This window comes from Tiliqua scincoides, chromosome 5 (genome assembly GCF_035046505.1).
Source record: "Tiliqua scincoides isolate rTilSci1 chromosome 5, rTilSci1.hap2, whole genome shotgun sequence".
Lineage (NCBI taxonomy): Eukaryota > Metazoa > Chordata > Lepidosauria > Squamata > Scincidae > Tiliqua > Tiliqua scincoides.
The window spans coordinates 94650753-94722609 of record NC_089825.1 but is presented as its reverse complement, the minus strand read 5'-3'; the positions used below and the strand labels follow the sequence as shown (position 1 = coordinate 94722609).

Sequence of the window (71857 nt, the reverse complement as noted above, 5' to 3'; positions counted from 1 at the left end):
TCTTGTACAGGCCTGGTTTGTCCTGAAATATTCCTCACTGCCTAACAAATCTAAGCCCCTCTTCCTGTCACCACCATCTCATCTACACATTGAGACACCTGTGCTCTGCCTGCCTAGCTGGCCCTGCGCATGGAGCAGGAAGCACTTCCAAGAAATCTACCTATGAGGTCCTGGCTTTGAGCTTCCTTCCTAGCTGCCTGCATTTGGCCTCCAGGATCACTTGGCTACATTTCCCCACATCGTTGATGCCATCATGCTCTCGAATTGCTACTTGCTCTTCTGCTAAACTTCCACAGATGCTTAACTCGCTGTGTCTTCTCTGTTAGCTCTTTGGTCTGGCACAGCCAGGTCTGGTTTGCAAACAGTTGGTTCAGGGCAAGTTGTAAACTGCTGTGATGGCATGACTACCTGAACACCTGTGCAGCCATGCCCTAATTAATCGGGCAAGACCAGATTGGCTGCTGAATCCCATTTAAGCCTCTCTGTGCAGTTCCACCTTGTGTGTGGGTGAATTGGGAAGCTATTGCATGAGGCCTTGTTGGAACAAACACTGAAAATGACCATGGACTGAATGGCTCTGTACTCAAAAACAATTACACTTGAAGACTCTGCTGTGCCTGCATGTTTGACTGCACCCTGCTCTGAAGTAGGACATACCCTGGTACTTACCTAACATTCTCCTTGGCACTTCTTCCCAAAGAGGCACTGGATACCAGGAGGCACACTGGCTGCTCATGGAAAGAGGCCACAGACTTCCCACCATGTTAAACTGGGGTAGTTTGTTTAGCAGAGTAACTTGGCAGACAAAGGTGAACTCATTTCTTGATGTAATGTAGTTAGGCAGTCTGTAGCTTAAGTCCAATGCTCAAGGAAGCCCCAATCCTTGCATTTGCAGGTGTCCAGGTGTGGCTCCTCTCTGAACTCCCAAATAAAGAATCACTTAGGTGACTGGCAGAGAACTCCCAAGGTTTCCTGTGGGCTTGAGAATGGAACACTTTCTTGTTGATAATGTCATGAAATTTTCTCACTGGAGGAATCAAACCCACCTGGGTAAATATTTCCTACCCCTTGTGGCGAGGCAGATAGGTTTGGTACACACTGGGCAGGGCTACTCTAATGTTAAGCAGAATAGTTGCCCGAAACGGGAAGATGAATCTTGAATCCACATCAAGCACATGGGCAGGGAGTAACTGAGATTCCCATCAAAGAACAAAAATGTTGCAGGAAGGATTTCCAAAAATTCTAAGGCCCCAACCTGACCCCAACCCCAACCTGACCCCAACCCCAACCTGACCCCAACCCCAACCTGACCCCAATCTAAGGTCCCAAACTGGCATTATGCTGCAGGAATCCTGCAGGGCAAGGTACTTTATGGTTGTCACAAATGGCAACATGGAACTTGGTGCAGCCAGACCACCACAGCAAGCAGTGAGTGACCGCAACTGAGGTAAGTAAGCAGAGGGGCAGATGGATGGCTGTGAGCAGAACTGGGCAGGGGAGGAGCAGGGTGGAGGTTGGGGCGGAAAGGAGCTCAAATTTAGGATGGGAAGGGGTTAGTCATGGTTCATCCCTCTCCCCCTACACATAACCACCAGCACCCCCACTCCCTCATTCTCCCTGCCCATGGCTCACTCCTGCATTGACAAGTCAGCGCAGGAGGGTCCAGGGAGGCCCCTGCCATGCACCTAGCAGTGCTTGCCTTTTCTCGCAACAGCCTAGTCATGCAACATACAGCATTGCATTTTGCAATACCCTCAGTTGGGCTGCGTGACTGGAAAGCAATTTTGGACTGGCCAGCCTGATGGTAGGATTGGGCTGTTGGTCCCCCCCCCAGCTTGGTACCCCAACTTTTACACTCCCCATCATCTCAACACTGAACACTGTATATGTTTTATTCCACTGATATGATCATTCCACAATGTGGGTGACACATCCGACAATGACATGCAGAAAAACTCTTTGATGCTTGTCATTCAAGGAGCAATATCTTATGGCTGCAGCAATACCAGCGTGGCCTTTATATTTCAGTAGTTTATTTGAAAGTGAGATTTGTTTTCCCCTGCAGGAAAGCTGAGGGCACCTTGGAAGTGACCCTGAAGTTGCCTGATCTTCCTGCCTCAGATGCATCTCTCACAGTTTCAATATCAGATTTCTGTCTTCCAGGTTTGTATTAAATTATTGACATTATTCTTGGTGAGCTCTGTATGACAAGCAACTATAACTTTAGGCATGGTTTCTAAACCCCACTATGCACAATCCAAACTACTGAGCCCCGACTGAGATACAAATATGCTGCTTTGTGCCCCAGTAATAATACCGTATAAATGTAGATAGAGAAAAACATGCAAAAACATTTAATCACTTCTTCTCTCTGTTATCAGGCTCTTGGAATTGAGATCTGCTCTTAGAACAATAATATAGCATTTGGGGAGAAAAATACAGATCAGGAGGCCAGTGTTGGAAGCCAAGATGGCAAAGACCTCCACAGCCACCACAGCTTTGCCCTTGGTGCTGAGGTAAGCAGGAATGAAGGAGATCCACACACTGCAAAAGACCAACATGCTGAAGGTGATCAGTTTGGCTTCATTGAATGTGTCAGGTAGTTTTCTGGCAAAGAAAGCCACAGAGAAGCTGATGATGGCCAGAATACCAACATAGCCCAGAACAGAGTAGAACATGATGATTGACCCTTCATTACATTCCACAGAGATTTGCCCAGCATGGGAGTGCATGTCAGTATCTGGTAATGGAGGGGAGGTTGACAGCCACCCAATGCAAATCCCCACTTGGATGAGGGAGCAGGAAAGGACAATAGAGTTGGCCACTTTCTTCCCTAGCCATTTCCTCATTCTGTTGCCTGGCTGAGTGGCCATGAAGGCCAAGACCACAGTGATGGTTTTGGCCAGCACACAAGAAACAGCCACAGAGAAAATGATGCCAAAAACCAGTTGCCGAAGAAGGCAGGACACCTTGTCAGGCTTCCCAATGAAGAGTAAGGAGGAAAGGTAGCAAAGCAGGATGGAACCAAGAAGAACACAGGTGAGACTCTGATTGTTGGCTTTGACAATGGGGGTGTTCCAGTTCTTCAGAAAGATGAGTATCACCACACCTGTGATGACAGTAAAGGACAAAGCCACAGAAACCAAAACGATTCCCAAGGGCTCTCCATAGTTTAAGAAGCTGATAACCTTGGGGATACACTGGTCTTGGTTCTTGTTTGGATATTGATCTTCTGGGCATTTGACACATTGAACTGCATCTGAAAGAGCCAAGCAGAGAATCAGCATGCACTAGAGGCGGCAGGCATGCCAACATCCTACTCCCCTTCCTGGCCATGTTCCAGCATGTGGGTCTAATGGGACTTGCACCAGCAAAATGGATGGTGTAGGTCCAAGTAAACCAATCAGGACAACAGATGTTTCCCCAGGGGAAGATAGTAAATGTCCCTTTACCTACAGGAGATATCTGGGGCTGTCCTGTCCCTCGACCACCCCTCCATGTGCCACAACTTGCAGTGCACATGAAGACTTGTCTTTGATCCAAGAAATGTTTGCAAACATTTCCACACATCTCTGTGCTCTTGGACTTACCGGTCTCGTTTGCTATCATGTCTTCTGGACATGGAGTACACTCATAGCAACAAACCGGTTTTCCCTTTAGAACTCTCTTGCTCTGTCCAATATGGCAGCTTTGGACACACGTTGAACGGGGCGGAATCTAAGAATGGAAAAGGGGGGTAATTTTGGTACAGTTTGGTGTTGGACATTTTCTGTCATCAAATCTATATAAGACACTTTCCTGTTCATCATGCAATATCTGAAAGTTCAAAAGAGAACCCAGAAAGAAGATCAAATGCATCTGCATTTGGCTTGGCTCCAAAGTTGCCCTCTTTCTGCCCTTCAGAAAAGGTAAGTCATGGATGCGCATGTTACAGTGATATTGCCTGAAATGATATTTTGGATTTAAATATGGGAACAGCGTGCTTTGTTTTCAGAAGCTGGACTTAAGACAAGAGGCGTCACATCCATAAGTTTAAAGGGGAGGGATTTAATTCCTAAGTGTTGTAACCTCACCACCACCACCCTTCTATCAGTCTATCTTGAAAAGAGCTGCCTTGCTTTTTTGGACAATTCCATGTTCATTCCATGTACGCTCCTTGACTGCATGACACATTTGACCTGCTGAAGGACTGCTACTTCTTTGGAAACTTCTGACTGAGAGCAAACCATTTGTTAGCATTATAACAGAAGGATCTGTTTACACTATTCTCCACTGATTCACTACTAATGCAGGGGTCCATGTTTAAAATTCCTTGTAACAAGGACCAAAAGGGCCAAAATCCCATTTCCTACCTTTGCGCTGTGAACCCACACAAATTGCAAGTTTCTCAGGATGAAAGATAGCTTTGAAGACCCACTTCTGGGTTTGTCACTGCAGAATGCATTGTTTACAGATGCTATACCTCATTCAGCCACTAGGTGGGGTGAATAATGGGGATTCCATAATTCACCCCATCTAGTGGCTGAATTTGGTATGGCATCTTTACCAATGCATTCTGGGGCAACCCTGGAGGAGCAAGAAAACTGAGAGTGGAGTGGAGTTTTAAGAGTGGAGTTTTAAAGCTATTTTTCCACTGATTTGGTATCCACTGAGTGTTCCGGAACAGAACCACAGTGGATGATGAGACACGACCTGTATTAATGCATATTTTGAAATACACCCATTAAGAATTAATGGTACAAGAGGACTTGAACTTGGGGTGTTCCAAGCACTTTTTGATCTTGACCTTTTGCTGCATATACGGTATCATTGGGGCATCTGCCCGTGATGGAGGCAGTGAGTGTTCCTCCATTACTCATTCCTGTCGGCACTCAGGTGCACTTCTAGCAGTGGCTATTAATTCCAGCAGTGCCAGGCACAGGTAAGAAACAGTTTCCTTATTTGAGGAGGCCTCCTGATTGCCCTCTGCCATCATTGGATCCAGTGCTTGACTTCATGACACAGCTGCACAATAGCAGGGGTAAAACTCAGGCACTAGGTAGTAGCAACTGCAACTCAAGTTGTGCATTTTATTGCTACCTGTTGAAATCTGCTATTCCACATGATGGTCTCCTCACTGATGGTAAAGTGTTGATCTGATGAAATCTTCCCAACTCGGACCGCCAGGAAGGATTTATTGGGGAAAAAGATCCAGTTGATGAGATCAAATCCAAAGGATAATTCCTCATTCGCAAGCGAGATCTCCTGCCCAGCATCATTGTTAAAGCGGACATGTTTGAGTAAAGAGTGCCACTAATTTGGGAGAGAATATTGAAGAATTTACAGTCAAATCCTTCAGTACAAACAGTAGACTCTCACATTCAGAATACTACCAACCAAAAGGCCCCAAACTCTTCCAAACTGAAATGAACAAACTATGAGAGTGAGTACAGCCAATTTCTCTCAGCTTCTTCTCAGCTGAAAAGCAAACAAACATTTTCCATTTTTAATGAATTCTTTTAGTTTGTTCCAACTCAATCAGAGGGTCCCAACAAGTTCATGGGTCATGTCATTGTAGATGGTTTGATTCAGTAAACTTTGATATCTCCCTGTTCCTCCACGATGGGACCAAACACAGTTGTCACAGCTTTGCTAAGGGGTTTTTCATTCAAGCCATGGCTTGATGCAGATTTGCTTGAGCAGCTGGCCCATCAAAAGTGCCTACAGACCAGAGCCAGACAACTACAACTACTCAATACCCATTGAGCTCAGTTACAGCTTTCTCCCTACTAAGCATTAGGAATTGCATAAAATCTTGCAATACTGTGAGGAATATACCTGCCAAGGTTCAATACTTGCATGTCTGAATTGGCCTCTCTCTACCGCTGTTCTTTTCCAGGACCTATCTATGGCATGTAAAGCATGTGCTACAGCATAAAGAGCATTGTAGACCTGGTAGCTCTGCCAACTCATTTCTGTCTCAAATGAAGATGCAGGCAGGCTGTCCAGCTTCTCTTCTCCTCTACAGTGTTTGCAATCATGTAGGCTGCCATTCTTACAACTGTCAAATGTTAATTGACAGAAATGACAGAGAAAGTGTTCCAGTGATGGATTCGGCTTGAAGCTCATGTGGAAGTTCTTGAATCTGGGAACTGCATCTGTGGAGACTGAGAAAGATAAAGTACCATTTAAAGTCCTTGTGTGGTAGAAAGCTCCAGGGGCACCATCTCTGTTGAAGTCCCATTGAGGGGGTGTGATCCAAACCTTCCCTTTATTGGACTTGAATTGAAGATCACCTCCATAAAGGATTATCATTGCAGCAAACAATGATTGAGAAATCCCATGGACAATAATTACATTGATTTCAGTCATGAAAAGGCTTGAATTTATCTTACGAAGACTAGAAATGCCTTTATCAGTAGGAAAAAAATTCCGTATTTCAACTTTTGCCAAGGAAGCCACACAAATGCCATTCTGGGCAAATAATGGTGCCAGCTTCTGCAGAAAGCTTTCTCCAGTATCATCATCTGGCAGAATGAGGCCAATCCATGTCCACCCAAAATGCAGTAGCAGCTGGACTATTCCTGCTTGCAGAGTCCCTTCTTTGGGTGCCCTCCAGTAGACAGAAGGAAATTCTTTTCTAGTGGGTGGAGCCTCATATGCCCCACAAGTGAGCTAATGGGAAAAATATATGACTCATCAGTGCTTGGAAAACTTCCTGCAACTTTAAAACTAATGCAATTCTCATCGGTAGTAAGATTCAGAGATTTGCTTATTGATTCTATTTGATAGATACTAAATAGCTTTCGGCAGCTGGACCCCTGCAACTCAGCAGCGACACCACGAACGTGACACAACAAACAGTGATACAAGGTTTGGTCAGCGGGCAAAGCCCCAAAGTATGCTTTTCTGCACATAAAATGCCCTCCTGTCCACTCTGAGCCTCTTACTGGTGTGCGGTTCAGCGTATCTGGCCTCCCAACCCAGAAGTAACTGGCCATGATGTCATTGCCAGTTACTTCCAGTGGTATTTCAAATAGGTGGACCTTGTAAAGCGGTACGGGGAGGACAAATCTGGAGAAACACTGGCATAGATGACATCAGAAGAAAGACTCTTGTCACACCACCCTGCAACCCAAGGTAGGCACAGTTTTAAAGCATGCTGTAGCATGTATGCAAAGGCATAGCAAAAACTGGGGGAAAGAGGATGCACATGTGCAGCACAGATTTGAAAAAGAAAGAAAAATAAAAGACATCAGCCAGTACCCAGATCAGTGGAAGACTACTCCACAACAACCTTTATGAATGCCAAACGCCATACCCTCTTTTGCGCCCTCCAAACTGGGCTCATTTGAATCAACACCAATTGTGAAGGATGGCTGGTAAGGACAATTTAAGCATACCATTGGAGTCTGAGTACAGGTTGAGCCTCATTATTCGCATGGGTTGTATTCCAAGCGTTCACGTGGCTGGCAAAAAACGGACTATAGCAAATCAATTTGAAAAACAAAGTTTCTTTGCTCCGGTGATTTAAAAACAGCCTTGCTGACCTTTGTGATGTAAGATTAGAGTCATTAAGAAGACAATCCATCAATCATTCATCCTCCAAGTACTTCACCCAGCCCCTCCCTTCACCAAAGCAAAGTGATCACCTTTCTTTCACGTGCTCAGTGGGAAGGGAGGGGTCGCCTGGAGAGAGAAGGATTGAAGGATTGTCAGCCAGCTGCCCTCTCTCTCTCTCTCTCTCTCTCTCTCTCTCTCTCTCTCTCTCTCTCTCTCTCTCGCTCTCTCTCTCTCATTAAGGACTGTTCAATTTTTTAAACTGATTTTATAGGAGTGCATTTTCCCCCTTCTGCAGGCATCAGCACGTTCCTTCTCATTTGCAGTGGCCATTCATGTTGAGTCAAATCCGTGTATAACTACAATCCGTGTATAACCTGTACATGATTATAGAGTTATGGAGAGCATGCAGTTACACACTTTGGGGCCAGGATGGAGGGTAGGAGCTGAGTGTTGTATTCTGGGTTCCTGAGATAGGATGGGTCACCACTCCAGCAGTTAGTCAAGCCATTCTGGATTGTCATTCCAAGGCAACTCCTTAAAACACCTCTGAAAAGGTGGTTGTCAGAATCTTCACACATACAACTAACAGGCACAGCACCAATGCCATGTTCTTGGGGGACTCGGGCAAAGTACTGCAGTGAACCCCAATAACACCTCCAGTCACTGATGAGACTGTGGATACTCCTGTGCAGAGCACTGGGCCCACAACCCATGCGGTCTGGCCCTTGAGTCCACCCGTCACTAGTGATTAGAAGTGCCTCAAAGGATACCTGAATAGCCATCATACTCCATCCATACAGGATTACCAATGCACATACCTGGGCATTCTTATAGAGGCTCAGAATGGTGGCCATTTGAATGACATGGTCTACAGTGAGCCCTGCAATGACAGGCAAGACATTCCCTTTGCTTCCACACTTGTAGTTAGGTATCTTCCTTTGCTGTTGGAAGAGGAGATCTAGGGTGGCCTCGTATGTTCCCATTTCATTGAAGAAGTTGTCATAGATATTAAACCCCAGGGTCACATTGGGCAAGAGGTTGGGATTCCTATTGATCTCCTCAATAGTGAAAATGAAGGAGAAGAGACGTTGATAATATTTGGGTTGTATTCTGCAAAAAAATTGACATTGAGGCTCAGGCACTGATTGATAATACTACTGCACTGAAGCTAGCACCGCCTATACCAGTGTAAAGAAAATCTCTAGCACAATGAGAATAGGGGGCAGTTGTTTCCCAGAATTCCAGAACCTCACTGATGCCTCAATAATTATTGAAGGTGGTGGGCATTTTCCATGCTGAACAGCCTCCAGTTTTCACCATACCACAGTGTTTTGTGGTGGTTCAGCATGTTAGGATATGCGAAAAGTAAAACCACTTTCCCTAGTAATGCAAATTCAAAAGTACATTGTACAAGAGTAGAAAGCATGATGCGAGGGGGATGAAGAGTGAAACAGGATGGACTGCAGTAGAGAAGCTGTATAGGGGGAAACAAAAACACTTGTGCTCAAATCCTATTCTCCCTGTCACAGACAGAACTAGTGGCGTCTCTAGGGTTCACGTCACCCGGTGTGGGAGGCCAACGCGTCACCCCCAGGCAGTGGGCAAGGCAACTCTCCAGGGCAACTCTACCATTGCCCCGCCCCCACTGGTTTTTTTGGCTATACCTTTTGATAGAATAATGATACTTCAACGTAGTTTGTTTCATTGCATTCTGCATGAAATTATGCATTAAATGATATATAACGTTACAAACTGTGGTTCTAGTGATTTTGGTCACTAGTAGTGTCACCTCTCCCCCCCCCCCGGGAGGTTTCTGTCCCCCGGGGGGACAACTTAGTAACACCTTATTGGAGCAGTTCTCAAATGTTTAGTACTGGGACCCACTTTTTAGCATGACAATCTGTCCAGGACCCATCATAAAGCATATTAAAATAAATAATTATAAATAATAAGTAAAACAAATAATTAAATCAGGGAAGCCAGCCCTGTTCCACCAAGCCAATTTTCTCTGTGGCCTGCCTACAATAAAAACCCCTCCCCAAAAAAGAAACAGTAAGATTTTCACCCCTACCCAGTACCCATTTCCATTTAAGTTCTTATATTTCAAGCATATTACTGTCAGGACCCACCTGGGTTTACAAGTCTGACAGGCCAATCTTATGCCTGTCTACTCAGAAGTAAGTCCCATTATAGTCAGTGGGGCTTACTCCCAGGAAAGTGTGGATAGGATTCCAACTTAAAACAGACAAAATTCACCTTACCCTCTCAAGCCTCTGTTTCATTCTTTTTATGGGGGAGGAGGCTGCCTTCTGGAGCATTTGTTGAGCTCCAGTTGCATCAAATCAGGAGCATTCTGGTGGCCTCACATTCACCTTTGCCTGGCCTGACCACCAGCCAAGGCACAATTGCTTCCTCACGAGTAAACGCGGTTGTGTGACTTAGTTTTGTTTTCCAGTTTTCGCTTAGTTTCTCCTTCTCAGGTGTTTTTGGGGGCTACATTCATTGCATCAGGACCATTTTGGTGTTGTTGGATTCCTCTCAGCCTACCCTTTCTGAAGAACTAAGGCAAGTTCATCTACTCACGATTAATCGTGTGATACGGCTCGGTTTCACTTTCCTTTGGGCTCCATGCATTTTTTGTTTTCCAGTTTTTTGCCAATAACTTTTGATGTAAAGGAGATATTTCACTCTGCATTTTTACATTTCATTCTGCTGGAAATCCCACATCCAATAGTATATAACATGATGGGGTTACTCCTAACCACCGCGATTTTATCGTATCATCCCCCTAGTGTGTGTCACCCCCCTTGCAGGTCACCCAATGTGGCTCACAGCACCCACAACTCCTTAGCAACGCCACTGGACAGAACAGATGTTCTGGTGGTGGAAGTTGAAGGGTGCCAGCAGAAGTGATGCTCCCCCATCAAGCACTGCAAGATCCTCTGTTTTCCAAGCATTGGACAGTAAGAAAAGGACTGGATTCTCACCTTCCAGGAAGACTTGATTGGATCATGTCAAGTGCTTCGGAGAGAATGAAAACACCGGGTTAGCTCAGGGCTTCATTGTCCATTCTTTGCACCTTACTGGGAAAGCGTTGGTGGTGGGAGTCAGAAGCCTAAAGAGTTGCTTTCTTGCAGGGCATGAACCTCCTGGTCTGGGGCAGTGCTTTGCAAGGCAGACAAAATGACTTCAGGCCAGGTGTGGCTGCTTTGGAAACTGCTATGTGACTTTCAAGAAACAAAGTAGAAGGTGGGTGGGAAAAAATCAAGTCAATCTTGACATTGAATTGCCATCAGTGTAACCCAAGAGGATCTAAGCCTTGCATAGGCACTGTGCAAGCCTAGTACGTACCCTGGGCAAGAAGCATGTGTTTCAAGCCCCCAAATGCAGTGCTTTGATAGTGTAACAAAGAAAGAGGAAAGAGGAAGAGACTGAGAATTAGTCTTCCAATTATATAATAGCCCTGAATAAAACGGTGGTGCAGTCAGATCCAGAGTACTGGAAATCCAGACAACTATAAATATCTGTTGTACAGTTTAGCTCACCATAGTGCAAAAGGATTTGCAGATCTGTAAATGGTAAAATGGTGATAATAAACATGCACTGTGAGTTTGAGTGTCTTCTTTATGAGGAAAGCCCAGAGAGATGTGGGTATAGCAGATGGGGGGAAATGGCAATGAATGGGCATCAAATATTGAAATTTGTACAATTTGTAAGGTGTGAAGAGAGAGGAAAGAGAAGCCCCCCCCCCCCCATGCTACTAGAACCAGGAGCCATCCAGTGAAATGGATGGGCAGAAGATTTAAGAAAGAGAGTCTATGAATGAGTGTTAGTCACGATTTCTATATGCTTCTTTCCAGTTGCAGCTGCAGGGTGCCTCAGAGGGTTAGTTCCAGGGGGGCAGTGTCTCTCCTGCCTTTCATTCCTGCTTCTGGGACCCCCAGGGCAGATGCAGGATCACTGTGGGAAAGAGGACACTGCTTTTGATCTGATCCAGCATGGCCCTTCTTAATGCATAGGCAGCCTTTTTCCCCTGAAAATTGATTACATTTCAAATTACTTCTGAATACTGCCAAAGAGAGTTTGGATCAGGGTCATCTTCACAGCGTAAAGATGTGAAGAGGATACAGTTCCTTTACCACCTGCATTATAGGTAGAAATTCAACTTTCTCAGAAATGATCCATCATGTGAAAAGCTGCTACTGTTAAAATTTCACCACATGCTATCAAGACCCAGCATCATCTGACAGACAGCATTCCAGCTAGCAAAGATTACAGAACTTACAGAAGATTTCTTGTCTTCACAGTTGGTGGTCTCTGAAAGTCATTGGCAGACCTTACGGTTTGTAGAAAAGATAGGATCCCACTGATTATAGCATCTCCTGACTGCTGCAGATTATTTTCAATGCTGCAATTATTATGCCTATCCTCTGAACATGCAGCTGAAGGCAGAAGAAGCAGCAAGAAGAGCAAAAAGAGCCTCTGGGCTGCAAAGAGGAGCCAAAGCCAATTACAACCGCACATCCTCACTACCGTTCTTGCCACACTAATCTCTATGGCAGGCACCTTGCAAGGACTCTGCTAAGGAGGCCCATGGAAGCAGCAGGATTATGTTCCCAGGGATTCCGCTTTGTAGCCTTTGCCTGTGTAGTGAATTGCTGATCAACACAAGTTTTCTAATAAACTCATCTGAAAAAGTCAGTTCAAAATAAAACCATCCATGTTTTTAAATCTTGATTATTTTTTCCATTACTAGCTCTACAAGAAAGAAAATCACAGTGATCTAGATAATTACAGAATACAGAAGCTGTTCCCTGGTGACCTGGATTCTCAGTGCAATTTGAAAGAAAAAAAAATGCAGTGTATCCTGGAGTGAATGCAAGTTGACCAAGAGGAGTAGTGGTTTGTGTGCTTACACTGTATGCCTTTATTGCTGCCTAATGGCCAAATCCTATCCAACTTTCCAGCACTAATACAGCCATGCCCATGAGATATGCACTGCATCCTGTGGTAGGGGGACAGCCACGGAGGCCCCCTCCAGGTAAGGGAACGTTCTCTTTCCTCAAGACTGCATTGAGGCTGCACTGGCACTGGAAAGTTGGACAGGATTGGGCCCCCTGGTGCTGAGGTAAGCAGGAATGAAGGAGATCCACACACTGCAAAAGACCAACATGCTGAAGGTGATCAGTTTGGCTTCATTGAAAGTGTCAGCTAGTTTTCTGGCAAAGAAAGCCACAGAGAAGCTGGTGATACATAGCCCAGTACACAGTAGAACGTGATGATGGACCCTTCATTCCATTCCATGATGATTTGCCCAGAATGGGAGTACATGTCAGTGTCTGGAAATGGAGGAGAGGTTGACAACCATGCAGTGCAAATCCCCCGTTGGATGAGGGAGCAGGAAAAGACAATGGAGTTGGCCACTTTTTCCCCCAGCCATTTCCTCATGTTGCTGCCTGGCTGTGTGGCCATGAAGGCCAGGGTGACTATGATAGTTTTGGCCAACACTGAAAGAACAGCCTGAGAGAAAATACTGCCAAAAGCCATTTGCCGGAGGAGTCAGGACACCTTGCCAGGCTTGCCAATGAAGAGCAGGGAAGAAAGGTAGCAAAGCAGGATGGAGCTGAGAAGAACACTGCTGAGCCTTGGGTTGTTGGCTCTGACAATGGGGGTGTTCCAGTTCTTCAGAAAGATTAGTATCACCAAACCTGTGGTCACAGTAAAGGACAAAACTACAGAAACCAAAATGATCCCCAAGGGATCTTTGTAATTTAGGAAAGTAATGACCTTGGGGACTGTCACCTAGGCCCAGCCCGGGTGGCCCAGAATTCCTCAGGAGCAAGGGTCTCCTCAGGGGTAGGGGCCTCCTCAGGAGTAAGACCTAAGCACTGTCAGGACTGGGGTCCCAGGCAAGACACCTCCCTGGGAGTAGGACCTAGTGCCTCCTGGGAGCAGCCAGCAGTCACGTGGGCATTAGGGGTGGGGCTGGCCCAGCCCAAGGCTGGCTTCATAAGGAGGCTGGACAGCCTAGGGAGAGGTGGCTCCTCTCCAGTTGGGAGCAGGGTCAAAGGGAAAGCCAAAGGGGGTAGCCACCCCGGCCTTATGCAGGCCATCCAGGCCCTGAAGGAAACTTGGCTTACCTTGGCCCTGGAGAGAGGGGCTGGGGGCTGGAAACTCCCTGATCCTAGACCCGCCCGGGCCCCGGGGGTGACAGCAGGAGAGGTGGGGTTGCAGAACCAGGAACCCGGTACCAACTACCTCCACTGGAGGCCAGCTGATTGAGGGGCAAGCCCGATGGTACCGGGGGGCCTCCTGAGGACAGCTAAGCTGACCCCAGACAACAGCACTGCAGCCCTCGGGAACCCATACCCCTGGCCAACAGGCTTCAGCCAGAGAGCTCTGCCTGAAACCTCAAGGGGTCGGGAAGAAGCGGGGAACGAGCCTATCGTGCGCCGACGACACAACTCTGTGTAAGGCAACGGGGCCTGTGATGTAACAGGCCCCATGAATGTCAAGAGTTTGACGCGAGTAAACAGTCTGTGCAAATCAGCTGTGTCTGCCTCCCGTCCTTCTTTCTGACTAACTTGCCTTGACAGGTTAAGCTCCCCGTGCTCAGTCACACACCAAGGGGTGGGGTCTTTGCCCGCCATGGACATTACAGGGACACAGGGGTCTTTGTTCTTCTTTGGATCTCCAAAACGAATCCCAAGGGCTCTCCATAGTTTAGGAAGCTGGTAACATTGGGGATACACTGGTCTTGGTTCTTCTTTGGATATTGATCTTCTGGGCATTTGACACAATGAATTACATCTGAAAGAGACAGTCAATAATAATAATAATAATAATAAAACTTTATTTCTATCCCGCCCTTCTCCCCAAAGGGACCCAGGGCGGCTAACAACATATAAAACAGATTAAAACATAATTTCACACAGATAAAAACACATTAGCAGAACCCATAAAAACAGTAGTCAGATAAAAGTCAGAATAAAAGAGCATAAAACAGCAGTACTTAGAGGAATCATGCCTGTAAAAAGCAACTAAAAGATGTATAAAAGATGTTTAAAAGGCCATGAAGTCAGAAGGCTTGATTAAACAACAAGGTCTTCAGGCCTCGCCGAAAAGTCTCCAGAAAGGGAGCTATTCTCAAGTCAAGGGGAAGGGAGTTCCACAACGTTGGTGCCACTACTGAGAAGGCCCTATTTCTTGCCGCTGCCCCATGTACCTCCTTAGGTGGCGGCACTTGTAAAAAGGCCTTCTCTGATGACCTGAGAGGACGAGTCGGATTGTACGGGAGTAGGCAATCTCTAAGATAGCCTGGCCCAGAGCAGTATAGGGCTTTAAAGGTCAAAACCAGCACCTTGAATTGGGCCCGGAAACGAATGGGCAGCCAATGTAGCCCCCGGAGCAGCGGGCTGACAGAGTCAAACCGCCTAGCTCCAGTGACCACACGGGCCACCACATTCTGCACTAATTGCAGTTTCTGAACCGTCTTCAGGGGCAGCCCCACATAAAGCGCGTTACAATAGTCTAACCTCGATGTCACTGTAGCATGGATCACCATGGCCAGGTCTGCATGATCCAAGTACGGACGCAGCAGGCGCACCAGCCGAAGCTGAGCGAAGGCCCCCCTAGCCACAGTCGCTACCTGGGAATCCAGGAGCAGCTGCGAGTCCAGGTGGACCCCCAAGCTGCGGACCTGCTCCTTCAGAGGGAGTGCAACCCCATTCAGAGCAAGCCGATAATCCAGCACCTGCATCGAGGATTTCCGAACCAGGAGAGCCTCTGTCTTATCTGGATTTAATTTCAGCTTGTTGGCCCCCATCCAGATCCTCACTGCTTCCAGACAGCACTCCAGACCCTCAACCACCACCCTGGAGTCTGGAGGAAAGGAGAGATAAAGCTGGGTGTCATCAGCGTATTGATGACACCCCACTCCAAAGCCCCGAATGACCTCTCCCAGCTGTTTCATGTAGATATTAAATAGCATGGGGGACAGAATTGAACCCTGCGGCACCCCGCACCTCAAAGGCCAGGGTGTCGAACAGGCATCCCCCAGCACCACCATCTGGGACCGACCTTCCAAGTAGGAGCAGAACCACTGCAAAACAGTGCCTTCAACTCCCAGCTCAGCCAATCAGCCCAGAAGGATACCATGGTCGATGGTATCGAAAGCCGCCGAGAGGTCCAGCAGGACCAACAGGGACGCAATCCCCCTGTCCAGTCCCCGGCATAGGTCATCCACCAAGGCGACCAAGGCAGTTTCCGTCCCAAAGCCCGGCCTGAAACCAGATTGAAAAGGATCCAGATAATCCGCTTCATCCAAGACCCTCTGGAGTTGGGCCGCCACCACCCGCTCAATTACCTTGCCCAGAAACGGGATGTTGGAGACTGGCCGATAGTTGTTCAACACAGTGGAATCCAGGGAGGGCTTCTTCAGGAGGGGGCAAACCACCACCCGCTTCAAAGCAGGTGGCAACCTCCCCTCCCCCAAAGAAGAGTTGACCACCCTCCCCGTCCACTCAGCCAGTCCACCCCGGGCAGCTCGTATCAGCCACGCTGGGCAAGGGTCAAACAGGCAGGCAGATGGCCTCACACTCCAAAGGAGTCTGTCCACATCCTCAGGCTGCACAAGCTGAAAAGAATCCCACAACACTGGACAAGCAGTTGCCAGGGGGACATCATCAGACATTGTCAACATGGCATCCAAGTCGTAACGAATGCGATCGATTTTATCTTCAAAATGTTGCGCAAACACGTCACAGCGGCTGACGATGTATTCCTCCTGGTCCACTGGCGGGGCCTGATGGAGGAGGCCCCGCACCACACGGAACAGCTCCGCCGGACGGCTATCAGCAGACGCAATGGTAGCAGAGAAGAATGATTTCTTCGCTGCTACCACCGCCATGGAGTAGGCTCTATAATGAGCTCTACTCCGTGTCCGATCGGATTCATCACGAGTTTTCTGCCACCATCGCTCTAGACGCCTGCCCTGCCGCTTCATCATTCGCAGCTCCTTAGTAAACCAAGGAGCCGCTCCGAGTCTGCGACGTGGCAGAGGTTGCTCCGGAGCAATCTCATCCACTGCCCTGGACATTTCCCCATTCCAGAGGTCAACCAGGGCCTCAGATGAGGTGCCAGTCTCGGCAGTGGGAAAATCCCCCAGAGCCCTAAGGAAACCTTCAGGCTCCATTAGCCTCCGGGGGCGGACCATAGAAAACGGTCCCCCGCCTCTGCGGAGGTAGGAAGTCGCAACCAGCCTAAACCTTACCAGGAAGTGATCTGTCCATGACAACGGAGTGATCTTGATCTCCTCTACATCTAGATCACTGCCGCCGTGCCCACCTGTAAACACCAGGTCCAGGGAGAGTCAACAGGTGTCTTTCATATAGTACTTGATTCCTTAGGAAGCCAGAGAAAAAGAGGTGCCATGCTAGAAAGGAATGATTTTTTTTTCCTGTTTGGCAATGTTCATTTGATGGGAATGGCTCGAATCCAGCAAAGGCAGCAGCAGGATTACAGGTGCATAACTGTATGATGGGAAGCCCAATCCTACCCTGCACTGGAACAGGCGGATTGACTGGTATGTACTGTAGGCCATGCAGCTTAGGAGGTGGCTGGAGAGCAATCCAGGCCAAGCAGATATTTTTCCCCTTTCCACATATTGAACCCCAACCACCCATATGTGGCTACACAGATCTGCACGTTTTGTTCTGGAGTCTCACATTTTGTATTCTCTTCCTACTTAACTTCCAAAGTCCTTTGCATATTTCAGCTCCCATTCTGTTTATCTTTGGGAGAACACAACTTGAAAGAGTTACAGTACTTGTCTATTCAAACCCTGGTGTGTGGTGGGCTGAACAAGGGATGGTTTGGGCAGAAGGCGGGAGGACTTTGGTGGCAGGAGTGCCTACCAACATCCCATCCCGCTTTTCTCAGCTTGACACACACCCCTCCAAGGCTCCTCTGCCAGTTAAATATCTGATATAGGTCAGAGGTGACCCATAGGCAGTCAGGTAGCTTATGGGAAGATAGGGTGAAAATCATTTGTACTTACCTCACCTGGGCCATTTGATTGCTCCCCCCAGGACAGAATGCAATGCCAGCTCTGTCAGACTGGGCTAGAAATGTCATTATAACATTTTATAAATCAAAGACTGAAAGGAAATTTTTTGTCAATAGGAGAGAACTGGTAAAAAATAACTAAAATGTTCAGGGAAGAGACGACCATATGAGGACTTGTAGTTGGGCAAATAAATATTTGCAAAAGTTTCTACACAGCTTTGTGCACATGGGCTTACCGGTCTGGTTCGCTGTCATGCCTTCCGGACATGGAGTATTATTATTATTATTATTATTATTATTATTATTATTATTATTATTAACAGTATTTATATACTGCTTTTCAACTAAAAGTTCACAAAGCGGTTTACAGAGAAAAATCAAATAACTCAATGGCTCCCTGTCCCAAAAGGGCTCACAATCTAAAAAGATGCAAAAGAATACCAGCAGACAGCCACTAGAACAGACACTGCTGGGGTGAGGTGGGCCAGTTACTCTCCCCCTGCTAAAAAAAGGAACACCCACTTGAAAAAGTGCCTCTTACCCAATTAACAGGAGTACACTTGTAGCAACAAACTGGTTTTCCTTCTTGAACTCTCTTGCTCTCTCCCACACAGCAGCTTTTGACACATTTTGAATGGGGAGGCATCTAAGAATGGAAAATGGGGACATCACTGAATCTGCCTGCTTCGTTGGAAAGTTCCATGTTCATTCCATGAACACACCTCCATTGCACCACACATTTTGCCTTCTGAAGAACTGCCTAAGAACTCTTAGGAACTGCCTGACTTACAGCAAACAATTTCTTAGCAAAACAAAAGAAGGATCCTTAATACTTTTACTCATTTCTATGTTAATTCCTATTGAACTATACCTCTTGCTATTTCACAGTGGCTGATTGTCATTTATTGCCCTCTCCCAACATTGAATACAGCATGTGGCTTCATGACATGGTTGTGGATTGGCACCAATAGCAGCGGTAAAATTGGCACCTGCAACTCAAGTTGTATACTTTATTTTATACCTGCTGAAATCTGCCATTCCACACGATGGCATCATCACTGATGGTAAAGTGTTGGCCTGATGAAATTGTTCCATCTCGGAGGTGCAGGAAGGATTTTTTGGAGAGAAAGATCCAGTTGATGAGATCAAATCCAAATGACAGTTCCTCATCTGCAAGCCAGACCTCCTGCCCAGCATCATTGTTAAAGTGGACATGTTTGATGAAAGAGTGCCACCAATGTGGGAGAGAATGTTGAAGGTTCAGTCAAATCCTTCCATACAAATTATATACTCTCACATCCAGTTGACTACCATGGATACTTCCCCAAACTCTTCCAAACTAATGCACACCAATTACGAGAATTGCAGCTGATTTCTCTCAGCTTCCTCTAATCTTCCAGCCATATGGAAATTTCCCACTTTCTATGAATTTTTTACTTTGTTTCTCTACATAGAGGGATACAAAGAAAACCATATAATGACAAGGTGGATGCGTTCATTCAGCAAATATCTCTTTCTCCTCATTCCTCCTCTATGGAACCCAACACTGTGTTCACAGTTTTCCTAAGAGGCTTTTCCTTAAGGTCATACCTTGAAACAGATTTGCCTATCTAGGGCACATAGTTCATCTCATTCATCTACATACCAGAGTCTGGAAACACAACTACTCAGAAGTAGTGCCACTATGGAAAAGATTGAAGCTATCTATGTTCTAGGGAGGATTTCTGAAATTAAGATGAATGTATTACCAAAACCGTTGTTTCTCTTCCAGACTATACCAGTTTTATTCTCGGATAAACCATTTAAAGACTGGCAGAAAGACATGACAAAACTTATATGTCAAGGGAAAAAAAGCAAGAGTAAGATTTTGCTGGATGCAAAAGAAAGAAGAGGTTTAGGGTTGCCAGATTTGAAAATGTATTATGCATCATGTTGTTTTTTGTGGATGAAAGAATGGTTGTTACTGCAAAATAGAAAACTGCTGAATCTAGAAGGACATGACTTAAGATTTGGTTGGCATGGATATTTATGGTATGATAAAGTGGAAGTACAGGTCACATTTAAGAATCATTATGTTAGACATGCTTTGTGGAGGATATGGAACTGATATAAAAATAGATTTTACAGCAAAATTCCATTATCAACTTCACCACCAGAAGCACACTTTGAATTGACTACAGTACAGGGAGATAAATGGTTATTATATAGAATGAATGAATGAAATATTTATAACATATATAAATGTTTATTTATAACATTTGCAAATGTTTTCAGTGTCTACAATCTGCATCTTAAAGGGAAAGGTCAACGAGTCATCCAGTCCAGTAGTCTCTTTTTCTTCTAGTGGGCATAAGAAGCCTAAATGGCTTGTTTCACCTTGAGAGCATAGTACTCCAGGACACTGTCCGTTCTGTGCAAGGCAGGCAAACTACTTCGTGCAAGGTATGGCCACTGGGGAAATGAGGAGGAGGGATTAGAAAGGAGCTAAGCCTGGCCTAAAGAGCATGCAAGCCTAGCACTCACCCTAGGCAAGAGGCACATGACAAGGGCAACCAAAGAAACAGGGCAACCACATATCAGGGCCATTGGGAAAGGGCTCGAGAGTAGAACTCCTCTGAATATCATGTCCCTCTATAAATCTATAGTGCTGTCATATTTATAATGCTGTGTACAGTTTTGGTCACCATATCTCCAAAGGATCTGTAAAGGTAAAAACAGTGCAAAAGACATCAATAAAAATTAGCAGTGAGCTTCCTTACAAAGGTATTAGCATGGACTAGAGGCAACTAATGAGGGATATTAATGAGATTTATATCATGAAGAAAAAGACAGGGAAAGAATGGAAAGAGAAAACAAATCTCCTTCTCGAACTGCTAGGACCAGGGTCCATCCAGTGAGACTGATTGGCAAGGGATTTACCAATGGAGGTAGAGCTCTAAAAGAATACAGAACTCACAAAAAACGTTTTATCTTCATAGGGGGTGGTGTCTGAAAGTCATTGGTAGACCTTATGGGTTGTATTAAAGACAGGACCCCACCAACAATAGTGTCTCCTGACCTATGCAGATTGTTTCCAACCGTACAATCAGCGTGCATATCCTCTGAACATACAGGTGAAGGCAGCAGCAGCAGCAAGAAGAGCAAAAACAGCCACCAGGCTGCAGATTGGTGCCTAAGCCAGTCACAGCTGCACACCCACATTCCTTCCTACACTTTCTGCTGCACTAATGTGTATGGCAGGCACCCTGCAAGAACTTTGCTAAAGAGCCATATGAAAGGAGAATTGTGTTCCCACAGATTCTGCTCAGAAGCCTTTGCCTGTGTGATGAACTGAGCAAATACTGGACAAATTCTGGGTGCTCAAGGGAGCAATGCGAGTCTTCTGAAAAGCAGTTTGGAATGGAATCACCAACATTTTCATCTGAATCCATTTGGTCTTAGAAACCACCAAGAAGGAAAATCACAGTGATCCAGATAATGACAGAGTATATTAGCAATTCCTCCCTGATGGCCTAAATTCTTTGTGCCACTCTAAAGACAGACATGTTTGTAAGAACCAAAGTCGGCAAAACTTCCTGCAGCTTGTTATGGTGACTGCTATAATTCATTGCGCCATTTGAAAGTAAAGCCTTTGTGGAGGTTTCTCTAGAGCAGGGTTTCTCAAACTGGGCGTTGTGAGCCCGCTACTCATTTTACTTTATGTAATTATTAGTAGCCCACCTATCTAAGGAAAATGGCATGATTTCAGTGCTTGCTGCATTCTCAGAAAAGCACTTCCTGCTTGATGATGTCACGTCCCACCATGACATCACTTCCAGTTAAATGACATCACTTCCAGTGTGTCCCAGGCAGATTGACATTCTAAAATGTGGTCCTCGTGCTAAAGGTTTGGGAACCGCTGTTCTAGAGGTTGTAATGTAATCAGCTGAATTAGTTTTGTGGAGTGAGACAAAGTGCCTTTGCCATTGTCCCAGTTGAGATCACCGTGTGTTCCATCTCAGTGGCTGCAGATGAAACAAGGAGGACAAAGTGCATAACCACAGGCCAAGTCACACATGGTGCTAAAAGTCATTCCTCAGTCTTGTGTGTTGCTCATATAACTTCTGCCTTCTCTCTACTAGTGTGAGGTCCTTCTGTGCTATGCTGGGGGGAAGTGAGATATGGCTGACCTTCCTTCGCTGTTTCAATAGCTTAGCTCAGGAGTGTCCAACATAAGTCCCATAGGCTGGAAATGTCCCCCTTGAAAATCGGGCTGTCCCAACACCACCATTAGCTGCTCTCAGCTGCTGAGCTTCCGTGTTGCACTGGCAGAAGCTGCACGGCTGAAAGGGTCACACTGGGAGAGGCCACTTATCATGAGAGCCATCTTTTCAGTAGCATCACTTCTGCCAAGGTGCTGGAAGGGAGAAGCTGACGGAGGCCATAGGTGGTGAGAAACAGAATGAGGGGAGAAACCGACCTAGAAGAGTGAGAAATTATCATGCAGGCCCTCTTTCAGCACCTGTCAACTGCTGACCTGTGAAGTGATGCCTTCGCAGAAGTGGTGCTGCTGAAAGGTTGGCCCACATGATAATTGGTTGAATTATTTTGAAGATATGGTCAAGATTTGCATATTGTCTCTTCTGTCATTTGCAGGTAATTAGTTCCTAAGTGAGGCAAAAAACATGCTTATTTCTAGGTCCCTCCTCTTTAATGACGTCACCTCCTGCTTAGTGACATCACTTCCAGTTCTCAGCAGGCATTGTGGATGCTATTCAGCCCTCTGTATGAAACAAGTTTGACACCAGTGGCATAGCTCAGAGGGTGATGTGACAGCCATGGAATCTTATCACAGCAGATTCACACAACAGAGCTTGGTTACCCCCACAAAAATTGAGCAGTGGGGGCCAGGCGACAGCAGCTTCCACTGGAGCCCTGGAGGTGGTCAGTTGGGACAGGTGGGGGAAGAATGGGGTCGTTGGTGGTGAAAATGGAACAGGAAGAGGGGTAGGGTTAGGAGATTGTCAGTGGCAGGAAAGGGGCAGGTATCAGTGGCAGAAACTATGCCGACATCCTATTCCAACTCAACTCAAACGCTTCCACACAGATCTGTGCACTTGGACTTACCGGTCTGGTTTGCCATCATGCCTTCTGGACACGGAGTACACTCATAGCAACAAACTGGTTTTACCTCTTGAATTCTCTTGCTCTCTCCAACATGGCAGCTTTGGACACACATTGAATGGAGTGGAATCTGAGAATGGAAAATGGGCATATCTTGGTTCAGTTTGGCATGGAAGCATTTCTGTCCTCAAAGCTGTATAGGAAGATTTCTTGTTCTGACTGCAATGACAGACCATTCAGAAGAGTGTCTGGTTATATGCGCAAATATTTGGCTTGGCTTGGATACCAAACTGTCCTCTTTCTGCCCTTCACAAAATGTATGACTTGGATGTGCGTGTTATTGCAATATTGCCTGAAAGGATTTTTTGGATTTAAATATGGGAACAGGATGCTGGGTGCCTTAGTTTCAGAAACTGGACTTAAGACAAGAGGCCGCACATTCACAAGGCCAAAGGGAGGAATAATTTGTAAGTGCAGTAACCCCACCCACTATCTGCCTGACTTAAAGGAGCTGCCTGAGAATTCCATGTTCAACTGTACCATTGACCACTACACAAGACCTCCATGTGAGCATATTAATCTATATAAAAAAATCACACCCAATAACAATGAATGGTATAAGAGGATTTGAACTTGGGGTGAACATGAATTTGAATTTGATCATGGAAATTTGCCATTTTTAATTATGGACTTTTCCCATTTTAAGGATTTTTTAAAAAAAGTTTGTTTCTGTGGCTTGATGCAGACTTGCTTAGCTAGAGAAAGCAGCCCATCAAGTGTGCTTACAGACCAGAACCAGGAAATACAGCTACTCAGAAGTCATGCCAATTAAGCTCAGTAACAGCTTTCCCCCTAGTAAGCACTTGAGTTTGCTTAAAAACGATGCAAAGAGAAAAGAATATACCTGCCAAGGTTCAATATTTACATGTTTGAATTGACCTCTGTCCACCATTATTCTTTTCCTGGACAGATATATGGCATGAAAAACATGTGCTACAGCATAAAGAGCATTGTAGACCTGGTAGCTCTGCCCACTCATTTCCATCTCAAAGAGATGCAGGCAGGCTCTCCAGCTTCTCTTCTCCTGTGCAGTGTTTACAATCATCTACATTTCCATTCCCACAACACTGAAATGTGCACTGAAAGAAAAAGCAGAGAAAACATGCCATTGACGGATCCGGTTTGAAGCTCTGGAGGAAGTTCTTGAATCTGGGAACTGCATTTATGAAGACTGAGAAAGATAAAGTGCCATGGAAAGTCAGTGTACAGTAGAAAGGTCCAGAGTCAATACTGTTGATGAAGTCCCATTGAGGGGGTGTGATCCAAACTTTCCCTTGAGTAGAAGTTCATTTTGATTAAAGACTATCATTAAAACATACAAAGATTGAGAATCCCCCTGGACAATAACCACATTGACTTCAGTCAAGAAAAGGCTTGAATTTATCTTGTGTAGACTGGGAGGGTCTTGACCCTGGTCTTTATCAAATTTATCAATCATTTCAGTTCTTTCCAAGAAAGCCACTCAAATGCCACTCTGGGCAAGTCAGCATCTGCAGAAAGCTTTCTCCAGTATCAACATGTGACACAATGAGTCCAATCCATGTCCATGTGAAACACAGCAGTAGTCGAACTCTTCCTTTGTGCAGAGTCCCTTCCCTGGGTGCCATCCAGTAGACAGAAAGGACATTTTTTTCCAGTTAGTGGAGCCTCATAAGCCCCACAAGTGAGCTAATGGGAAAAAAAAAAATATGACTCATCAGTGCTTGGAAAAACTTCCTGTAACTTTTAAACCAATGAAAATCTTTCCAGAATTAAGATTTAGACTTTGGCTTATTGAATATCTTTGATATGTGCTGAACAATGTATCTTTGATATACAGTATTCTCAAGTGAAAATGTTAATAAATGAGGTACAAAAGCTGTGGCCTCAACCAAACTTGAATTTTTATAATGAGTAATACATGTGATTCTGATGGAGCTGTTTTTTCTACTTCAGATATCGAAAGCTACAATTTTTTAGATTGTATCAAAAGAACGATCATAATGGTTATGGATTTTTGAAATAGGTGAGAAATTAAATATCATCCTTATATGGATATTTCTGGAAGTCTTAGATAATGGAATGCAAATATTTCAAAAAACCGCATGCAAATCAAGGCAGATGCTACAAACAAATCTATGTTTTATGCATTCAAGAACATCCAAAGCATTTGAAGCTTCCGAAAAGTTGTGTTCACTAACCACTGCCCAGTCAGGGTTGTTTATCAGCCATCATTTGTCAACGTACACAGTCTAAGATCTCAATTAACTTAAATGGATGTTTTTCCAGGTCTAAAAGCTTGATCCCTAACTTGGACTATGCAGCTCTTAATGACAGTGGAACATTTGTGTCCCATTTCAGAAAAGGTGGCAGTACCAGATGCCCACATGCAGGTAAGCTGGTTACCTCCAGTAGAAAAAGTAAGCCAGTGGCAGGGGCAGGGGTGGGAAGCATAGAGAGGGGAATGTTGGGGTGCGAAGGAGATGGAATGGGGATAGGTGGATTGGGGCAATTACTGGAGGCACTAGCATGCACTTGAGTCCTCAACCCATTCCATCCCTCCTTCTCTCCCCCTTACTCATCTTGGACCTATGACAACAAAATAGCTGCAGTTGATCCAAGATGACCCATAGGGGGTGTGGAAGTTTATCCTCTATGTAAGGGAACAAATATTCCTTTACCAAGATCAGAACTCCAGACTGAACCCCAACAGTATTCTGTGCACACTCTGTTGGCATGTTTGCATTGATGCATGGAGGGAGTTGGGATTCAGCTGTCCGACTGAAATCCAATAGCCAGAAGCACATCATGGGATCATGCTGGATGCTGCTGATTTAAGCTTAGTTATGTGAGTGTTTAAAGCGTTTCAGCTTCGGTTTTGAGAACACAAGCCTTCTGATTTCCATTTTTTTTTCCCTAGGCTTACCAAATAGCCTTCTTATTGACTGTGCTGGGAAAGGCATATGTCAGATGAAAGCCCCTTGGCACCTCACCCCACCACCCAAGGCATGCACAGTTTGAAAGCTTTCCACATTTTGGAGTGGCATGCTGCAAATGAAATGTAGCATTAGCTTTGTATTCTTGAACCATGCAATAAGTAGATATAAATACAAAGAATTCTCCAGCTTGTGATCATATTGAGTACATTTGCTCAGTATATCCTAATTGCAGCTTGTAAAATGGGCATTTGTTTACAAGGCAGAAAACCATCTAGAAAGAGAATCCCGAGCACCCCATTAAAGAGGTGGTCGGAGTTTGTTTGGCCCTGGCCAGGACACGAGAGTCCAGTCCCTCCCCCAAGGGGGAGGTGAAGGGGGCGGGGTCTGGCAGCCACAGCAGACCTTTAAAAGGGGACGAGACCCAGCCCTCTTCCTCCTTGTGCACGTGGGCACCGTGGGAATAGAGTTGACCTGACCCCATCCAGCCACCTTAGGACCAGTGCAACTCCCGAGGAGGCCTCCTGCGATGGATCTCATGTGCAGCATGTTTGATCTGTAAGATGGGGATGGGGGTTTGGACAGGCTCTGCCCAAGGAAGGATCAGGTGCAGTCCAGGCACACTTTCCTGGGAGTAAGCCCCAGGAGTGCAGGGGGACTTGCTTTCTTGCGAGTAAGCCCCGGGGAGTTTCCCACTTTCCTGGGAGTAAGCCCCGGGGATGGCAGGGGGACTTGCTCCAAGCAGATATGCTTGGAGTGTGCTCTCAGTCCCTGGCCTGGTGGGCGGAGGGGGCAGGCTGCCGCCTTCTAGCTCAGAGCCAGGACTCCCTGCTGGCCTTGCCCAGGTCTCCAGCACACGTGGCGCTCCTGCTGCTGCTTCCTGGGAGGGTGCCCACAAGGGTTGCTGGAGAGGGACACTGTGATCGCAGGGCTGCTCCAGGGCTCCCGCCTGCCCAAGTAGCAGGTTGCAGTGCGCTCCACGTGGGAGCAGGCTCCGCATCGCAGGAGCCCTCCGGAAGGCGCAGGTGCCTGACTGTGCAGCTGCAGCACTGTTGCAGCTCCCCGCATGTGGCTGGCAGGCAAGCCCAGGGCTCCCAGTGCGCTCCACGTGGGAGCAGGATCTGCATGGCATGGAGCAGGCGCCTGGCCACACATGGCTCAAGCTGCAGGACTGCTGCAGCTCCCTGCATGCGGCTGCAGGCCAGCACGGGGCTCCAGGAGGTGTCCCGCCGAGCCCTGATCCCTGCGGCATGCAGGATCACGCACATGGGGAGTCGCCATGGGAGGCGGCGCCAGCGCCTCCACATCACCCACTTTCATGCGAGTAAGCCCCAGAGACCATAATGGGGCTTGCCTCTGAGGAGCCAGGCAGAGGCTTAAATGCTGGGGCTGCAACCCCAACCACAATTTCCAGGGAGGAAGCCCTTTGCACTATTATGGGCCTTGCTTCTGAGGAGGCAGGCAGAGCCCTGGACTCTGGCCATAATCCTACACACACTTTCCTGAGAGTAAGCCCCATAGTCTATAATGGGCCTTGCTTCTGAGGATGCAGGCAGAGCCTTGGACTCTGGCCATAATCCTACACACGCTTTCTTGAGAGTAAGCCCCATAGGCTATAATGGGCCTTGCTTCTGAGGAGGCAAGCAAGGCCTTGGACTCTGGCTGCAATCCTAGACACACTTTCCTGAGAGTAAGCCCCATAGTCTATAATGGGCCTTGCTTCTGAGGAGGCAGGCAGAGCCTTGGACTCTGGCCATAATCCTACACACGCTTTCTTGAGAGTAAGCCCCATAGGCTATAATGGGCCTTGCTTCTGAGGAGGAAAGCAGGGCCTTGGACTCTGGCCATAATCCTAGACATACTTTCCTGAGAGTAAGCCCCATAGTCTATAATGGGCCTTGCTTCTGAGGAGGCAGGCAGAGCCTTGGACTCTGGCCATAATCCTACACACGCTTTCTTGAGAGTAAGCCCCATAGGCTATAATGGGCCTTGCTTCTGAGGAGGAAAGCAGGGCCTTGGACTCTGGCCATAATCCTACACACGCTTTCTTGAGAGTAAGCCCCATAGTCTCATAGAAGTCTCATAGTCCCATAGAAATGTAGCATTAGCTTTGTATTCTTGAACCATGTAATAGGTAGATATAAATACAAAGAAATCTCCAGCTTGTGATCATTTTGAGTACATTTGCTCAGTATATCCTAATTGCAGCTTGTAAAATGGGCATTTGTTTACAAGGCAAAAAACCATCTAGAAGAAGAATGAAAGAAAAGAAAGAGATACATATTCCCAAGATTTTGGGAATCCAAGATCTTGGATTCCCAAGATCTAAGCTGATTTTGTCCATGGTTGCTCCTCTTTTGCAAGGGAATGCTAAAAGGACCATCAGCTGAATGATCTCCCCTTCTGGATAAATTGGGTGTGGACAACACCCAATGTTACAGAGTGGAACAGCGTCCAGGGTAGGAGCAGAGAGTTGTATTCTGGGTTCCTGGGATGCCATGGGTCCAAGCAGTTGTCTAAGCCATCCTGGGCTGTCTTCCTAAGGGGACTCGATAAAACATTGTCAGACTCTTCACACATGCAACTAACATGCATTGCACCAATGCAATGTTCTTGGGGCACTGGGGTAAAGTCCTGTAGAGGGCACCCATAATATCCTCCAGTCCCTGATGAGACTGTGGATATTCCTGCACATAGCCAAGGGCCCACAGCCCATGCTGTCTGGCTCCTGACTCCACCCCTCATAAGTCATTAGGAGTGTCTTAAAGGATACCTGAACAGCAGTCATATACCATTCATACTGATGCCTGCGAACCTATCCCAGACCCCTTCTCTCTTTCCAAAGCAAGAACCTGTAGCAACCATCATACAGAACAGAGAGGGAGGGGGAGCAGAAACAAAGACAGGAAAAGCATGAACTTAGGGGAAAAGCTCAAGACTTACTGCCTTGCTAAGCTTATCACTAACAGATCCTTTTTGCTGACAAGTTAACAAAGTGCCTCACTAACCACAAGCCAGACATATCCTTCAGACACTTATAAAATTAGAAAAAGCTAGCATACGCAAAACGGTCAAAAACAAGACAGGTCTACTTCCCTTGAGAGTGAGGTGGAGGCAAGTGCAAGAGAGGGACAGTGAAGAGGGTGAGAACATGAGAAGGACTTTGGAAAGTTACCAAGGAAACTTCCCTTTTTGGGAGACGCTTTGTCTGAATTACAACTGAAATGTATAAAAAGTGTCACACCCCACTGGAGGGTGCCTTTTTGGATTTGAGCTGTGGCTCCCAGAGGCCGAAGGCATGCCTTGCTGAAACAATAAACAGCCTTCATAGCCTTCCACCCTTCAGTGTCTTGCTTATTTGGTCTCAGCTTCACTGGACAGAACCCACCCCTGTCTACCAACTGGTGCTGCCCTTCAGGGCAGGGGTACGACAATACAGGAATACAATTGCACATACCTGTTGAATCTTATAGAGGTTCAAGATGGAGGCCATTTGAATGGCGTGGTTGACAGTGAGCCATGCAATGACAGACAAGACATTCCCTTTATTTCCACACTTGTAGTTATGTGTATTCCTTTGTTGATGGAAGAGGAGATCTACAGTGGTCTCAGATGTTGCCATTTCATTGAAAGAGTTGTCATAGATATTACACCCCAGGGTCATGTTGGGCAAGACAAAAGGCCTGTTGATGTTGCCTGCATTCCTCATATCCTCCTATCTTCCCTTATGTTCAAAACAAGTGCCTTTGTCCAAATTATGTTATTCTTTTCATCTCTTGTTCTACTGCCAAGAGCTCCTGGCACTCTGCCAATTTTGCCAGCTTGCAGTTTTCAAACTTCTTCTTCAGACAGAGACAGTGTGGATTTTTGTGAAAGCCTAAGCATACATTTTCCCATTAAGCTGCTTTATTAGGCTCTAATTGCTAATCTTCCCCTGAGGGCTGGGGATAAGAATAGGCCCTCAGTTTGGCTGTACTTGTCATAAGAGGTGACTGAACAGCCACTGGGTAGATGGGACTCATTAGCCTGGGAAGGCAGCTCATCTGAGAGAAGGAAAACTCTGATCCCAAACTTCCACTGCCTTGTGGCTACATCCAGTTATGGAAAAGGCTTCAGGAGTAAACCTCAAGGCAAAATCCAGAGCCGGAGTCCCTGAGGCAGTTCATGGCTGAACACAGTCATGTTCTGGCAAATCCTGCAACATTGCTGGAATCAACCGTATTGGCTTCTGCCTTTCCATTGGACCATTTCAGAAATGTGGAGAGGGGGGATTTGCTGCATGGGTAACAGTCTATCCTCCATATCTACTTTACTCAGGCTTCACGCACTGGAGAGGACACTCTGTTCCAGAACACTATTCAGAGTGCGATACCATAGTCTTCCGAGACTGAAGGATGCCAACAAGAAATTGCTAATAATGTGTTCTATAGCATAAGTGGCTTTCACTACCTTGCATCACCAGGAAGATTTGATTGGGAATATCAATTGCTTCACAAGAGAATGACAACTCTTGATCAGCTCACGGTTTCAGTGTATTCTTTGCACCTTTCTGGGAAAGGATTGGTGGTGGGAGTCAGAAGCCTAAAGAACTTGTGTTTCCTTCAGAACATGAAACTCCTGGACTGCGTCAGTGTCTTGCAAGGCAGACAAAATGACTTCATGCAAGGGGTGGCCACATTGGAAATTGCTGATGGCTTCTCCAAGAAAACAAAGTGGGGTGGGTTGAAACGGATCGAATAGACCTTGCTGAACTGGTCCGGGAACTATGCAAGTCTATCACTTACCCTGGGCAAGAGGCACGTGTCAAGAGGAGCATCGAAATACAATGATGTGACCATGTAACAGGGTCATTAGGAAAGAGATAGAGAATAAGAGTTTTCCACATCTGGTGAAGATGTTGGAACTAGGAGATTTATTTTTGACTGAGTGGAAGTCATTTTTGCTCTTTCTGCAGGTTGTAGATAATAATGAATTATATCAGTATGTCAGGGTTAGAACATAACCCAGGTGAAATTTGCAAGCCTGAATTAGGTAGGGCCTAATGTATGTGAAGTGCTGAGTCACCAGGTCTCAGGTGTAAAGAGAGCAAGCTGATGAGTCATGCATCATGAGGCAGGGTGTGGCAGGAGGAGGAGACACCACCCATCCTGATTCATGCACAGAGCTTTATAAGAGACTGTGAAAGCCCTCATTTGTGGGTCACTGGTGGTCATGTGTGTTGTGTATTTTGCTGTCTCTGTTTTGCTATGCTGCTGCTATGCTGTTGCTATTGTTGTAAATTTGTAAATACAGACTGAAATGGTGATGGATTTCCTCGTGTCTGTGTACTCTCTACATTGTGGGCTGTGTCCTTGAAGCTGCATTCCGCTGACCAGTCAGATAAGGAGCTACGCCCTCCTTGACACAGTAGTAGAGCTGGGGGGGGGGTGGAACTGTAAGTGCTGCATGGCTCTGAAACTTGTCATGTAAGCTGCCCCCCCCCAAAGTCTGTCCAAGGACGAAAGCAACATGAAGGAGATGCCTCCATGTTGCTTTTGCTCCTCAAAATGGTCACGAGAGCAAGGGAGAGGAGAAGCTTTCATGGCATTTCAGAGCCATGAGGCACTTACAGCTCTGCCCTCCTGACTCCACTACTGAATTTGATACCTGTAGATTTGGGGACTGAAAAAAAGAGATGAATTTAATAGGAAAGTTAAATTATATTGTATTAAGTAACATAATAATAGATATTATTTACTCTGACTGCTGTTTTTAGTATGTGTTAATATGTTTTTATTTGTTTTTTAAATTGTTTTTAATATGTTGTAAGCCGCCTTGAGTCCCTTCGGGGAGAAAGGCGGGGTAGAAATAAAATTGTTATTATTATTATTATTATTATTATTTATGGGCCAAATCCTATCCAACTTTCCAGCCCTGGTGTAGTCACGCCAAGAGGGTGTGCACTGTAATTTGTGGTGGGAGGGTACTTATGGAGGCCTCCTCAAGGTAAGGGAATGTTTGCTCCCTTACCTCAGAGCTGCACCGACGCTGCACTGGCACTGGAAAGTTGGATAGGATTGGGCCCTATGTCTGTAGGGTGCAATCTTAACCAAACTTCCAGCACCGAGGTCAGGGCAATGCATCTCCGAGGTAAAGGAGAGAACATTCCCTTCCTTTGAGGAGGCCTCTGTGCCTGTTACCCAACTGCAGAACGCAACTCATGCCCCACTGGCACAGCTGTGTCAATGCTGGAAATCCGATTTGGTTTTGAGCCTGGTAGAGATACATAAAAGTTCTTTTAAATTTTGTGTTAAGTTTTGTAGTTTTGTGTTACGTTTTGTAGTTTGGTAGTTTTACTAGTTTCGTTCTTGTCTATTTATTTGTGTTGTTTTTGCTTCTTGTTTTGTTTCTCGTTGTTGTTGCTATGAAAAAGAAAGAAATCTTGTCACTGAGAATATGACTTTCCATAATATAATGGCTCTGCATCAATTTGTGGTGCAATCAAATCCAGAATCCTGCATACAGTTTTGGTCACCATAACTCAAAAGGATTTGTAGAGCAGGAAACAGTCAAAAAGATGGTAATAAACAGGACCTGTATGTTTGAGCATCTTATGGGGAAACACTGGTGAGTTGTGGGCAATTCACGGAGAGCGTTTTTTGAAACCTTTACAATTTTACAAGGTGTAAAGAGAGAGGGAAAAGAAGTCGTCATCCCCCTATGCTAATAGAACTAGGTCAGTGAAGTGGATTGCAAGTAGATTTAAGAAAAATTGAAAGGAGACACACAATTTATAAGGAGTCTCTGCAGTACTTTGCCACAGGATGGGGTGATGGCCACTAGCTTGGACAGTATTAAAAGGGGATTGAACAAATTCATGAGGACCGGTCTGTCAATGACTGTAAGTCATAATGTCTGTGTGCTAGTTTCCAGTTTCAGCTGCAGGGTGCCTTGGAAAGCTTGTTCCAGGCGAGTGATGTCTCTCCTGCTTGTGGGAGCTCCAGCAGGGCCTAGGAGAGGGGTGTAAAACGGGTAATTTGTACCTGGGCCCAGGGTCAGAAAGGGGGCCCAGAAGCCAAAGGAGGGGGCCCAGAAAGTGGACCTGACATTTTCCTATCTTACCTGAACTCATTGCCAGCGCATAATGCTGGGACACAACCATGTGCATGCAGTGTTAACTGCTTCTGCAAGCCGTACACACCAGGCCCAGGAAAGCCTCCATGACCCTCCATAACACAGTGTCAAATCTGGGAGGAAACTGGCCTGCTACAGTAGCTCTTTGGCTTGTGAATCCCATAACCATGGAGGAGTGTTTAGAAGCTCAAGGACCCAGCTGTGGGGCTACAGCTGCTGCAGAAATTCATTTTGATTCATTCTAGTGTGAGCCTAAATATGATAATGCTAATATTCAGAAATCCATTTTCTACATTTCAAGCATTTTAGAGAGACTTAGGAGCATGTTTGGTTTTCCATATTCCTTTATTTAGCTGCTAATGCCACATGGTCAGGTTAACCTGGACTCTGCATCAAGAAGCCTAGTAGACTTGAGCTCCAAAGACTATTGTGGCTGTCAGCATCCTCCCCTGCCTATTCTCCCCCTTCCCCATTCTGTCTGCCCCCTTTGCCCCATTCCTCTTTGGGAAGGGGCTCAGAAAAAAAAACTGTGCCCCCTGCTAAAATTCCTCTCAAAGGCCCTGAGCTCCAGGGCTGCTGTGGCACCACTGATTACTGGACTAGATGAGACTTTGATCTGATCCAGCTGGGCTCTTCTTATATTGTGAACACATATGCTGCCAATTTTTTTTTTCTCCTGAAAATGGATAACTTAAATATATAATGAGTTCCTTCAGATCTTATAATCTGAATATTCCCTAAGATAGTTTGGATGAGGGTTATCATTATTGCTCAGTGATGATGCAAGGAGCATACAGTTCCTTTATGAAATGCCTGATAGGTAAAAATTCCACTTTTTCAATCACGTTCTCAGATTCATGATGAGAAGAGCTCCTCCTGTTTAAATTCTACCTCATGCTAGAAAGACCAAGAATCATCTGACAAAGAGCATTAGAGCTAGCAAAGATTACAGACTTATGCAAGACCTCTTGACTCCATAGGTGGTGATCTCTGAAAGTCATTGGCAGACCTTATGGGATATAGAAAAGGTAGGACCCCACCAATGACAGCATCTCCTGACCTCTGCAGATTATTTTCTATCTTGCGATGATTATACAAATCCTCTGAACATACAGCTGAAGGCAGAAGAAGCAGCAAGATTATCAAAAACAGTCTCCAGGATTTAATGAGGAGCAGTAGTATATGGAACCCCCTTCTGTCAAAATATCGGAACCACGTGATGTTCAAAGCACACATGAAAAGAAGCAAGTGGTAGGATGCGGAAATACATCAGCGTAAACCATGCCCCGGAAGGAGTGAAGGGTGGGCATGTGACCTCACCTGTAATCAGCTGTGGAACAATACTGTTGCATTTTCCACTTTGGAACTTAAACATGTCACACTCAATAGATTCCTATCCAGGCCTGTGTTCCTCCTCTTGTTCTTTTGGTCTCCACTGGTCATTATTCACATATACTTGTGTCGGTTGATCCTTGGAGAAGCTCAGGGAAACACAGGTAACATTCACAGCGAATTCAGTGGAGTGTCACGTATTTTGCCATGCATTTAATTTTGAATATGAACCCCAGGAGTTCATTGATCTTCTAGCAAGGGGCTGTTGCCCACCACACTGCCTGATCTCTGTAACCTGAAGTGATATCAGCAGGTAAATAATGTCAAGGTCCACCCTCTGTTCAGTGGAAGATAGTGTAAGCACACAAACCAATACTCCTCTTGGTCAACTTGCATTCATCCAGGATACACTCCAGCGGCCACACAAAATCTTGCTTACTTTGATTCTCACAAACACTGATTATTTTTTTCCTTTCCAATTGCACTGAGAATCCAGGTCACCAGGGAACTGCTTCTGTACTCTGTAATTATCTAAATCACTGTGATTTTCTTTCTTGTAGAGCTAGTAATGGAAAAAATAATCCAGATTTAAAACATGGATGGTTTTATTTTGAACTGACTTTTCAGATGAGTTTATTAGAAAACTTGTGTTGATCAGCAGTTCACTACACAGGCAAAGGCTTCCAAGCAGAATCCCTGGGAACATAATCTGCTGCTTCCATGGGCCTCCTTAGCAGAGTCCTTGCAAGGTGCCTGCCATAGAGATTAGTGTAGCAAGAACTGTAGTGAGGATGTGCAGCTGTGACTGGCTTTGGCTCCTCTTTGCAGCCCAGAGGCTCTTTTTGCTCTTCTTGCTGCTTCTTCTGCCTTCAGCTGCACGTTCAGAGGTTTGGCATAATAATTGTAGCATTGAAAATAATCTACAGCGGTCAGGAGATGCTATAATCAGTGGGATCCTATCTTTTCTACAAACCGTAAGGTCTGCCAATGACTTTCAGAGACCACCAACTGTGAAGACAAGCGCTATTCTGTAAGTTCTGTAATCTTTGCTAGCTCTAAAGCTGTCTGTCAGATGATGCTGGGGCTTGATAGCATGTGGTGAAATTTTAACAGTAGCAGCTTTTCACATGATGGATCATTTCTGAGAAAGTTGAATTTCTACATATAATGCAGGTGATAAAGGAACTGTATTCTCTTCGCATCTTTATTGAGCTGTGAAGATGACCTTGATTCAGACTCTCTTTGGGAGTATTCAGAAGTAATCTGAATGAAGTAATCAATTTTCAGGGGGAAAAAGGCTGCCTATGTATTAAGAAGGGCCATGCAGGATCAGATCAAAAGCAGTGTCCTCTTTCCCATAGTGATCCTGCATCTGCCCTGGGGATCGCAGAAGCAGGAGTGAAAGGCAAGAGAGACACTGCCCCCCTGGAACTAACCTTCTGAGGCACCCTGCAGCTGCAACTGGAAAGAAGCATATAGAAATCGTGACTAACACTCATTCATAGACTCCCTTTCTTAAACCTTCTGCCAGTCCATTTCACTGGTCGGCTCCTGGTTCCAGTAGCATGAGGAGGGGGGGGCTGACATCTCTTTCCTCTCTCTTCACACCTTACAAATTGTACAAGTTTCAATATTTGATCCCCATTCATTGCCCTGTCCCCCATCTGCTATACCCACATCTCTCTGGGCTTTCCTCATAAGGAAGACACTCAAACTCACAGTGCATGTTTATTACCACCATTTGTACCATTTACAGATCTGCAAATCCTTTTGCAGTTTGGTGAGCTAAACTGTACACCAGATATGGATAGTTGTCTGGATTTCCAGTACTCTGGATATGACTGCACCACTGTTTTATTCAGGGTCATTATACAATTGGAGAGACTTGGTCGTCTCTCCTAACGACCCTGTTACACTATCAAAGCACTGCATTTGGGGACTTTAAACACATGCTTCTTGCCCAGGGTACGTACTAGGCTTGCACAGTGCCTATGCAAGGCTTAGATCCTCTTGGGTTACATCGATGGCAATGCAATGTCAAGATTGACTTGATTTGTTCCCACCCACCTTCTACTTTGTTTTCTTGGAAAAGTCACATAGCAATTTCCAAAGCAGCCACACCTGGCCTGAAGTCATTTTGTCTGCCTTGCAAAGCACTGCCCCAGACCAGGAGGTTTGTGCCCTGCAAGAAAGCAACTCTTTAGGCTTCTGACTCCCACCACCAACCCTTTCCCAGTCAGGTGCAAAGAATGGACAATGAAGCCCTGAGCTAACCCAGTGTTGTCATTCTCTTGTGACGCATTTGACATGACCCAATCAAGTCTTCCTGGAAGGTGAGAATCCAGTCCTTTTCTTACTGTCCAATGCTTGGAAAACAGAGGATCTTGCAGTGCTTGATGGGGAAGCATCACTTCTGCTGGCACCCTTCCACTTCCACCACCAGAATCTCTGTTCTGTCCAGTGGCGTTGCTAGGGGGTTATGGGTGGTGTGAGCCACACTGGGTGAACTGCAAGAGGGGTGACACACATTAGGTGGATGATACGATAAAATTGCAGTGGTTAGGAGTAACCCCATCATGTTATATACTGTTGGATGCGGGATTTCCAGCGGAATGAAATGCAAAAATGCAGAGTGAAATATCTCCTTTACTTCAAAAGTTATTGACAAAAAACCGGAAAACAAAAAATGCATGCAGCCCAAAGGAAAGTGAAACTGAGCCGTATCACACGATTACTCATGAGTAGATGAACTTAACTTAATTCTTCAGAAAGGGTATGCTGAGAGGAATCCAACAACCCCAAAATGGTCCTGATACAATGAATGTAGCCCCCAAAAACACCTGAGAAGGAGAAACTAAGCGAAAACTGGAAAGCAAAACTAAGTCACACAGCCGCGTTTACTCGTGAGGAAGCAAACGTGTCTTGGCTGGTGATCAGGCCAGGCAAAGGGGAATGTGAGGCCACCGGAATGGTCCAGATTTGATGCAACTGGAGCTCAACAAATGCTCCAGAAGGCAACCCTCTCCCCCATAAAAAGAATGAAACAGAGGTTTGTCATGGTAAGGTGTTTTTTTTCTGTTTTAGGCTGCAATCCTATCCACACTTTCCTGGGAGTAAGCCCCACTGACTATAATGGGACTTACTTCTTGGTAGACAGGCATAGGATTGGCCTCTCAGACTTGTAAAGCCAGGTGGTTCCTGACAGTGATATGCTTGAAATATAAGAACTAAAATTGAACTGGGTACTGGTTAGGGGTGAAAATCTTATTGATCCTTTTTTGGGGAGTGGGTGTTATTGCAGGCAGGCCACAGAGAAAATATACTTGGTGGAACAGGGCTGGCTTCCCTTATTTAATTATTTGTTTTACTTATTATTTATAATTATTTATTTTAATATGCTTTATGATGGGTCCTGGACAGATTGTCATTCTAAAAAGTGGGTCCCAGTGCTAAACATTTGAGAACTGCTCCAATAAGGTGTTACTAAGCTGCCCCCCTGTGAGACAACAACCTCCCCGGGGGGAGGTGACACCACTAGTGACCAAAATCACTAGAATCACAATTTGTAATGTTATATACCATTCAATGCATAATTTCATGCAGAATGCAATGAAACAAACTGCATTGAAATATCTTTATTCTATCAAAAGGTACAGCCAAAAAAACCAGTGGGGGCGGGGCAATGGTAGATCACCACGCCCACCACCTGGAGAGTTGCCCCACCCACTGCCTGGTGTGTGACACGTTGGCCTCCCGCACCGGGTGACATGAACCCTAGAGATGACACTACTTCTGTCTATGATGGGGAGAATAGGATTTGAGCCCAAGTGTTTTTGTTTCCCCCTATACAGCTTCTCTACTGCAGTCCATCCTGTTTCACTCTTCATCCCCCTCGCATCATGCTTTCTACTCTTGCTGTACTTTTGAATTTGCACTACTAGGGAAAGTGGATTTACTTTTCACATATCCTAACATGCTGAACCACCACAAAACACTGTGGTATGGTGAAAACTGGAGGCTGTTCAGAATGGAAAACGCCCACCACCTTCAATAATTATTGAGGCATCAGTGAGGTTCTGGAATTCTGGGAAACAACTGCCCCCTATTCTCATTGTGCTAGAGATTTTCTGTACACTGGTATAGGCGGTGCTAGTTTCAATGCAGTAGATATTATCCCTCAGTGCCTGAGCCTCAGTGTCAATTTCTTTGCAGAATAGAACCCAAACATTATCAACATCTCCTCTCCTTCTTTTTCACCATTGAGGAGATCAATAGGAATCCCAACCTCTTGCCCAATGTGACCCTGGGGTTTAATATCTATGACAACTTCTTCAATCACATGGTAACATACGAGGCCACCCTAGATCTCCTCTTCCATCAGCAAAGGAAGATACCTAACTACAAGTGTGGAAGCAAAGGGAATGTCTTGCCTGTCATTGCAGGGCTCACTGTAGACCATGTCATTCAAATGGCCACCATTCTGAGCCTCTATAAGAATGCCCAGGTATGTGCATTGGTAATCCTGTATGGATGGAGTATGATGGCTATTCAGGTATCCTTTGAGGCACTTCTAATCACTAGTGAGGGGTGGAGTCAAGGGCCAGACAGCATGGGTTGTGGGCCGAGTGCTCTGCACAGGAGCATCCACAGTCTCATCAGTGACTGGAGGTGTTATTGGGGTTCACTGCAGTACTTTGCCCGAGTCCCCCAAGAACATGGCTTTGGTGCTGTGCCTGTTAGTTGTATGTGTGAAGACTCTGACAACCACCTTATCAGAGGTGTTTTAAGGAGTTGCCTTGGAAAGATAATCAAGAATGGCTTGAATAACTGCTGGAGTGGTGACCCACACTATCTCAGGAACCCAGAATACAAGACTCAGCTCCTACCCTCCACCGTGACCCCAAAGTGTGTAACTTCGTGCTCCCCATAACTCTATAATCATGTACAGGTTATACACGAATTGTTGTTATACATGGATTTGACTCAACACAAATGGCCACTGCAAATGAGAAGGAACGTGCTGATGCCTGCAGAAGGGGGAAAATGCACCCCTTTAAAATCAGTTTAAAAAAAGGAACAGTCCTTAATGAGAGAGAGAGAGGGCAACTGGCTGACAATCCATCAATCCTTCTCTCTGCAGGCGACCCCTCCCTTCCCCCTGAGCACATGAAAGAAAGGTGAACACTGCTTTGGTGAGGGGATGGGCTGGGTGAAGTACTTGGAGGACAAATGATTGATGGATTGTCTTCTTAAAGACTCTAAAGTTACATCACAAAGGTCAGCAAGGCTGTTTTTAAATCACCGGATCAAAAAAACTTTGTTTTTCAAATTGATTTGCTATAGTCCGTTTTTTGCTATCCACATGAGTGCTTGGAATGCAACCCATGCGATCCTTACCAGCCATCCTTCCCAATTGGTGTTGATTCAAATGAGCCCCGTTTAGAGAGTGCAAAAGAGGGTATGGCATTTGGCATTCATAAAGGTTGTTATGGAGTAGTCTTCCACTGATCTGGGTTCTGGCAGATGTCTTTTATCTTTCTTTCTTTTTCAAATCTGTGCTGCATATGTGCATCCTCTTTCCCCCAGTTTTTGCTATGCCTTTGCATACATGCTACAGCATGCTTTAAAACTGTGCCTACCTTGGGTTGTGGGGTGATGTGACAAGAGTCTTTCTTCTGATGTCATCTATGCCAGTGTTTCTCCAGGTTTGTCCTCCCCGTACTGCTTTACAAGGTCAACCTATTTGAAGTACCACTGGAAGTAACTGGCCATGACATCATGGCCAGTTACTTCTGGGTTGGGAGGCCAGATACGCTGAACCGCACACCAGTAAGAGGCTCAGAGTGGACAGGAGGGCTTTTTGTGTGTGCAGAAAAGCATACTTCGGGGCTTTGCCCGCTGACCAAACCTTGTATCACTGTTGTGTCACGTTCGTGGTGTCACCGCCAAGCTGCAGGGGTCCAGCAGTCCTGCAAGTTCCACCAAACACCACCTCAAGTACCACTAGTGGCCCATGTAACACTGGTTGAGCAACACTGATCTATGCCTTTCCTAACACAGTTCATACATATATAGGCTAGTTTCTATGGAAAATAAAATGGTAATCTGTATCTGCTGTTGGGAACATCTACATTGATTCTCATGCCTTTGTTTGAAAATACTTGCCTTTAGTTTCTGCAGAATTCCAGAAATATTCATATAAGGATAACATTGAATTTATCAAACCCATTTCAAAAATGCAGAACCATTATGACTATTCTTCTGATACAATCCATACAGTGCCCATTATATTTCTTTAGATACACTAAGTACAGTGAAAAAGAGCTCTGTCTGAATCACCAGTATTGCTCAAGTTTGGTGGAAGCCACAGCTTTTGAACCTCATTTATTAACACTTTCATTTGAGAATACTGTAAGTCAAGGATATCTTGCATATCAAGGATATTCAGTAAGCCAAAGGCTGAATCTTTGTGCCAAAGAGATTCTCATTTGTTTGAAAGCTGCCGAAAGTTATTTAGTATCTATCAAATAGAATCAATAAGCAAATCTCTGAATCTTACTACTGAAGAGAATTGCATTAGTTTTAAAGTTGCAGGAAGTTTTCCAAGCACTGATGAGTCATATATTTTTCCCATTAGCTCACTTGTGGGGCATATGAGGCTCCACCCACTGGAAAAGAATTCCCTTCTGTCTACTGGATGGCACCCAAAGAAGGGACTCTGCGAGCAGGAATACTCCGGCTGCTACTGCATTTTGGGTGGACATGGATTGGCCTCATTGTGTCAGATGATGATACTGGAGAAAGCTTTCTGCAGAAGCTGGCACCATTATTTACCCAGAATGGCATATGTGTCGCTTCCTTGGGAATAGTTGAAATACGGAATCTTTTTGCTAATGATAAAGGCATTTCTAGTCTTCGTAAGATGAATTCAAGCCTTTTCTTGACTGAAGCTGATGTAATTATTGTCCATGGGGTTTCTCAATCATTGTTTGTTGTAATGATAGTCATTTATGGAAGTGAACTTCAATTCAAGTCCCAGATAGGGAAGGTTTGGATCACACCCCCTCAATGGGACTTCAACAGAGATGGTGCCCCTGCAGCTTTCTACCTTACAAGGACTTTAAATGGCACTTTATCTTTCTCAGTCTCCACAGATGCAGTTCCCAGATTCAAGAACTTCCACATGAGCTTCAAGCCGGATCCATCACTGAAACACTTTCTCTGTCATTTCTGTCAATTAACATTTGACACTTGTAAGAGAGGCAGCCTACATGATTGCAAACAGTGTAGAGGAGAAGAGAAGCTGGAGAGCCTGCCTGCATGTTGGTTTGAGACAGAAATGAGTTGGCAGAGCTACCAGGTCTACAATGCTCTTTATGCTGTAGCACATGCTTTACATGGCATTGATAGGTCCAGGAAAAGAACGGCGGTACAGAGAGGTCAATTCAGTCATGCAAGTATTGAACCTTGGCAGGTATATTCCTCACTATATTGCAAGATTTTATGCAATTCCTAATGCTTAGTAGGGAGAAAGCTGTAACTGAGCTGAATGGGTATTACTTCTTGAGTAGTTGTAGTAGTCTGGCTCTTGTCTGTAGGCACTTTTGATAGGCCACCTGCTCAAGCAAATCTGCATCAAGCCATGGCTTGAATGAAAAACCCCTTAGCAAAGCTGTGGCAACTGTGTTTGGTTCCATAGTGGAGGAACAAGGAGATATGAAAGTTTGCTGAATCAAACCATCTACAATGACACGACCATGGACCTTATTGGAACCCTCTGATTGAGTTGGAACAAACTAAAATAATTCATAAAAGATGGAAAATGTCCATTTGCCGGTCAGCTGAGAAGAAGCTGAGAGAAATTGGCTGTACTCATTCTCATAGTTTGTGCATTTCAGTTTGGAAGAGTTTGGGGGAGTTTGGTTGGTATTATTCTGAATGTGAGAATCTACTGTTTGTACTGAAGGATTTGACTGTAAATTCTTCAATATTCTCTCCCAAATTAGTGGCACTCTTTACTCAAACATGTCCGCTTTAACAATGATGCTGGGCAGGAGATCTCATTTGCGAATGAGGAATTATCCTTTGGATTTGATCTCAGCAACTGGATCTTTTTCCCCAATCAGTCCGTCCTGAAGGTCCGAGCTGGGAAGATGTCATCAGATCAACACTTTACCATCAGTGAGGAGACCATCATGTGGAATAGCAGATTTCAACAGGTAGCAATAAAATGCACAACTTGAGTTGCAGTTGCTACTACCCAGTGCCTCAGTTTTACCCCTGCTATTGTGCAGCCATGTACACTCAGTGTATACCAAATCCACTCAGTGGATACCAAATCAGTGGAAAAATAGCTTTAAAAATCCTCTCTCAGTTTTCTTGCTCCTCCAGGGTTGCCCCAGAATGCATTGGTAAAGGGGGCAACATTCAGCCACTAGATGGAGTGAATAATGGAATTGAATGGAATGAAATTATTCCATTTTATTCCATTATTCACCCCACCTAGTGGCTGAATATGGTATAGCATCTATAAGCAATGCATTCTGGAGTTACAAACCCAGAAGTGGGTTTTCAAAGCTATCTTTCATCCTGAGAAACTTGCAATTTGTGTGGTTTCACAGCGCTAAGGTAGGAAATGGGATTTTGGCCCTTTTAGTCCTTGTTACAAGGAATTTTAAACATGGACCCCTGCATTAGTAGTGAATCAGTGGAGACTAGTGTAAACAGATCCTTCTGTTATAATGCTAACAAATGGTTCGCTCTCAGTCAGAAGGTTCCAAAGAGGTAGCAGTTGTTCAGCAGGTCATATGTGTCATGCAACCGAGGTGCATGCATGGAATGAACATGGAATTGTCCAATAAAGCAAGGCAGCTCTTTTCAAGACAGACTGATAGAAGGGTGGTGGTGGTGAGGTTATAACACTTACGAATTAAATCCCTCCCCTTTAATAATAATAATAATAATAATAATAACAATAATAATAATAATAGGTATTTATATACCACCTTTCTTGGTCTTTATTCAAAACTTTATTCAAGGCGGTTTACATGGGCAGGCTGCTTAAATCCCCGTAGGGGTTTTTACAATTGAAAGAAGGTTCTGTCTTTCAAGAACCACAACAGTCCAGGTGTTTCACTCTGATCTGATTTCACATTCTGGCCTCCATCCTCCCATGCTCAGAGCAGATGGAATCGCTCGGCTTCAGCTTGTCAGCTGCTTCAAGGTTGCACGGTGCCAGTGGCCTCGAACCGGCGACCTTGTGGATGTTATCTTCAGGCAGACGGAGGCTCTACCCTCTAGACCAGACCTCCTGACCTTTAAACTTATGGATGTGACACCTCTTGTGTTAAGTTCAGCTTCTGAAACCAAAGCACGCCGTTCCCATATTAAAATCCAAAATATCATTTCAGGCAATATCACTGTAACATGCGCATCCATGACTTACCTTTTCTGAAGGGCAGAAAGAGGGCAACTTTGGAGCCAAGCCGAATACAGATGCATTTAATCTTATATCTGGGTTCTCTTTTGAACTTTTGGATATTGCATGACGAACAAGAAAGCGTCTTAAATAGATTTGATGACAGAAAAGGTCCAGCGCCAAACTGCACGAAAATTACCTCCCCTTTTCCCATTCTTAGATTCCGCCCCGTTCAACGTGTGTCCAAAGCTGCCATATTGGACAGAGCAAGAGAGTTCTAAAGGGAAAACCGGTTTGTTGCTATGAGTGTACTCCATGTCCAGAAGACATGATAGCAAACGAGACCGGTAAGTCCAAGAGCACAGAGCTGTGTGGAAATGTTTGCAAACATTTCTTGGATCAAAGACAAGTCTTCATGTGCACTGCATGTTGTGGCACATGGGGGGGGGTCAAGGGACAGGACAGCCCCAGATATCTCCTGTAGGTAAAGGGACATTTACTATCTTCCCCTGGGGAAGCATCTGTTGTCCTGATTGGTTTACTTGGACCTACACCATCCATTTTGCTGGTGCAAGTCCCATTAGACCCAGATGCTGGAACAGGGCCAGGAAGGGGAGTAGGATGTTGGCATGCCTGCTGCCTCTAGTGCATGCTGATTCTCTGCTTGGCTCTTTCAGATGCAGTTCAATGTGTCAAATGCCCAGAAGATCAATATCCAAACAAGAACCAAGACCAGTGTATCCCCAAGGTTATAAGCTTCTTAAACTATGGAGAGCCCTTGGGAATAATTTTGGTTTCTGTGGCTTTGTCCTTTACTGTCATCACAGGTGTGGTGATACTCATCATTCTGAAGAACTGGAACACCCCCATTGTCAAAGCCAACAACCAGAGTCTCACCTGTGTTCTTCTTAGTTCCATCCTGCTTTGCTACCTTTCCTCCTTACTCTTCATTGGGAAGCCTGACAAGGTGTCCTGCCTTCTTCGGCAACAGGTTTTTGGCATCATTTTCTCTGTGGCTGTTTCTTGTGTGTTGGCCAAAACCATCACTGTGGTCTTGGCCTTCATGGCCACTCAGCCAGGCAACAGAATGAGGAAATGGCTAGGGAAGAAAGTGGCCAACTCTATTGTCCTTTCCTGCTCCTTCATCCAAGTGGGGATTTGCATTGGGTGGCTCTCAACCTCCCCTCCATTTCCAGATACTGACATGCATTCCCATTCTTGGCAAATCATCGTGGAATGCAATGAAGGGTCAATCATCATGTTCTACTCTGTTCTGGGCTATGTTGGTATTCTGGCCATCATCAGCTTCTCTGTGGCTTTCTTTGCCAGAAAACTACCTGACACATTCAATGAAGCCAAACTGATCACCTTCAGCATGTTGGTCTTTTGCAGTGTGTGGATCTCCTTCATTCCTGCTTACCTCAGCACCAAGGGCAAAGCTGTGGTGGCTGTGGAGGTCTTTGCCGTCTTGGCTTCTAACACTGGCCTCCTGATTTGTATTTTTCTCCCCAAATGCTCCATTATTGTTCTAAGAGCAGATCTCAATTCCAAGAGCCTGATAACAGAGAGAAGAAGTGATTAAATGTTTTTGCATGTTTTTCTCTATCTACATTTATACGGTATTATTACTGGGGCACAAAGCAGCATATTTATATCTCAGTCGGGGCTTAGTAGTTTGGATTGTGCATGGTGGGGTTTAGAAACCATGTCTAAAGTAATAGTTGCATGTCATACAGAGCTCACCAAGAATAATGTCAATAATTTAATACAAACCTGGAAGACAGAAATCTGATATTGAAACTGTGAGAGATGTATCTGAGGCAGGAAGATCAGGCAACTTCAGGGCCACTTCAAAGGTGGCCTCAGCTTTCCTGCAGGGGAAAACAAATCTCACTTTTCAAATAAACTACTGAAATATAAAGGCCATGCTGGGATTGCTGCAGCCATAAGATTTTGCTCCTTGAATGACAGGCATCAGAGAGTTTTTCTGCATGTCATTGTCAGATGTGTCCCCCACATTGTGGAATGATCATATCAGTGGAATAAAACATATACAGTGTTCAGTGTTCAGATGATGGGGAGTGTAAAAGTTGGGGTCCAAACTGGGGGGAACCAACAGCCCTATCCTACCATCAGGCTGGCCAGTCCAAAATTGCTTTCCAGTCACGCAGCCCAACTGAGGGTATTGCAAAATGCAATGCTGTATGTAGCATGACTAGGCTGTTGCAAGAAAAGGCAAACACTGCTAGGTGCATGGCAGGGGCCTCCCTGGACCCTCCTGCGCTGACACGTCAATGCAGGGATGAGCCATGGGCAGGGAGAATGAGGGAGTGGGGGTGCTGGTGGTTATCTGTAGGGGGAGAGGGATGAACTATGACTAACCCCTTCCCATCCTCAATTCGTGCTCCTCCCTGCCCCAACCTCCACCCTGCTCCTCCCCTGCCCAGTTCTGCCCACAGTCATCCATCTGCCCTTCTGCTTAGTTGCGGTCACTCACTGCTTGCTGTGGTGGTCCGGCTGCACCAAGTTCCATGTTGCCATTTGTGAGAAACATAAAGTATTTTGCCCTGCAGAATTCCTGCAGCATAATGCCCTTATCAGATTGGGGCCTTAGAATTTTTGGAAATCCTTCCTGCAACATTTTTGTTCTTTGATGGGAATCTCAATTACTCCCTACCCATGTGCTTGATGTGGATTCAAGATTCAGCTTCCAGATTCGGGCAACTATTCTGCTTAGCAAGAGAGTAGCCCTGCCCAGTGTGTACCAAACCTGTCTGCCTCGCCACAAGGGGTAGGTTTGTGTACCAAACCTGTCTGCCTTGCCATAAGGGGTAGGAAATATTTAACCAGGTGGGTTCCATGTCAGATAACTTCATGACATTATCAACAAGAAAGTGTTACATTCCCAAGCCCACAGGAAGCCTTGGGAGTTCTCTGCCAGTCACCTAAGTGATTCTTTATTTGGGAGTTCAGAGAGGAGCCACACCTGGACACCTGCAAATGCAAGGATTGGGGCTTCCTTGAGCATTGGACTTAAGCTACAGACTGCCTAACTACATTACATCAAGAAATGAGTTCACCTTTTCCTGCTAAGTTACTCTGCTAAACAAACCACCCCAGTTTAACATGGTGGGAAGTCTGTGGCCTCTTTCCATGAGCAGCCAGTGTGCCTCCTGGTATCCAGTGCCTCTTTGGGAAAAAGTGCCTAGGAGAATGTTAGGTAAGTACCAGGGTATGTCCTACTTCAGGTGCAGTCAAACAGGCAGACACAGCAGAGTCTTCAAGTGTAATTGTATCTGAGTACAGAGCCATATACAGAATTGTTAGAGCTATCCAGGTCATACACACTAAACACAGCAGTTCAGAGTTGCCTAGTTACAATCCAGTGTCCACAAAGCAACGTCACAATTCAGTCCATGGTCATTTTCAGTGTTTGGTCCAACAAGGCCTCATGCAATAGCTTCTCAATTCACCCACACACAAGGTGGAACTGCACAGAGAGGCTTAAATGGGATTCGGCACCCAATCTGGTTTTGCCCGTTAATTAGGGCATGGCTGCACAGGTGTTCAGGTAGTCATGCCATCACAGCAGTTTACAACTTGCCCTGAACCAACTGTTTGCAAACCAGACCTGGCTGTGCCAGACCAAAGAGCTAACAGAGAAGACACAGCGAGTTAAGCATCTGTGCAAGTTTAGCAGAAGCGCAAGTACGAGCAATTCGAGAGCATGTTGGCATCAACGATGTGGGGAAATGTAGCCAAGTGATCCTGGAGGCCAAATGCAGGCAGCTAGGAAGGAAGCTCAAAGCCAGGACCTCAAAGGTAGATGTCTTGGAAGTGCTTCCTGCTCCATGCGCAGGGCCAGCTAGGCAGGCAGAGCACAGGTGTCTCAATGTGTACATGAGACGGTGGTGACAGGAAGAGGGGCTTAGATTTGTTAGGCACTGAGGAATGTTTCAGGACAAACCAGGCCTGTACAAGAGGGAAAGTCTTTTCTTGAACCGAGATGGAACCTGTTGAGGTCTGAACCCAGGAAATCACTCAGGTCCTGTGCACAGGAGGGAATGTAACAAACGCTGTGGTGAACAGACAGTTTGTAGCAAGTAACAGGGAGCAGCTGTTCCTGATTGCTGACTCTGTGCAGCTGATTGTGGGTGTGCCTTGTGCATATAACAAGGCCGAAGACAAACACTCCTCGGTGAGTGAGGGGGTGAGTGAGGGTGAGCGTGTAGGGTGGTGAGTGTTAAGGAATAGGAATCAGGATGCCGTAATGTGTGTTGCTGTATGATTGACCAGTGTTGCTGTAAATATCCTTGTATATAATATATCTTGGTGATGGAACCTAACTCTCGTGTCAAGTGCCTCTTTGCCTTCTGAGAGTTTGCCTTGGACATCAGCCTCGAGTTTCTGTTGTGCTGCCGTTTGATTTTGCTCTGCTGGAGACTCCTACACTCCACCCCTAAACCTCCCTGCAACAGAACCAGACTGCTGGTGTAGAACATTTAAATGTGGTTAAGCAGCTTCTATACTGACCCCTGGGAGAATGTCGACAGAAGCCAAGTGGCATCTGATTCCCTATGGAATGAGGGTGGAGAGGTTCAAGAACAGCAATGTAATGACAGAGTAGGAATTAGGAGTGGGATCATGATGGGACATGACAGCCATTCCAGCAGAATGAGAATCTGTGGGGAGAAAGGTGCAAACAAGCCACCCTTCTCAGGGGACCAATTCCATAGGCCATTTCCATGCTCAGGATGATTTACAAAGGGATTGAGAATAAAACTACCAATATAGCTATGACATTGTACAAATTGAGGTAAAGCCACACCTGGAATATGGAGTGCAGTTCTGGTGAGAAAACGTATAGTGCAGTGTTTACCAAACTCCTGCAAGAGAATTGGGAGCACTATAAGAACAAAAGAACATAAGAACAGCCCCACTGGATCAGGCCATAGGCCCATCTAGTCCAGCTTCCTGTATCTCACAGCGGCCCACCAAATGCCCCAGGGAGCACACCAGATAACAAGAGACCTCATCCTGGTGCCCTCCCCTACATCTGGCATTCTGACTTAACCCATTCCTAAAATCAGGAGGTTGCGCATACACATCATGGCTTGTACCCCATAATGGATTTTTCCTCCAGAAACTCGTCCAATCCCCTTTTAAAGGCGTCTAGGCTAGACGCCAGCACCACATCCTGTGGCAAGGAGTTCCACAGACCGACCACGCGCTGAGTAAAGAAATATTTTCTTTTGTCTGTCCTAACCCGCCCAACACTCAATTTTAGTGGATGTCCCCTGGTTCTGGTATTATGTGAGGGTGTAAAGAGCATCTCCCTATCCACTCTGTCCATCCCCTGCATAATTTTGTATGTCTCAATCATGTCCCCCCTCAAGCGTCTCTTTTCTAGGCTGAAGAGGCCCAAACGCCGTAGCTTTTCCTCATAAGGAAGGTGCCCCAGCCCCGTAATCATCTTAGTCGCTCTCTTTTGCACCTTTTCCATTTCCACTATGTCTTTTTTGAGATGCGGCGACCAGAACTGGACACAATACTCCAGGTGTGGCCTTACCATCGATTTGTACAACGGCATTATAATACTAACCGTTTTGTTCTCAATACCCTTCCTAATGATCCCAAGCATAGAATTGGCCTTCTTCACTGCCGCCGCACATTGGGTCGACACTTTCATCGACCTGTCCACCACCACCCCAAGATCTCTCTCCTGATCTGTCACAGACAGCTCAGAACCCATCAGCCTATATCGAAAGTTTTGATTTTTTGCCCCAATGTGCATGACTTTACACTTACTGACATTGAAGCGCATCTGCCATTTTGCTGCCCATTCTGCCAGTCTGGAGAGATCCTTCTGGAGCTCCTCACAATCACTTCTGGTCTTTACCACTCGGAAAAGTTTGGTGTCGTCTGCAAACTTAGCCACTTCACTGCTCAACCCTGTCTCCAGGTCATTTATGAAGAGGTTGAAAAGCACCGGTCCCAGGACAGATCCTTGGGGCACACCGCTTTTCACCTCTCTCCATTGTGAAAATTGCCCATTGACACCCACTCTCTGCTTCCTGGCCTCCAACCAGTTCTCAATCCACGAGAGGATCTGTCCTCTAATTCCCTGACTGTGGAGTTTTTTCAGTAGCCTTTGGTGAGGGATCGTGTCAAACGCCTTCTGAAAGTCCAGATAGATAATGTCCACGGGTTCTCCCGCATCCACATGCCTGTTGACCTTTTCAAAGAATTCTATAAGGTTCATGAGGCAAGACTTACCCTTACAGAAGCCATGCTGACTCTCCCCCAGCAAGGCCTGTTCGTCTATGTGTTTTGAGATCCTATCATTGATGAGGCATTCCACCATCTTACCCGGTATGGATGTTAGGCTGACTGGCCTATAGTTTCCCGGGTCCCCCCTCTTTCCCTTTTTAAAAATAGGCATGACATTTGCTATCCTCCAATCTTCTGGCACCGTGGCCGTTTTGAGGGACAAGTTGCATACCTTAGTCAAGAGATCTGCAACTTCATTCTTCAATTCCTTAATAACCCTTGGGTGGATGCCATCAGGGCCCGGTGACTTATTGATCTTTAATTTATCAATGAGGTCTGAAACATCTTCTCTTTTAACCTCTATCTGACTTAACTCCTCGGTCAGGAAGGGCCGTTCGGGCAGCGGTATCTGCCCGAGGTCTTCTGCCGTGAAGACAGATGCAAAGAACTCATTTAATTTCTCTGCCATCTCTAAGTCTCCTTTTATCTCCCCTTTCCCTCCCTCACCATCAGAGGGCCAACCGCTTCTCTGGTGGGTTTCCTGCTTCTAATGTATTTGAAGAAGCTTTTATTTTTCCCCTTAATGTTGCTGGCCATGCGTTCCTCATAGTCTCACTTGGCCTCCCATATCACCTTCTTACATTTCTTTTGCCACAGTTTATGTTCCTTTTTATTCTCCTCATTAGGGCAAGACTTCCATTTACGGAAGGAAGCTTCCTTGCCCTTCACAGCCTCTCTAACTTGGCTGGTTAGCCATGCGGGCACCCTCCTGGATTTAGTGGAACCCTTCTTTCTTTGAGGTATACACCTCTGCTGGGCCTCTATTACTGTTGTTTTAAGCAGCCTCCATGCACTCTGGAGAGATTGGACTCTTTTTACCCTCCCTTTCAACCTCCTTCTAACCAGCCTCCGCATTTGAGGGAAGTCCGTCCATCGGAAGTTAAGGGTTTTTGTTAGAGATTTGCCTGGTATTCTTCCCCCAACGTGCACGTCAAAATGGATCGCAGCATGATCACTGTTACCCAATGGCTCAGTAATGTTTACATCTCTAACCAGGTCCTGCGTACCGCACAAAATTAAATCCAGAGTCACCTGTCCTCTGGTGGGCTCCGTGACTAGCTGATCTAAGCCACAGTCATTTAGCACGTCAAGAAATCCGGTTTCCTTATCGTGACCAGAACACAAATTGACCCAGTCAATATGAGGATAATTGAAGTCCCCCATGATTACAACCCTGTCCCTCCTTGTCACCTCCCTGATCTGTTTCCTCATTTCAAGGTCCCCATCAGATTTCTGGTCTGGAGGACGATAGCACACCCCCAGTATTACATCGCTGCACAAGCCTGGTAATTTAACCCACAGAGATTCTACGGTGGAGTCGGACCCATCTTCAATCTCTACTTTGCTGGATTCTATCCCTTCCTTAACATAAAGGGCCACCCCACCTCCAACACGCCCCTGCCTGTCCCTCCTGTAGAGTTTATAGCCCGGGATTGCGGTATCCCACTGATTCTCCGCATTCCACCAGGTTTCCGTTATGCCCACTATGTCAATATTTTCCCTTGTCACCAGACATTCCAGTTCTCCCACCTTTGCTCGTAGACTTCGGGCATTCGCATAAAAGCATTTATACATGGAATGCCCCAGGATGGGCTGCTTATTCGCTCCTTTGTCCCCGCATCCTCTCATTGTGCCAAACCGTCTATCACATCCCATCACCCTACCTTTCCCAATTTCTTCTCCTACCCTGCCTTTGTCTTGTTGTTCTCTAACCTCCCCATTCTCATCCCATAGGGATGAGGAGTCCCGAACCGGATGCCCCTCGGCTCCTGTCGGCCTTCCCCCAGGGATCAGTTTAAAAGCTGCTCTGCCAACTTTTTAATGTTATGCGCCAGCAGTCTGGTTCCATTCTGGTTCAAATGGAGCCCATCCCTCTTGTACAGGCCCCGCTTGTCCCAAAACGTTCCCCAGTGCCTAACGAATTTAAACCCCTCCTCCCTACACCACCGTCTCATCCACGCATTGAGACCCCTGATCTCCGCCTGCCTAGCTGGCCCTGTGTGTGGAACAGGTAGCACTTCAGAGAACGCTACCTTTGAGGTCCACACCATTTAACAGCAGTTTTTCTTAAAAAAAACAGGTCTGTGTAGAGGTGACCCAGTAGGTTTATTTTTCTGCTTTCAGCAGTCAGGGTGGCTCTTCTTATAACACCTTGGTTATCCCCATCCAGGGCTGTTGATTCATGTTCCCCTGGGGTGTCTTTGTAAAACAACCCTGCAGAGAATTGGGTTAAAAGTGTCTCACCCCAAAAATTCAAGACAGACTTAATGAAAGCCCTAAAAGGGTAACAATTATTACTTTGACTTATAAGCCTGTCTCCTAGCATCACATCCAGCTGGCTGAAGATGGCTGCGATCGGGTAACTCTCCAGCCCCACCTCTGCATCCCTGGCAATGTTGGTTCCATCTTCTTTCACAATTTTGAAGCACAGGTATAACAATGTATTATTCAGGTCCAGGTAGTCTTCCCCATTTCCATCTATGAAAAACTCAAGCGGGGCGGACTCTGTCACAGCTGCCAGAGGGGACACCTCGATAAAAATGCTTCCTTCTACACTGGTCTGTGTAGGGGCTATTTGGAACAGGTCCAGTTCAGATTTAGTGCATTCTTCTGAAGCCCTGTGAATAAAAACCATGGTAGGTTAAAATATGTCTCTGGAGCGCCCCTTCTTTCTTCCCCGCTGTTTCTTTGCTACCCTCTTCTGTGTTGCCTGGCGCCTTTTAGCCTTCCTTTTAAAGGGAGGTGGTGGCCGTGTTAGCTGCACCTGCACTGCTTTCCTTTTAAGCCCTTCTTTTCATATACACAAGCCTGGACCCCTCTTGTGTATTCATTTTTTTCAAAATGGCCTGAGAAACATTTTCCACCACGTCTCTGGTAACATTCCGGGCTGTTGTTTTTACGTGGGGCCTGATAATCTCGAACCTCTTTCTCAAAAGGGGAACAGCTTTTCAAAAAAGACTCCAGAATACCCCCCCAGCCCCTGCCCCATACATAACAGGGACACCTTGGTAGCCAGCGAGGCCTTGTCCCACCTGTGCCCTGTAATAGTTGCTATAAGGAGCAGAGTCCCCATAACTTTTTTAAAGAACCATCTTTTAGAACACACAGGTTTTCCAGGGATGAAAATGAAGCTTCACAATCACCTTGCCAAAGCAAAATGACACGTTTTTGTTCTGATCTGTCTTTAGCTCCAAAGTGACGGTGTCTGCATGATCTCTGTTGACAGAAATGTAGTGAGGTTTGTCATATGTTATGGTAACACATTTGCTGCTCTCCCCACATATGGGCACATAACGTAGCAGGGGCACATAATAGTCTCCCACAATCTGATGTGCTACAATATCTGAGTAAATGTACAAAGTGGTAAACCCTGCTGTTATATCTGTGGTGAAAGGTACTTTCTTGACAGGGTGGCCAGGGAACAGTCCTAATATATAGGCCAGCTCATCGTTTGCTAAAAATGTGTAAGTAAAGGGGGATTTAAGCCTGACCTTCCTAGCCACGGTGTCATAGTGGAGAACCACTTCCAGGGGGTCCTCGTGGGCCCACATGGCATGGTTCATGTGATCCAGCAGCTACCCCTTAGTAGAAAAAACTCCCACTTCTTCTCCTCAATAGAAATTTCAAATGTTGCATCCTCAGTGATTGCATTCCAGCTGTGCGGGTACTGTATCTCTGCCAATCCAACTTCCCAGTCCCCTGACAGTTCCAGGGATCATGCCAGCTGTGTGGTGAAAGAGGCCCTGGTGTTCTGAGGAAATACCTTAGCGCATGTGTTGCTAGGTAGAGTGATATAAAATCCATTTCCCCCCATTTTCTCACCTATGCAGGTTCATGCAGATCTGCACCCGCAACCCAAGTGTTGAATTTGTCAGGCCAGCCTAACCATTTCACCAAGTGTTGCTTTACCCTACCCCTTTGTAGCTAGAACTTTTTTAATCCTGTAAACCTGTTCCTTGGTCTTCACCTTTTGTAATTCTTCAGGGTAGAATGTCCCAACAATTGGGTCCCCCACCTAATCTTTTGAGCTGTATACTGGCCTTTTTGCTCTGTGGCGGACTTGGTCAACTATGAAAACCTCTGTGGTAAAACTTTGTTCATAACCTTTTTTGAAAACCCCCTTGAGCTTGGAGACTCATACGTGGTCTCCTTTTCTGAACAAAGGAGCTGCTTTTTTTCTATGTACCCTGTCTCCATAAACTGTTCTCCAGACAGATAGTTTGTTGGATTTGTTAACATCCACAGGTTGTGTCTTGATTGTTCTGTGGAAAGAATGGTTATAGCTCCTTATAAGCTGTGGCAGCACTTCAATATACCTGAATGTGTTCTTAGCTGTAAAAAACCTCCACATTCTTGTTTTCAGAGTCCTGTTAAAATGCTCCACAACTGGGGCTTTGACTTCATTGTTGGTAACAAAGTGGTGGACATTGTGCTTTTTTAGTAGCTCCCTTACAGGTTTGTTCAGGAACTCTTTACCAGAATCAGTCTGTAACTTGCAAGGTAATCTTCCCTGTTTGAAGATATATTGAAAAACCCCAGACACCTGCCTCCCTGTTTTGTCTTCTAGTCTCCTAGCCCATGCATATTTAGACAGTATGTCCACCACCGTCAAGATGTAATTTTGACCATTGGTGTACTTAGAAAACTAGTGCATGTTCACTAAATCCGCCTGCCATTGCGCATCCACTCCCAAGACAATAGTCTTGTTTCTTTTAAAATGGACTCATGCCTGTTTGTGCAGTGTGTAAGCATCCTGTACTGAAAGCCAGGTGCTAACTGGTTTTCTAGTCAGTGGTTTACTTTGCTTTTCAGCCTCCTGGTAGAGGGGGTTCACCTCTCCGTAGCTCCCAACTGCCCCTGGTGAATAATATATAGTCTTTAAAATTTGATCTGCCATGTTGTTGACTAGCACTCATATGGATCCAAGTGTCTGTTGTAAAATGTTTTTATTTACAGGTGATTCTTCTCCTTTTGCCACATCAAGTCATTCAAGGCACAGGTCTTTGCAGGGTTGCCCTAGAGGCTCCCTAATAGACAGATTTTGGAAACGTCTAACCAGCTTATCTGTCTAGACAAAGAAAAATGCTCTCAACATACAGTATACATGATGGGATAGCAGGCCCCAGAACATTGTCCCAAACTTTCACCCCATACATTTACCAGTGAAATGAAGCAACCAGGTCCTGCATCCCCCTCTAATTCTTGGCTTTCAGCTGCCGTGTGTGCCCCAACCAGTGGGAGGATGTTTGCTTCTTGTTCTCCCAGTTCTAAACCACGACTCCAGTATGTCACCCATTCTGGTGCTGTCATCCTGCACTCCATTTCCTCCAACTTCTGGTTATAAAAATGTATAGTTGATCCAAAAGCACATATATCCACAGGACCCCCCCCCCCACCATTATAAGCACACTTCCCAAAAACCTTCTATGTCACAAGCACTTATTGCAATACGTGTATACGCCATTGGTTTTGGCCAAAAGCGTCCTGCATCTGTCTCTAATTCTTGAGAGAAATCATTTTCCACACTAAGGGGATTAACAATTGTCTCATCTTCTGGCTTTAAGGCACAATTCCAGTATGTCACCCATTCTGGTGCTGTTGTACTTTGCTCCAAGTCCTCTGGCTCCTGGTTATAAAAACTGATGGTCGTCCCAAAACACTGGCCGTCTGGCAAGCCAAGTTCCATGGGTCTCTCCATTTTTGCTTGTTTGTTGTGGTAAGTCTCGGCTGGTTGCAAAAAAGAGAACTTTTCCCCTCTCCCCACGGTTTAAATACCTACCCCTTTTTCAGACATGCCCTGGCATGTCCTCAGGGCCACCCTCCACACCATGCCACTGGTCCCGTGGTCCCAAAACCCCCTCCTATTGGTCCAGGGCCCTGAGCGGAGTTTTTAGAGGGGTCACATGGCACCCCATTTCTGGGGGGCGGCACAGAAAATGGCGCCCGTTGGGTGCCACCCTCCCCATTGGTCCTGCTGTTCTGAAACCCCACCATGTGGTCAGGGGCCTTGAGAGGAGTTCCTAGAGGGGTTGCATGCCCACCCTCCACCCCTTCCGGGGCATGGTTTCCGCTGACATATTTCCGCATCCTACCACGTGCTTCCGATCACATGTGCTTTGAACACCACATGGTTCTGGTATTTTGACAGAAGGGGGATCCTTATACTATTAGGAGCCTAAACCAGTCACAGCTGCACATCCTCACTACTGCTCTTGCTACACTGATTTCCACGGCAGGCACCTCGCAAGAACTCTGCTAGGGAGCTACACGGAAGCAGCAGGATTGTGTTTCCAGAGATTCTGCTCAGAAGCCTTTGCCTGCATGGTGAAACAAAGAGATGCCTGATTCATCCCTGCCTTTAATGGAAAAACACAAAACTTCCTCTGAAAAGTCACTTCAAAATAATAGAATCCATGTTCTAAATCTGCATTATTTTTCTATTACTAGCTGTACAAGAAATCAAATCACAGTGATCTGTATACTTACAGTCTACTTAAGTGCTTCCCTGATGACCTGGATACTCTGTGCAACTAAAAAAAAAATATCCATATTTTTCAGAATCAGACTAGGCAAGGTTTTGTGGAGTGGCTACAGTCTCTTCTCCAATTATGTAATAGAAAGGAAAGAAAGCAAGTCCTGGTGAAAGCAGGTTGCCCAAGAGGAGAAGTGCCTAGTGGTTAGCACACCTATACACCTCCCTCCTCCACTCCGAACAGAGAGAAGAACTTGATAGTTGATATCTGCTGCCCCCACCCAGGCTGCAGAGACAAGGTAGGGAGGGGCCATCTGTGGAGCAGCCCCTTCCCAGAAGATCAGTGAACTCCTGCTGTTCGTCTTAAAGGTAAAATCCATAGCAGCATCAGCATGGCAAAATATGTGAGAACATGTGAATTAGCTGTGAACATGGAAAAGGCTGAAATGTAACTAGTTTATTCAATGTCTCATGAAAAGAGAATGAAGCAATATGGCAGACAGAAAGGTGGCTAATACAAGTAGGGAGATGGGAAATGTGCAAGCTTGGCTGGAAATCACAAAGGTTTTAATGAAATGGATGCAGCACCCAGAGACACCCAGCAGATGGAGCTGGGACACAACTCAAAGCTCTTAAGAACATAAGAAGAGCTCTGCTGGATCAGGCCAAAGGCCCCTCTCGTCCAGTTTCCTATATCTCATAATGGCCCACCATCTGCTCCAGGGAGCATACAAGAGAGGGAGCTTTCAAGGCATACCTTATACTCTCTCCCTTGTATCTTGTATTCAGACATAGCCTACTTCTAGAATCAGGAGTCTGCATATACCCATAATGGCCTGTAATCTGTCATGGACGTTTATTCCATAAATCTGTCCAAGCCCCTTTTAAAGGTATCAAGGTCAGGTACCATCACCACATCCTGGGGTAAGGTGTTCCATAGATTAATTACCCACTGGGTAAAGACATGTTAACTTTTGTCTGTTCTAACCCTCCTGCCATTCAATTTTACCAGATGTTCCCTGATTGTGGTGTTGCACAAGAAGAAAAACAACATCCCTTGATCCACTCTATCTACCCCCTGCATAATTTTATATGACTCAATCATGTCCCCCCTCAAATACCTTTTTTCTGGGCTCAACAGTTCCAAACACTGTGGCCTTTTCTCAAAAGGGAGATGCTTTTGGGCCCAATCCTATCCAACTTTCCAACATGGATATAGCTGCAATGCAACCCCAAGGTAAGGGACCAAACGTTCCTTTACCTTGAAGAGGCCTCTGTGACAGCCCGTCCATTGTAAGGTGTAGTGCATACCCTGTTGGCATGGCTGCATCCATGCTGGAAAGTTGGATAGGATCAGGCTCTTAACTCACTAATCGTTTTGGGGCGCAATTGTAACTGCGACTTGGGCTGGCACAAGTCTCTTGCACTGGCCTCTAAAGCATATTTGCATCTCCGTGGAAGTAAGAGTGTTTTTTTACTTACCTGCAGCCAGCACTGCAGTCCTCAAAGGTCTGGGCGGTCTGGGGAGCCTTCCCGTTCCTTGCAAAAATCTAGAAAAAGACACTGTTTTCATGACAAAACCAAAATGCCTGTTTTTTCTTCTTTCTAAAAGACTATTGCAGGCACATGGAGCCCTGTGGAGGGCTCCCCAGATCCCCCAGGACAGCAGCACTGGTTTCAGATAAGTAAAAAGAAACATCATGTGAGGCCTCCCTGTGGGAGGGGGAGGGGAGGGCCTGCCCGGCCTTTCTGAGGGGGACCCCCTTGTGGAGGCCTCAGACTAGTTCACCAGAAGAAGGGTGAACTTGCGCTTCTGCTAAACTTGCACAGATGTTTAACTCGCTGTATCTTCTCTGTTAGCTCTTTGGTCTGGTACAGCCAGGTCTGGTTTGCAAACAGTTGGTTCAGGGCAAGTTGTAAACTGCTGTGATGGCATGACTACCTGAACACCTGTGCAGCAACGCCCTAATTAATCGGGCAAGACCAAATTGGGTGCTGAATCCCATTTAAGCCTCTCTGTGCAGTTCCACCTTGTGTGTGGGTGAATTGAGAAGCTATTGCATGAGGCCTTGTTGGACCAAACACTGAAAATGACCATGGACTGAATTGTGACGTTGCTTTGTGGACACTGGACTGTAACTAGGCAACTCTGAACTGCTGTGTTTAGTGTGTATGACCTGGAGAGCTCTAACAATTCTGTATGTGGGTCTGTACTCAAATACAATTACACTTGAAGACTCTGCTGTGTCTGCCTGTTTGACTGCACCCTGCTCTGAAGTAGGGCATACCCTGGTACTTACCTAACATTCTCCTTGGCACTTCTTCCCAAAGAGGCACTGGATACCAGGAGGCACACTGGCTGCTCATGGAAAGAGGCCACAGACTTCCCACCATGTTAAACTGGGGTAGTTTGTTTAGCAGAGTAACTTGGCAGACAAAGGTGAACTCATTTCTTGATGTAATGTAGTTAGGCAGTCTGTAGCTTAAGCCCATTGCTCAAGGAAGCCCCAATCCTTGCATTTGCATTTGCAGGTGTCCAGGTGTGGCTCCTCACTGAACTCCCAAATAAAGAATCACTTAGGTGACTGGCAGAGAACTCCCAAGGTTTCCTGTGGGCTTGAGAATGGAACACTTTCTTGTTGATAATGTCATGAAATTTTCTCACTGGAGGAATCGAACCCACCTGGGCAAATATTTCCTACCCCTTGTGGCGAGGCAGACAGGTTTGGTACACACTGGGCAGGGCTACTCTAATGTTAAGCAGAATAGTTGCCCGAAACGGGAAGATGAATCTTGAATCCACATCAAGCACATGGTTAGGGAGTAACTGAGATTCCCATCAAAGAACAAAAATGTTGCGGGAAGGATTTCCAAAAATTCTAAGGCCCCAACCTCACCCCAACCTGGCATTTTGCTGCAGGAATCCTGCAGGGCAAAGTACTTTATGGTTCTCACAAATGGCAACACAGAACTTGGTGCAGCCGGACCACCACAGCAAGCAGTGAGTGACCGCAACTAAGCAGAAGGGCAGATGGATGGCTGTGGGCAGAACTGGGCAGGGGAGGAGCAGGGTGGAGGTTGGGGTGGGGAGGAGCATGAATTGAGGATGGGAAGGGGTTAGTCATGGTTCATCCCTCTCCCCCTACAGATAACCACCAGCACCCCCACTCCCTCATTCTCCCTGCCCATGGCTCACTCCTGCATGGACGTGTCAGCGCAGGAGGGTCCAGGGAGGCCCCTGCCATGCACCTAGTAGTGCTTGCCTTTTCTCGCAACAGCCTAGTCATGCAACATACAGCATTGCATTTTGCAATACCCTCAGTTGGGCTGTGTGACTGGAAAGCAATTTTGGACTGGCCAGCCTGATGGTAGGATTGGGCTGTTGGTTCCCCCCAGCTTGGTACCCCAACTTTTACACTCCCCATCATCTCAACACTGAACACTGTATATGTTTTATTCCTCTGATATGATCATTCCACAATGTGGGTGACACATCCGATAATGACATGCAGAAAAACTCTTTGATGCTTGTCATTCAAGGAGCAATATCTTATGGCTGCAGCAATACCAGCGTGGCCTTTATATTTCAGTAGTTTATTTGAAAAGTGAGATTTGTTTTCTCCTGCAGGAAAGCTGAGGGCACCTTTCAAGTGGCCCTGAAGTTGCCTGATCTTCCTGCCTCAGATGCATCTCTCACAGTTTCAATATCAGATTTCCGTCTTCCAGGTTTGTATTAAATTATTGACATTATTCTTGGTGAGCTCTGTATGACATGCAACTATTACTTTAGACATGGTTTCTAAACCCCACCATGCACAATCCAAACTACTGAGCCCCGACTGAGATACAAATATGCTGCTTTGTGCCCCAGTAATAATACCGTATAGATGTAGATAGAGAAAAACATGCAAAAACATTTAATAACTTCTTCTCTCTGTTATCAGGCTCTTGGAACTGAGATCTGCTCTTAGAACAATAATATAGCATTTGGGGAGAAAAATACAGATCAGGAGGCCAGTGTTGGAAGCCAAGATGGCAAAAACCTCCACGGCCACCACAGCTTTGCCCTTGGTCCTCAGGTAAGCAGGAATGAAGGAGATCCACACACTGCAAAAGACCAACATGCTGAAGGTGATCAGTTTGGCTTCATTGAATGTGTCAGGTAGTTTTCTGGCAAAGAAAGGCACAGAGAAGCTGATGATGGCCAGAATACCAACATAGCCCAGAACAGAGTAGAACATGATGATTGACCCTTCATTGCATTCCACAATGATTTGCCCAGAATGGGAGTGCATGTCAGTATCTGGAAATGGAGGGGAGGTTAACAGCCAGGTTGGCAACCTTCAGTCTCAGAAGACTATGGTATCGCGCTCTGAAAGGTGGTTCTGGAACAGCATCTAGTGTGGCTGAAAAGGCCGATTCGGGAGTGGCAATCCCTTCCACACCGGGAGCAAGTGCAGTCTGTCCCTGGCCTGTCTCCCTGGCTATGGGCCTTCCTTCTTTGCCTCTTAGCCTCAGACTGTTGGCAAAGTGTCTCTTCAAACTGGGAAAGGCCATGTTGCACAGCCTGCCTCCAAGCGGGCCGCTCAGAGGCCAGGGTTTCCCACTTGTTGAGGTCCACTCCTAAGGCCTTCAGATCCCTCTTGCAGATGTCCTTGTATCGCAGCTGTGGTCTACCCGTAGGGCGCTTTCCTTGCATGAGTTCTCCATAGAGGAGATCCTTTGGGATCCGCCCATCATCCATTCTCACGACATGACCGAGCCAACGCAGGCGTCTCTGTTTCAGTAGTGAATACATGCTAGGGATTCCAGCACGTTCCAGGGCTGTGTTGTTTGGAACTTTGTCCTGCCAGGTGATGCCGAGAATACGTCAGAGGCAGCGCATGTGGAAAGCATTCAGTTTCCTCTCCTGTTGTGAGTGAAGAGTCCATGACTCGCTGCAGTACAGAAGAGTACTCAGGACGCAAGCTCTGTAGACCTGGATCTTGGTATGTTCCGTCAGCTTCTTGTTGGACCAGACTTTCTTTGTGAGTCTGGAAAACGTGGTAGCTGCTTTACCGATGCGTTTGTTTAGCTTGGTATCGAGAGAAAGAGTGTCAGAGATCGTTGAGCCAAGGTACACAAAGTCATGGACAACCTCCAGTTCATGCGCAGAGATTGTAATGCAGGGAGGTGAGTCCACATCCTGAACCATGACCTGTGTTTTCTTCAGGCTGATTGTCAGTCCAAAATCTTGGCAGGCCTTGCTAAAACAATCCATGAGCTGCTGGAGATCTTTGGCAGAGTGGGTAGTGATAGAGTGGGTAGATAGGTAGTGGGCAGAGTGGGTTAACAGCCACCCAATGCAAATCCCCACTTGGATGAGGGAGCAGAAAAGGACAATAGAGTTGGCCACTTTCTTCCCTAGCCATTTCCTCATTCTGTTGCCTGGCTGAGTGGCAATGAAGGCCAAGACCACAGTGATGGTTTTGGCCAACACACAAGAAACAGCCATAGAGAAAATGATGCCAAAAACCTGTTGCCGAAAAAGGCAGGTCACCTTGTCAGGCTTCCCAATGAAGTGTAAGGAGGAATGGTAGCACAGCAGGATGGCACCAAGAAGAACACAGGTGAGACTCTGGTTGTTGGCTTTGACAATGGGGGTGTTCCAGTTCTTCAGAAAGATGAGTATCACCACACCTGTGATGACAGTAAAGGACAAAGCCACAGAAACCAAAACAATTCCCAAGGGCTCTCCATAGTTTAAGAAGCTGATAACCTTGGGGATACACTGGTCTTGGTTCTTGTTTGGATATTGATCTTCTGGGCATTTGACACATTGAACTGCATCTGAAAGAGCCAAGCAGAGAATCAGCATGCACTAGAGGCAGCAGGCATGCCAACATCCTACTCCCCTTCCTGGCCCTGTTCCAGCATCTGGGTCTAATGGGACTTGCACCAGCAAAATGGATGGTGTAGGTCCAAGTAAACCAATCAGGGCAACAGATGTTTCCCCAGGGGAAGATAGTAAATGTCCCTTTACCTAGAGGAGATATCTGGGGCTGTCCTGTCCCTTGACCCCCCCCCATGTGCCACAACATGCAGTGCACATGAAGACTTGTCTTTGATCCAAGAAATGTTTGCAAACATTTCCACACAGCTCTGTGCTCTTGGACTTACCGGTCTCGTTTGCTATCATGTCTTCTGGACATGGAGTACACTCATAGCAACAAACTGGTTTTCCCTTTAGAACTCTCTTGCTCTGTCCAATATGGCAGCTTTGGACACACGTTGAACGGGGCGGAATCTAAGAATGGAAAAATAGAGGGGGTTGATGTTGGTTCAGTTTGGTGTTGGACTTTTTCTGTCCTCAAATCTATAGAAGACGATTTCTTGTTCGTCATGCAATATCTGAAAGTTCAAAAGAGAGCCCAGATATAAGATCAAATGCATCTGTATTTGGCTTGGATCCAAAGTTGCCCTCTTTCTACCCTTCAGAAAAGGTAAGTCATGGATGCGCATGTTACAGTGATACTGCCTGAAATTATATTTTGGATTTACATATGGGAACAGTGTACTTTGGTTTCTGAAGTTGGACTTAAGACAAGAGGCGTCACAACCAAAAATCTAAAGGGGAGAGATTTAATTCGTAAGTGTTGTCACCTCACCACCACCACCCTTCTATCAGTCTGTCTTGAAAAGAGCTGCCTTGCTTTATTGGACAATTCCAGGTTCATTCCATGCACGCACCTCGGTTGCATGACACATATGACCTGCTGAACAACTGCTACCTCTTTGGAACCTTCTGACTGAGAGCGAACCATTTGTTAGCATTATAACAGAAGGATCTGTTTACACTAGTCTCCACTGATTCACTACTAATGCAGGGGTCCATGTTTAAAATTCCTTGTAACAAGGACTAAAAGGGCCAAAATCCCATTTCCTACCTTAGCGCTGTGAAACCACACAAATTGCAAGTTTCTCAGGATGAAAGATAGCTTTGAAGACCCACTTCTGGGTTTGTAACTCCAGAATGCATTGCTTATAGATGCTATACCATATTCAGCCACTAGGTGGGGTGAATAATGGAATAAAATGGAATAATTTCATTCCATTCGATTCCATTATTCACTCCATCTAGTGGCTGAATGTTGCCCCCTTTACCAATGCATTCTGGGGCAACCCTGGAGGAGCAAGAAAACTGAGAGAGGATTTTTAAAGCTATTTTTCCACTGATTTGGTATCCACTGAGTGGATTTGGTATACACTGAGTGTACATGGCTGCACAATAGCAGGGGTAAAACTGAGGCACTGGGTAGTAGCAACTGCAACTCAAGTTGTGCATTTTATTGCTACCTGTTGAAATCTGCTATTCCACATGATGGTCTCATCACTGATGGTAAAGTGTTTACAATTAGGAAAATGGTGTCAAATCATTAGGAAGGGTATTGAGAACAAAACGGTTAGTATTATAATGCCGTTGTACAAATCTATGGTAAGGCCACACCTGGAGTATTGTGTCCAGTTCTGGTCGCCGCATCTCAAAAAAGACATAGTGGAAATGGAAAAGGTGCAAAAGAGAGCAACTAAGATGATTACGGGGCTGGGGCAACTTCCTTATGAGGAAAGGCTACGGCGTTTGGGCCTCTTCAGCCTAGAGAAGAGACGCTTGAGGGGGGACATGATTGAGACATACAAAATTATGCAAGGGATGGACAGAGTGGATAGGGAGATGCTCTTTACACTCTCACATAATACCAGAACCAGGGGACATCCACTAAAATTGAGTGTTGGGCGGGTTAGGACAGACAAAAGAAAATATTTCTTTACTCAGCGCGTGGTCGGTCTGTGGAACTCCTTGCCACAGGATGTGGTGCTGGCGTCTAGCCTAGATGCCTTTAAAAGGGGATTGGACGAGTTTCTGGAGGAAAAATCCATTATGGGGTACAAGCCATGATGTGTATGCGCAACCTCCTGATTTTAGGAATGGGTTAAGTCAGAATGCCAGATGTAGGGGAGAGCACCAGGATGAGGTCTCTTGTTATCTGGTGTGCTCCCTGGGGCATTTGGTGGGCCGCTGTGAGATACAGGAAGCTGGACTAGATGGGCCTATGGCCTGATCCAGTGGGGCTGTTCTTATGTTCTTATGTTCTTAAGTGTTGATCTGATAAAATCTTCCCAGCTCGGACCTTCAGGACGGACTGATTGGGGAAAAAGATCCAGTTGATGAGATCAAATCCAAAGGATAATTCCTCATTCGCAAGCGAGATCTCCTGCCCAGCATCATTGTTAAAGCGGACATGTTTGAGTAAAGAGTGCCACTAATTTGGGAGAGAATATTGAAGAATTTACAGTCAAATCCTTCAGTACAAACAGTAGATTCTCACATTCAGAATACTACCAACCAAACTCCCCCAAACTCTTCCAAACTGAAATGCACAAACTATGAGAATGAGTACAGCCAATTTCTCTCAGCTTCTTCTCAGCTGACCAGCAAATGGACATTTTCCATCTTTTATGAATTATTTTAGTTTGTTCCAACTCAATCAGAGGGTTCCAATAAGGTCCATGGTCGTGTCATTGTAGATGGTTTGATTCAGCAAACTTTCATATCTCCTTGTTCCTCCACTATGGAACCAAACACAGTTGCCACAGCTTTGCTAAGGGGTTTTTCATTCAAGCCATGGCTTGATGCAGATTTGCTTGAGCAGGTGGCCTATCAAAAGTGCCTACAGACAAGAGCCAGACTACTACAACTACTCAAGAAGTAATACCCATTCAGCTCAGTTACAGCTTTCTCCCTACTAAGCATTAGGAATTGCATAAAATCTTGCAATATAGTGAGGAATATACCTGCCAAGGTTCAATACTTGCATGTCTGAATTGACCTCTCTGTACCGCCGTTCTTTTCCTGGAACTATCAATGCCATGTAAAGCATGTGCTACAGCATAAAGAGCATTGTAGACCTGGTAGCTCTGCCAACTCATTTCTGTCTCAAAACAAGATGCAGGCAGGCTCTCCAGCTTCTCTTCTCCTCTACACTGTTTGCAATCATGTAGGCTGCCTCTCTTACAAGTGTCAAATGTTAATTGACAGAAATGACAGAGAAAGTGTTTCAGTGATGGATCTGGCTTGAAGCTCATGTGGAAGTTCTTGAATCTGGGAACTGCATCTGTGGAGACTGAGAAAGATAAAGTGCCATTTAAAGTCCTTGTAAGGTAGAAAGCTGCAGGGGCACCATAGATGCACCATAGATCAAGATGCATTTGATCTTATATCTGGGCTCTCTTTTGAACTTTCAGATATTGCATGACGAACAAGAAATCGTCTTCTATAGATTTGAGGACAGAAAAAGTCCAACACCAAACTGAACCAACATCAACCCCCTCTATTTTTCCATTCTTAGATTCCGCCCCGTTCAACGTGTGTCCAAAGCTGCCATATTGGACAGAGCAAGACAGTTCTAAAGGGAAAACCAGTTTGTTGCTATGAGTGTACTCCATGCAGCCCCCTCCCCCATAAAAAGAATGAAACAGAGGCTTGTCATGGTAAGGTGATTTTTTTCTGTTTTAGGCTGCAATCCTATCCACACTTTCCTGGGAGTAAGCCCCACTGACTATAATGGGACTTACTTCTTGGTAGACAGGCATAGGATTGGCCTCTCAGACTTGTAAAGCCAGGTGGTTCCTGACAGTAATATGCTTGAAATATAAGAACTAAAATTGAACTGGGTACTGGTTAGGGGTGAAAATCTTATTGATCCTTTTTTGGGGAGTGGGTGTTATTGCAGGCAGGCCACAGAGAAAATATACTTGGTGGAACAGGGCTGGCTTCCCTTATTTAATTATTTGTTTTACTTATTATTTATAATTATTTATTTTAATATGCTTTATGATGTGTCCTGGACAGATTGTCATTCTAAAAAGTGGGTCCCAGTGCTAAACATTTGAGAACTGCTCCAATAAGGTGTTACTAAGTTGCCCCCCTGTGAGAAAACAACCTCCCCGGGGGGAGGTGACACTACTAGTGACCAAAATCACTAGAATCACAGTTTGTAATGTTATATATCATTCAATGCATAATTTCATGCAGAATGCAATGAAACAAACTGCATTGAAATATCTTTATTCTATCAAAAGGTACAGCCAAAAAAACCAGTGGGGGCGGGGCAATGGTAGATCACCACGCCCACCACCTGGAGAGTTGCCCCACCCACTGCCTGGTGGGTGACACGTTGGCCTCCCGCACTGGGTGACATGAACCCTAGAGATGACACTACTTCTGTCTATAATGGGGAGAATAGGATTTGAGCCCAAGTGTTTTTGTTTCCCCCTATACAGCTTCTCTACTGCAGTCCATCCTGTTTCACTCTTCATCCCCCTCGCATCATGCTTTCTATTCTTGCTGTACTTTTGAATTTGCACTACTAGGGAAAGTGGATTTACTTTTCACATATCCTAACATGCTGGACCACCACAAAACACTGTGGTATGGTGAAAACTGGAGGCTGTTCAGAATGGAAAACGCCCACCACCTTCAATAATTATTGAGGCATCAGTGAGGTTCTGGAATTCTGGGAAACAACTGCCCCCTATTCTCATTGTGCTAGAGATTTTCTGTACACTGGTATAGGCGGTGCTAGTTTCAATGCAGTAGATATTATCCCTCAGTGCCTGAGCCTCAATGTCAATTTCTTTGCAGAATAGAACCCAAACATTATCAACATCTCTTCTCCTTCATTTTCACCATTGAGGAGATCAATAGGAATCCCAACCTCTTGCCCAATGTGACCCTGGGGTTTAATATCTATGACAACTTCTTCAATCACATGGTAACATACGAGGCCACCCTAGATCTCCTCTTCCATCAGCAAAGGAAGATACCTAACTACAAGTGTGGAAGCAAAGGGAATGTCTTGCCTGTCATTGCAGGGCTCACTGTAGACCATGTCATTCAAATGGCCACCATTCTGAGCCTCTATAAGAATGCCCAGGTATGTGCATTGGTAATCCTGTATGGATGGAGTATGATGGCTATTCAGGTATCCTTTGAGGCACTTCTAATCACTAGTGAGGGGTGGAGTCAAGGGCCAGACAGCATGGGTTGTGGGCCGAGTGCTCTGCACAGGAGCATCCACAGTCTCATCAGTGACTGGAGGTGTTATTGGGGTTCACTGCAGTACTTTGCCCGAGTTCCCCAAGAACATGGCATTGGTGCTGTGCCTGTTAGTTGTATGTGTGAAGACTCTGACAACCACCTTGTCAGAGGTGTTTTAAGGAGTTGCCTTGGAAAGACAAACAAGAATGGCTTGAATAACTGCTGGAGTGGTGACCCATTCTATCTCAGGAACCCAGAGTACAACTCTCAGCTCCTACCCTCCACCCTGACCCCAAAGTGTGTAACTTCGTGCTCCCCATAACTCTATAATCATGTACAGGTTATACACGGATTGTTGTTATACATGGATTTGACTCAACACAAATGGCCACTGCAAATGAGAAGGAACATGCTGATGCCTGCAGAAGGGGGAAAATGCACCCCTTTAAAATCAGTTTAAAAAATTGAACAGTCCTTAATGAGAGAGAGAGAGAGGGCAACTGGCTGACAATCCATCAATCCTTCTCTCTGCAGGTGACCCCTCCCTTCCCCCTGAGCACATGAAAGAAAGGTGAACACTGCTTTGGTGAGGGGATGGGCTGGGTGAAGTACTTGGAGGACAAATGATTGATGGATTGTCTTCTTAAAGACTCTAAAGTTACATCACAAAGGTCAGCAAGGCTGTTTTTAAATCACCGGATCAAAGAAACTTTGTTTTTCAAATTGATTTGCTATAGTCCGTTTTTTGCCATCCACATGAGTGCTTGGAATGCAACCCATGCGATCCTTACCAGCCATCCTTCCCAATTGGTGTTGATTCAAATGAGCCCTGTTTAGAGAGTGCAAAAGAGGGTATGGCATTTGGCATTCATAAAGGTTGTTATGGAGTAGTCTTCCACTGATCTGGGTTCTGGCAGATGTCTTTTATCTTTCTTTCTTTTTCAAATCTGTGCTGCACATGTGCATCCTCTTTCCCCCAGTTTTTGCTATGCCTTTGCATACATGCTACAGCATGCTTTAAAACTGTGCCTACCTTGGGTTGTGGGGTGATGTGACAAGAGTCTTTCTTCTGATGTCATCTATGCCAGTGTTTCTCCAGGTTTGTCCTCCCCGTACTGCTTTACAAGGTCCACCTATTTGAAGTACCACTGGAAGTAACTGGCCATGACATCATGGCCAGTTACTTCTGAGTTGGGAGGCCAGATACGCTGAACCGCACACCAGTAAGAGGCTCAGAGTGGACAGGAGGGCTTTTTGTGTGTGCAGAAAAGCATACTTTGAGGCTTTGCCCACTGACCAAACCTTGTATCACTGTTTGTTGTGTCACGAGCTGCAGGGGTCCAGCAGTCCTGCAAGTTCCACCAAACACCACCTCAAGTACCACTAGTGGCACATGTAACACTGGTTGAAAAACACTGATCTATGCCTTTCCCAACACAGTTCATACCTATATAGGCTAGTTTCTATAGAAAACAAAATGGTAATCTGTATCTGCTGTTGGGAACATCTACATTGATTCTCATGCCTTTGTTTGGAAATACTTGCCTTTAATTTCTGCAGAATTCCAGAAATATTCATATAAGGATATAACATTTAATTTATCAAACCCATTTCAAAAATGCAGAACCATTACGATCGTTCTTCTGATACAATCCATATAGTGCCCAATATATTTCTTCAGATACATTAAGTACAGTGAGAAACAGAGCTCTGTCTGAATCACAAGTATTACTCAAGTTTGGTGGAAGTCACAGCTTTTGAACCTCATTTATTAACACTTTCATTTGAGAATACTGTAAGTCAAGGATATCTTGCATATCAAGGACATTTAGTAAGCCAAAGGCTGAATCTTTGTGCCAAAGAGATTCTCATTTGTTTGAAAGCTGCAGAAAGTTATTTAGTATCTATCAAATAGAATCAATAAGCAAATCTCTGAATCTTACTACTGAAGGGAATTGCATTAGTTTTAAAGATGCAGGAAGTTTTCCAAGCACTGATGAGTCATATATTTTTCCCATTAGCTCACTTGTGGGGCATATGAGGCTCCACCCACAGGAAAAGAATTCCCTTCTGTCTACTGGATGGCACCCAAAGAAGGGACTCTGCGAGCAGGAATACTCCGGCTGCTACTGCATTTTGGGTGGACATGGATTGGTCTCCTTCTGCCAGATGATGATACTGGAGAAAGATTTTGCAGAAGCTGGCACCATTATTTGCCCAGAATGGCATTTGTGTGGCTTCCTTGGCAAAAGTTGAAATACGGAATTTTTTTCCTACTGATAAAGGCATTTCTAGTCTTCGTAAGATGAATTCAAGCCTTTTCATGATTGAAATTAATGTAATTATTGTCCATGGGATTTCTCAATCATTGTTTGCTGTAATATGGGAGCAAAATCACCCGGTATGGGAGGTCAACGCGTCACCCCCCCCAAGCAGTGGGTGGGGCAACTCTCCAGGTGGTGGGCGTGGTGATCTACTATTGCCCCGCCTCCACTGACATTTTTGGCTGTAGCTTTTGATAGAATAAAGATATTTCAACGCAGTTTGTTTCATTGCATTCTGCATGAAATTATGCATTAAATGATATATAACATTACAAACCGTGATTCTAATGATTTTGGTCACTAGTGGTGTCACCTCCCCCCCCCCCCGGGGGAGGTTGTTGTCCCCCAGGTGGACAACTTAGTAGCACCTTATTGGAGCAGTTCTCAAAAGTTTAGGACTGCGACCCACTTTTTAGAATGACAGTCTGTCCAGGACCCATCATAGAGCAATAAATAATTACAAATAAAAATAAATAATTACAAATAATAAGTAAAACAGATAATTAAATAAGGGAAGTCAGCCCTGTTCCACCAAGTGAATTTTCTCTGTGGCTGGCCTGCAATAATACCCCCTCCCCAAAAAAGAATCAGTAAGATTTTCACCCCTAACCAGTACCCAGTTCAATTTAAGTTCTTATATTTCAAGCATATCACTGTCAGGACCCACCTGGGTTTACAAGTCTGAGAGGCCAATCCTATGCCTGTCTACTCAGAAGTAAGTCCCATTATAGTCAGTGGGGCTTACTCCCAGGAAAGGGTAGATAGGATTGCAGCCTAAAACAGACAAAATTCACCTTACCCTCTCAAGCCTCTGTTTCATTCTTTTTATGGGGGAGGGGGCTGCATTCTGGAGCATTTGTTGAGCTCTAGTTGCATCAAATCAGGACCATTCTGGTGACCTCACATTCCCCTTTGCCTGGCCTGATCACCAGCCAAGGCATGTTTACTTTCTCACGAGTAAACGCAGCTGTGTGACTTGGTTTTGCTTTCCAGTTTTCTCTTAGTTTCTCCTTCTCAGGTGTTTTTGAGGGCTACATTCATTGGATCAGGACCATTTTGGGGTTGTTGGATTCCTCTCAGCCTACCCTTTCTGATGGACTAAGGCAAGTTCATTTACTCACAAGTAAACATGTGATACTGTTTCACTTTCCATTGGGTTCCATGCATTTTTTGTTTTCCGGTTTTTTGTCAATAACTTTTGAAGTAAAGGAGATATTTCACTCTGGATTTTTGCATTGCATTCCGCTGGAAATCCCGCATCCACCGGTAGATAACATGATGGGGTTACTCCTAACAACCGTGATTTTATCACATCACCCCCCCCCCCCCCGAGTGCATGTCACCCCCCTTGCACGTCACCCAGTGCGGCCCACACCACCCACAATCCCCTAGCGATGCCACTGGACAGAACAGATTTTCTGGTGGTGGACGTGGAAGGGTGCCAGTAGAAGTGATGCTCCCCCATCAAGCACTGCAAGATCCTCTGTTTTCTGAGCATTGAACAGTAAGAAAAGGACTGGATTCTCACCTTCCAGGAAGACTTGATTGGGTCATGTCTAGTGCTTCACAAGAGAATGACAACACTGGGTTAGCTCAGGGCTTCATTGTCCATTCTTTGCACCTGACTGGGAAAGGGTTGGTGGTGGGAGTCAGAAGCCTAAGGAAGTTGCTTTCTTGCAGGGCACAAACCTCCTGGTCTGGGGCAGTGCTTTGCAAGGCAGACAAAATGACTTCAGGCCAGGTGTGGCTGCTTTGGAAATTGCTATGTGACTTCTCCAAGAAAACAAAGTAGAAGGTGGGTGGGAATGAATCAAGTCAATCTTGACATTGAATTGCCATCAATGTAACCCAAGAGAATCTAAGCCTGGCATAGGCACTGTGCAAGCCTAGTACGTACCCTGGGCAAGAAGCATGTGTTTAAAGCCTCCAAATGCAGAGCTTTGATAGTGTAACAAAGAAAGAGAAAAGAGGAAAGAGATTGAGAATAAGTCTTCCAATTATATAATAGCCCTGAATAATACGGTGGTGCAGTCAGATCCAGAGTACTGGAAATCCAGACAGCTATCCATATCTGGTGTACAGCTTAGCTCACCAACCTGCAAAAGG

The 71857-nt window shown here is 45.6% G+C and overlaps 2 protein-coding genes across 2 annotated transcripts; one reads left to right on the top strand and one right to left on the bottom strand.

The window, feature by feature from the left end:
* Positions 1 to 2354: 2354 nt before the first annotated feature.
* Positions 2355 to 10555, bottom strand: LOC136652380 (vomeronasal type-2 receptor 26-like). The gene is made up of 5 exons (XM_066629317.1): positions 10530 to 10555; positions 8361 to 8652; positions 5080 to 5292; positions 3591 to 3717; positions 2355 to 3259 (listed from the first exon to the last, which is right to left on the bottom strand). Exons 1-5 carry the CDS (start codon positions 10553 to 10555, stop codon positions 2355 to 2357), a joined length of 1563 nt encoding a protein of 520 aa, XP_066485414.1.
* Positions 10556 to 13836: 3281 nt separating this feature from the next.
* LOC136652378 (vomeronasal type-2 receptor 26-like) lies at positions 13837 to 45130 on the top strand. Its single transcript, XM_066629316.1, has 5 exons — positions 13837 to 14012; positions 38343 to 38634; positions 42137 to 42349; positions 43769 to 43895; positions 44226 to 45130. Exons 1-5 carry the CDS (start codon positions 13837 to 13839, stop codon positions 45128 to 45130), a joined length of 1713 nt encoding a protein of 570 aa, XP_066485413.1.
* Positions 45131 to 71857: the final 26727 nt, after the last annotated feature.

What these genes read in the sequence shown, in the direction of transcription:
- LOC136652380 (XM_066629317.1), bottom strand. Translation starts at nt 10,555, where the DNA reads ATGATCCAATCAAGTCTTCCTGGAAG. An exon ending in GCCTCTATAAGAATGCCCAG is followed by an intron (nt 5,293 to 8,360) that starts GTATGTGCATTG and finishes CTCCCAAATTAG; the next exon opens with TGGCACTCTTTACTCAAACA. An exon ending in CATGATAGCAAACGAGACCG is followed by an intron (nt 3,260 to 3,590) that starts GTAAGTCCAAGA and finishes TGGCTCTTTCAG; the next exon opens with ATGCAGTTCAATGTGTCAAA.
- LOC136652378 (XM_066629316.1), top strand. Translation starts at nt 13,837, where the DNA reads ATGGTACCGGGGGGCCTCCTGAGGACAGCTAAGCTGACCCCAGACAAC. An exon ending in GGAATAGCAGATTTCAACAG is followed by an intron (nt 42,350 to 43,768) that starts GTAGCAATAAAA and finishes TCCCATTCTTAG; the next exon opens with ATTCCGCCCCGTTCAACGTG. An exon ending in CATGATAGCAAACGAGACCG is followed by an intron (nt 43,896 to 44,225) that starts GTAAGTCCAAGA and finishes TGGCTCTTTCAG; the next exon opens with ATGCAGTTCAATGTGTCAAA.